The 68,923-nt window shown below is 36.1% G+C and overlaps 8 protein-coding genes across 11 annotated transcripts; 3 read left to right on the top strand and 5 right to left on the bottom strand.

Annotated features, from left to right (window-relative positions):
• Nucleotides 1-4,404: 4,404 nt before the first annotated feature.
• On the bottom strand, nucleotides 4,405-9,049 carry LOC117617909 (probable methyltransferase PMT13). Its single transcript, XM_034347526.1, has 7 exons — nucleotides 7,959-9,049; nucleotides 6,923-7,126; nucleotides 6,636-6,846; nucleotides 6,282-6,543; nucleotides 5,664-6,038; nucleotides 5,085-5,180; nucleotides 4,405-4,891 (listed from the first exon to the last, which is right to left on the bottom strand). Exons 1-7 carry the CDS (start codon nucleotides 8,385-8,387, stop codon nucleotides 4,669-4,671), a joined length of 1,800 nt encoding a protein of 599 aa, XP_034203417.1. The 5' UTR covers nucleotides 8,388-9,049; the 3' UTR covers nucleotides 4,405-4,668.
• Nucleotides 9,050-9,728: 679 nt separating this feature from the next.
• On the bottom strand, nucleotides 9,729-13,768 carry LOC117617907 (COP9 signalosome complex subunit 1). The gene is made up of 6 exons (XM_034347525.1): nucleotides 13,204-13,768; nucleotides 11,908-12,228; nucleotides 11,312-11,428; nucleotides 11,123-11,208; nucleotides 10,397-10,631; nucleotides 9,729-10,152 (listed from the first exon to the last, which is right to left on the bottom strand). The coding sequence occupies exons 1-6, from the start codon at nucleotides 13,603-13,605 to the stop codon at nucleotides 9,976-9,978; spliced, it is 1,338 nt and encodes a 445-aa protein (XP_034203416.1). The 5' UTR covers nucleotides 13,606-13,768; the 3' UTR covers nucleotides 9,729-9,975.
• A 6,384-nt stretch (nucleotides 13,769-20,152) lies between these two features.
• Nucleotides 20,153-25,038, top strand: LOC117617906 (plant UBX domain-containing protein 9). Of its 2 annotated transcripts, XM_034347524.1 has the most exons (12): nucleotides 20,153-20,450; nucleotides 21,328-21,389; nucleotides 21,518-21,983; nucleotides 22,066-22,152; nucleotides 22,252-22,320; nucleotides 22,707-22,829; nucleotides 22,920-23,105; nucleotides 23,181-23,300; nucleotides 24,022-24,165; nucleotides 24,244-24,300; nucleotides 24,448-24,573; nucleotides 24,662-25,038. In XM_034347524.1, exons 1-11 carry the CDS (start codon nucleotides 20,367-20,369, stop codon nucleotides 24,553-24,555), a joined length of 1,506 nt encoding a protein of 501 aa, XP_034203415.1. In that variant the 5' UTR covers nucleotides 20,153-20,366; the 3' UTR covers nucleotides 24,556-24,573; nucleotides 24,662-25,038. The 2 variants fall into 2 exon arrangements, with proteins under 2 accessions (XP_034203415.1, XP_034203414.1); XM_034347523.1 differs by having other exon boundaries at nucleotides 20,157-20,450; nucleotides 24,448-25,038.
• Nucleotides 25,039-25,131: 93 nt separating this feature from the next.
• Nucleotides 25,132-29,805, bottom strand: LOC117617905 (probable methyltransferase PMT15). The gene is made up of 6 exons (XM_034347522.1): nucleotides 28,995-29,805; nucleotides 27,122-27,332; nucleotides 26,737-27,034; nucleotides 25,959-26,351; nucleotides 25,704-25,781; nucleotides 25,132-25,557 (listed from the first exon to the last, which is right to left on the bottom strand). The coding sequence occupies exons 1-6, from the start codon at nucleotides 29,661-29,663 to the stop codon at nucleotides 25,308-25,310; spliced, it is 1,899 nt and encodes a 632-aa protein (XP_034203413.1). The 5' UTR covers nucleotides 29,664-29,805; the 3' UTR covers nucleotides 25,132-25,307.
• Nucleotides 29,806-44,013: 14,208 nt separating this feature from the next.
• Nucleotides 44,014-46,087, top strand: LOC117617876 (F-box protein PP2-A13-like). Its single transcript, XM_034347479.1, has 3 exons — nucleotides 44,014-44,990; nucleotides 45,104-45,222; nucleotides 45,423-46,087. The coding sequence occupies exons 1-3, from the start codon at nucleotides 44,676-44,678 to the stop codon at nucleotides 45,832-45,834; spliced, it is 846 nt and encodes a 281-aa protein (XP_034203370.1). The 5' UTR covers nucleotides 44,014-44,675; the 3' UTR covers nucleotides 45,835-46,087.
• A 2,298-nt stretch (nucleotides 46,088-48,385) lies between these two features.
• Nucleotides 48,386-53,115, top strand: LOC117619227 (F-box protein At4g00755). Of its 2 annotated transcripts, none has more exons than XM_034349131.1 (6): nucleotides 48,386-48,518; nucleotides 49,097-49,270; nucleotides 49,749-50,162; nucleotides 50,292-50,455; nucleotides 50,901-51,019; nucleotides 52,546-53,115. In XM_034349131.1, the coding sequence occupies exons 2-6, from the start codon at nucleotides 49,144-49,146 to the stop codon at nucleotides 52,856-52,858; spliced, it is 1,137 nt and encodes a 378-aa protein (XP_034205022.1). In that variant the 5' UTR covers nucleotides 48,386-48,518; nucleotides 49,097-49,143; the 3' UTR covers nucleotides 52,859-53,115. The 2 variants fall into 2 exon arrangements, with proteins under 2 accessions (XP_034205022.1, XP_034205021.1); XM_034349130.1 differs by having other exon boundaries at nucleotides 48,414-48,539.
• Nucleotides 53,116-53,647: 532 nt separating this feature from the next.
• LOC117619467 (peroxisomal membrane protein 11D) lies at nucleotides 53,648-56,788 on the bottom strand. 2 transcript variants are annotated; one of them, XM_034349431.1, is made up of 8 exons: nucleotides 56,488-56,788; nucleotides 55,179-55,384; nucleotides 54,858-54,932; nucleotides 54,690-54,764; nucleotides 54,509-54,589; nucleotides 54,333-54,407; nucleotides 54,053-54,226; nucleotides 53,648-53,902 (listed from the first exon to the last, which is right to left on the bottom strand). In XM_034349431.1, the coding sequence occupies exons 2-8, from the start codon at nucleotides 55,368-55,370 to the stop codon at nucleotides 53,867-53,869; spliced, it is 708 nt and encodes a 235-aa protein (XP_034205322.1). In that variant the 5' UTR covers nucleotides 55,371-55,384; nucleotides 56,488-56,788; the 3' UTR covers nucleotides 53,648-53,866. The 2 variants fall into 2 exon arrangements, with proteins under 2 accessions (XP_034205322.1, XP_034205321.1); XM_034349430.1 differs by having other exon boundaries at nucleotides 53,673-53,902; nucleotides 56,611-56,788.
• A 4,459-nt stretch (nucleotides 56,789-61,247) lies between these two features.
• On the bottom strand, nucleotides 61,248-64,389 carry LOC117617186 (receptor-like protein EIX2). The gene is made up of 2 exons (XM_034346467.1): nucleotides 63,058-64,389; nucleotides 61,248-62,988 (listed from the first exon to the last, which is right to left on the bottom strand). The coding sequence occupies exons 1-2, from the start codon at nucleotides 64,148-64,150 to the stop codon at nucleotides 61,358-61,360; spliced, it is 2,724 nt and encodes a 907-aa protein (XP_034202358.1). The 5' UTR covers nucleotides 64,151-64,389; the 3' UTR covers nucleotides 61,248-61,357.
• Nucleotides 64,390-68,923: the final 4,534 nt, after the last annotated feature.

Below are 68,923 nucleotides of genomic sequence, written 5' to 3'. Positions count from 1 at the left end.
AAATACAATTGTCGGGTAATGAGTAATGAATGAAGGAAAATCTTTTCGAATGTTTTATTGGGTGAAAATTAATAACTGAATAAGGAAATCCAATTAACAAACTCTTTTGATTCATTTTTTTCTTAAATGTTTCGACTAGAGTACTTACTCAGATGAAGAGCTTTTTCGGGTTTCGGCTAGGGCACTATGTGGTACTTAAATGTTTTATGCATTCATGTGGGTGAATCCAAACACGACATGATTATAAAACAGTGGGATTATGATTAACTAGCTCTACATGAAGCTAACCAGATGTTAAATCATTGGCAAAGAAATAACACGAACCGCCGCCCTTGTTAGCCATGGCAAATCATAGCTAACCATGGTGGTAGGTCTTAATTTTGCTTAATAATGTAAAGAATTTCTGATTAACATTAATCTCAAGGTTTAAAGTAAGTTTCCATTTCCTCAGTCTTTTTGTTTTTTTGTTTTTTCCTTGTCTTAAGTTTCTTCGTGTAGAGAGTTACTATCGTTATTCTTTATCTCTTTCTCCCTTCAAATGCCAGTTCCACTTTCTTTTGGAGGGCAAATAAAATTCTAGTTGTCTTCTCTGTGCGTCTCTTTCTCCTTAAATACTTTTCTTTATGGGGTTTGGTCACCTTATAATTACACTAATATTTCTCAATCACAGTCGTTGTTATATTTTGAAGCCCTCATTCCTCACAAACCATTTTTACAAATAAACCCATTTACCTCCACAATCCACAAACAACTACTAGTCAAGAAAGAAGAATATCCCACAAGCACCATTTCAAGGATGCAGTTGTGAACCATTTTTTTCTCCAACTGAAACTTCAATGTCTGAAACATTAATTCATTGACTTGTTCCTCACTTGCCATAATAATTATTTGACAAACAAACTTGGGGTCTCCACCTATTTGTTGCACCTTGCATGTGATGATTTTTTATTTTTATTTTTGCATGGTTTTTGTAGAAAAATATATAATCACAATACCCTTTTAACCCCTCTCTCTATTTCATATCTTACTCATTTTCACAATAAAAACAAATAAAATTTGACTAATTCATTCACAACGAATTTGACCAATTCATTCACAACGAATTTGACCAAGACTTGATTTGTGGGTAGCAAAGGAGACACATGATGTCTAAAAAGACTTGGTCTAAGAGGTTTCATTTATGGGTCTTGTGGAGATCTCCCAGCTATAACTAATTACATTGAACTCCATTGGTATTTTTGGATGTTGCCCTACAACATATAGTTGGTTTCTTTGATTATGCTGAGATTGTGCCCATCTCCTTAGATCATGCTTGGTCTTTCTAGATTCTGATTGTTTGATGTTCGCTTTCTTTTTCCTGCATTTATGAATACAATTATCGTCTCTCTCAAAAGCACAAGCGAGGTATATGATATTTGCCTTTTTTCTTTTATTTTCACCCCAAGACTTTAATAACAACAGAAAAAAAAAGAAAAAAAAAAAGGATGAGTTTGATTGTAAATGAATATCATCTGTTGTGAGTAAAAGAATTGTGTTAGCCATTAATAATATTGTTTATGTGATGTATTATACGGTTGAATTACTATTTGATATTTAAGCCTCATAATTGATGCGAGTTTAAATATATGCTTCAAACCTTTTGGAGATTAATGACCAACAATTCTTAAACACACCCAAAAATAAAAAAACAAAAAAAAAACACAGAGAGAGAGAGAGAAAGAAGAAAAAATAAAAAGTTATTTCACCTCCCATGCCGTGTCCATGAATTGCTCAAAAGTTCTTCACATTTCAACTGTATATATTTGGGAGTTAGATAATCACATCCGTTAAAATAAAACTCCTATTTATTTAATTGCCATAATTGATAAAAGAAAATAAAAAGTAGGTGTATGACACATCACTTTCTTTATGAAAAAAATGAGCAAAAAGGTTTGAACAAATGTTGCCAACCAAACATCCTCATGATATATTTTCCCAAGTAGTTTTTGAGAAACAATTATAAAAGGTATTTTACAGACAGAAAAAATGAAAAGAAAACCTTTCTGTGATTTTTTGAGGTTGTTTGATTGCAGGAAAATATGTGGCAGAAGTAATGGACACGCAGTTAACTATTTATTGGTTGGTTTTCAATGATCTTCTTGTTTGAAAACCAAGAGAGATGAATGAGGGTCCTTTTTTGAGGATGCTCTCAAATGGTCTTTGTTGCTTAATAGATATAACAAAAAAATGAGTAGATTTACAGCTCAACGGTTGAAAATTATTCACTCTATAATGTTGACATGTACTGTATCTATGCAGTACAATTTTGAATCTCAATTATAGGCCTGTTGAACCCTGGTTGAAAAATCACATTCATGTTGAGCCATGTTGCTCTCATCTATATACTTGTCATGGATTTAGCTCTGTGTAAAAAGGCATGCACAGCACATGCAATGTTTTGCTGACAGACAAAACTTATATATGCACAGCCCATATACACACACACATACATATGTATATATGTATATGCCCAATCCAGGATCAATCATTTCACTTTTCTTTCTAAATTCCCTTTCAGCAATCCAAAAGTGCACGCATTTCATCTTCTGACTTGTTTGGATCAATTAATAATGGATGTTGAACTTGAGACGCCTTCTTAATCATGCATCACTTACTTTGACTGAGCGCTTGCTTGTTATAAAAATTAGCGCAATCTGTCAACTTCTGGTAAGTAATGTGGTCTCTTCTCCTTTGCAGCATGTAATCTCATTGTGAATTGTGATACAACTTTGACCTTCCTTAATTCTTCAAGGTGTGAAAGGAAAGCAACAAGGATGGGATAATAGAGTAGCAAAAACTAGGTTTACAGAAAGTCAATAATAGTATTTGACTGTATATTTGATGCTGCCAACTACGCTACAGACAAGCAACCCTTTACAAATTTCATGTACCCTTTGATCATTTTTCTTGGTTCCCTCTCCTCATATGAACACAAGGCAAAGCATAACTCTGACTTTGTTGTTCAGCCTCCCAGCCAGTTAACAGTAGTCAGACCATAATAGACTGTTAATTGTGATGTCCACATGATCATTTTTACAGTACTTTAAGTGTTTAATTTTTGTTTCCTTCTGAAAATTGAAAGGGCTATATGTGTATGTGAAAGTGGTGAAAATCTATGAGAAAACTCATATAAATGCTATCAAAACGGTAATAATTTTTTTTTTTTTCCTGAAAACATTAATAAAATTTATTGTTGATCCATTCTAATTGCAAATCATTGTCTTCACATGTCATAGTTATTAAATAAGAGAAATGTTACGATCAATAGTCTATGCGAGAGTAGATGATTTCTGATTGTAAATGCATGTGAGTTTCATATTAGTAGTTAGAAATCAATCATGTATACACATACGACTAAACTAGAGCGTCTAGAAGTGTTTTGCGGTACCACTTTGAAATAAAATAAACCAATTCATTGATTTTATTTTGACCCCAAATTATTCCTCATTGTAACAAAAAATAACTGCTTCCTCTCCTACTTATTCCTCAAGCATTCATTTTATGCACTTCCTTTCACACCTGGCCTTGAAAAAAACCCAATTGGAGCAGTTCAAGTACTGATTGGGTGAGAGTTCGAAGATGAATTTTCTTAGTTTTGAAGCATCACCACCTTCTTAATTATCAAAAGTCTTTTCTGCAATTTATTGGTTTTGATGGGGTCCATCAGTGGGGGAAGATGCCCCCAAAGTAAAAGCAGAAATAAAATCCTGGGTGTTGTCAGTTGTAGCTATCATCTGAAGGAAACAGCCCAACTCTGAGCTTGCGTTCTGCATTTACTTTGCATCTATCTAATCTACTACCGCCTATCTAATCTATCTGGGCCTCCTACTCTTTCTTTTCTCTCTCTTTCTCACCATTCAATGAAAGGACCCAATGGGAATGGAATGAATACTTAGACGCCGGTTGGGAGTTTGGCACCAACTCATCTACTTGCATAGTTACTCTCCCACATGTCAAGGAAAAATGAATTTCCTTTGTTTGGATGGCAAGAAAAGTCATAAGAAAAAGGAAAGGAAAGTTTTTTATTTACCATTTTTTACCCTTTAGCTCATTTCAAGAAAATATCTTACTGATTGTATCCATTATATTTATCAACACTCAAATTCTTCTCATACCCTCTGAGAATCTTAAAAATCTTAATTCTGCACTCTCACAGAAAAATCCTTCAGTTTGCTCACAAGGGTTATAATTCCCGACATACCCTTCGGTATAAAACAATCAGTAGAATGTGATGACATCTTGACTTTGGGAGCAATTGTCATTTTCATTAGCACACTGTGTGAACAGGGCATGAACACTGAATCTATCAAACGATCTGCCACCATTTTCTCCCCTTAAAACAACAATGTTTTGAGGACAAATGCAATAATGCAAAGCATCATCAAATTGATGGGCAATAAATAATATCAAATTACATTATCCTTGGAAACTTAACATATGATTGCCACCTCCTTTTTTTTTGGTTCCTTTCTTCTGTTTTTTCTTCTTTTTTGGGTGTAATCTAACAAAAAAGCTGCATGTCTTCCCATCTTTCAAGCCCTCCCTATTCTAACCCTATTATCTCCTTACATAATAGGGAGTGGTGGATAAGAAAGAAACTACATCCATGCATGGAGATGAACCTTCACATCAGTTGGATGCTGAAGGCAAAGTCCAAAACGTTTTCGTTGCAACAAGAATTTTCTCTCTCCCGTGTGACTCTGGTTCTTTCTCATGTATGCTAGCAGTCCACCTTACGGCATGGGCTATGCGAGCTACTTTTTCTATTACTTCAGGGGAGTCTCTAACCAGAACTGTTCCTTCAGGACGCAACATTCGATCCATCTCCACCATCAAATCCACAAGGTTACAGCTGCAGAAAAATCAAGAAACGTGAGCATAGGTTGTTTAAGAACAATCATGCCCTTCATCAAGTATCTTGCCAAATATATGAAAATGTCACTTTAGGATTACACTGAAACATGTGCAACGGTTTAATACTGCTGTAAGAATGTAGGAATCGGTTGATTCAAGAAACAGAATAGGAACTAGAACTGTAGAAGTACCTGTTCTTGGTGGAACCTGGATGCTTTATGAGGGATTCAATTCCAGTTACATGGATGAAGTCATAAGAACGAGGGTACGTTGAGAAAGGCTCACACCTGAGACCATCAAGAAAAAATATTAGCTCATCAGTAGAAGTTCCATAATACTATCACAATTCCAGAGCACTGCATAACATGATCAGGTTCACTGGTTTCTAAAACGTAACCCAATTGAAAAATAATAATATTAGAAAGATTTGCGGATATAGTACTAAAGCAGGCGTAAGAGCACGATAGCGTAAAAAGTGCACTCTTCGCAGCAGCTTGAACTATAAACCTTTTTATTGTGCCATCAACTGGTTCCCAATGGTTACTGGGAGCAATGTTACTTAAGTGCGTGGCATTAAAATATACACAATGGGACCTGAAAGATGCATACTCCCACCCGAGAATTCAACACCACATTTAATCCTTGATTGACACAGCATATTTCAGAAGATAAAAATGTGACTTGACTTGGACTGGGAACAAAGCTTAGGTTGGCTCCATCAAAGGACTTATGTGTGGAACACATTGGAGGAAAAATAATACAACACTCACCAGTCATGGTATACTCCAATAAGACCTCTGTCAAAGATTACGGAAAGAGTTGAGGGCTTGCGGGCAGGAACAACATTCATCACCCACACAGCGTCAGATTTTAGTGCAGCTGCAAAACCTCCAAAAAATGCATTCATGTCCATGACATTGCGTACAGCTGGAGTTCCAAGCTTCAGGTTTAGGGAGTTCTTATAGTAAGCAACTCTTCTCGCCCAACGTCGCGTGTCAGCCTCAAACACATCGATGCCATTTCTCATGAGTGTGGCCCTTGCAGGAGCTTTTGTCAGCCTCTCTGGCCACTTTGAAATCATCCCAACAGCATATTCTCCCTTGACAGAAGATGTCCTACTCATACATTTCTTTAAATTGTAATACCTGCATAACAATTGAGTTTATTGGTACCAATTCCATAAATTCTTTGAATATGACCTTTGATAATAAAATTTTGTGTCCAACATGCTGCAATGGTTAGACGGCAAGAGTTTGTACTTTAATTTTTTCCGGACTAATAAAAGGACATAGCTATGGAAAACAATCACTTCATACCAATATAAAGGTTCCATTTGGGGGAAGGGGAAGAAAAACTAAGAAACTAAGAATGGATTCTGAGGCGGTTACCATGCATCACTTGGGTCATCTGATTCATCACACAATTCAAGGCCAAATTCATTTTGGTTTGGAAGGCATGAATCTCCAGCAGGCTTTTTCCAGACAGCTGTGTTTCCATCCACAGCAATCAGCTCATAACACAATGCTCTTGCAACACCCTGGAGATCCGCCCATTCCTTGTCTTGATTAGTCCACTGCACAGGAGGACCGGAGATTACTAGGTATCCTCCTGGGCGAAGTAAACGATCCACTTCAAGGAAATATGTGGCATCTGCACAATTCCAGATTCCTTTATGATAAGAGCAAGTAGCAGGGGTAGAAAAACTGTAACAACATGCGAGGTTACAGGTGACAAGAACTCACTATAGGCAGTAAAAGGGATCAAACATCGAGAGCAGTGCACCAAATCAAATGAGAAAGCAGGAAATGGAAGCCTGCGTGTGCCAAGCATGGCAACAAATGCTGGAATTCCTCTTTCCAATGCAAATTGTATCTGTGACTTGTGGGAATCTCTTGGAGCAAATGACATCGCCAAAATGTCTTTGGACAGAAGATACCCCCCAAAACTGGCAACCTGTATAGCATCAAAAATTTGTGAAATTCGAAAAGAAAACTAGTACGGTCTCAAGAAAAAGGAACATTGCTCTTACCCCACAACCCATATCAAGAGCAGTTCGCAGGACGCCATCACTGATAGGGATGTACTGTCCAAGTTTTTCAATATATTGTATAGCTCCATCTGGAAACATGGTGCCACCACCAGGGAAAATGAAGTGTGGGCCTTCCAGTTTCATCCACCCCTGATGACCTTTCCTGTCTGCGATTTTGTTGTGTGGCATGTTGCTGTGCCATATCTATACACAGATTACAGTACTTTAAGACACGTTAAAAATGAACCATGGGGTGGTGCTTTATGACTTTGATATAGAACATCAAATGAAACTCATTCTATCTCTGATTACAAAATGCTGGGCAAATATTCCAAAACAAGAAGAGGACTAGAAAGACAATCAAATTTTGAGCCATCAGTAATTATAAAAGAAAAGGCCCCTAATAAGCAGTCTAGATTTCACTTATTTAGTTAGCTGTTTACAGTTATTTCTGGCCCATCAAATCCTATACGGATCTTAAATTCAAAATTCAAGAACATAAAACCAAAAATGAGTAACACAAGGCTGTCAAAGGTTCTTGAGCAGCTGTGGTAGCCAGGGAGAGAATGAAGAGTGTGCTAGCAGGAGAAAAGTACAGCACTAACATTTATCAACAAGCTACTACAATCTCTTTTTCTTTTTGGCCTGAACAAGTAGCTAAAAGTAGCATGTCGAGATTTGTATATTTCTAATACATTACAAAGTTCCTTAACTACAATGCACAGATCCTCCTATTCAATAATTCTATTTGTACTACACAACTTTATATTTTGAGGCTTGCATTCTTGTTCCCAGTATAACAGTCGTGCATAGAAAAATTTAACAAACAAGCTCGATTGCAAACATCAAAAGCTTAAACTTGCTATACCACCAACACCATTAATCTCGGATAAACCACCTCTCATTCATAGATCCTCAAACATTCACCAAAAAGCTCAGTCATAAAAGAGCCTCAAATGCTAATTCAAAGACAAAATATGCAATTAACCCAAAAAAGCAAAATGAAGAATTGAAATGAACCCAAAACCACACACACCTTGTGCAAGCTGTCGGGCCACTGAACCGGAATCTTGTAGCCATTGGGAGGTGGGATCAAGCAGAGAGGGGTCTCCTCAGGCAGAGGGCAATGCCTCTCTCTGTAAAAGTTCATCTCTCGACTTAATTGGCTGTTGCGCCTGGGGTCCTCGCACGGCATGTGGTCGACCGCATCGACCGGGCATGCCTCAATGGGCTGCTGGTGCTGCCCGAGCTCCACCAACGCCACTAAACGGTGTCGTTGCCTCGGATCGGCATTGGTCGATAAGAGAAGAGCCTGGCGACCCGAGGCAGCGAGCGAGTCACCCAAGGGAGTGAAGACTAGGAGGAAGAAGACAATCACTATGCCGAAGAAGGCCGCTGAGACAAGGTCCAAGAGGCGCCATTGCCTCGGGCTCCGCTTCGATGCGGGCAGGTTCAGGTGACCCATTTGGGCTCGGATCAAGTGGGAGTCGGATCCGATCAAATCGGCATTCGGGTCGGGAGAAATGGATGGACTTGGCTTCTGGGTTTTGAAAAAGACGGGATTTTGAGTTGTTTTGGGCAGAGATTAGATTGGTGGGCTGTTAGGGTTTACGTGTTTGGAGGTGTGTGTGTGTGTGAGAGAGAGAGAGAGAGAGAGAGAGAGAGAGAGCGGTGGAGGAGTGTGGGACTGTAGACGATGAAGATTGAGTCTAGAGAGCTCTTCTTCTCTGTTGCTTACTGGTGGCTCTCCATTTTAATTTAATTTTTTAAACCAATAAATCTAGTAATACTAATATATTATAGAGATGAGAAATTATTCCTTTCTTTGATAGATTTCCTTTCTCTTTTTTTTATTGTTGAATAAAAATGGGGGGGCTACAATTACAGATGTGGTGAGGAAAATTTGGGTGAAATCTATTTGGGTTGAAGCCTTGAAAGCCTTGAACTTGAACTTGAAGTAAGTACAGCATGTGATGGACAGCTGTGAGGAAGGTGATGGGCAAATTTCAGGAGGTCACAAAAATTATAATATCCAGGAGTTGTCTGCTTCCCGATATTGAATAGAAAAGTTTTTGAGAGTAATTATTAAAACTGTATATATAATTTGAGGGGAACAAGATGGGAATTAAAATTTTCAGGCCAAAAAAGAAAAGAAAAGGATGGGTATTAATTTCAGCCAACATGTGCTTTTTTAATAACAAGTATAGACTAGCAAGTCAAGCAGCAGGTCAGCCTAAGTTGAACTTTGTAATCCTTAATCTCTTTCACAAGAAGAAAATAATTTATTATTAATGGCATCCAGGACAGGGTTTTTATTTTTGTGCTTACAATTATGAGGTGATGTTGATCAATAATCTGTAGTAATTAGTAATTAAAATTTAGATTATATTCTAATCACTAAATGATGTAAAAATAAATAAGATAAATAAGATATTGATGTTCTTTATATTCCAAAAAAACAAAATTGGAAGTGTAGTAAAAAAATGCGTAGGGGGTTATTTTCCCATGTAAAAAAGACACTAACTTTGAAAATGTTAGGGAGATCTCCATTCAGGACCTGCCTAACATTTTCTTTCAAACGTTTTCAAAATGTTAGACAAATTGTTACGGCCAACCTCCCCACAACGTCAAACTTGGGCAAACTTTTGATTGTTGAAATTTGAGATTCAGACACTTGAAGACGCATCTCAATTTCGATTTTGATTTTTTATTTGAGTATTTGACTTTGGCATTTGACATGGCCATTCAGAGGGATCATATGTATTAAACAACCAAATGGAGAGAAGAAACCCAGAAACTGAAGAAATAGCAGCAAGCAAAGGATGCGAGAATATAATCTGAATAAATGATGCAACTGAATCAAGATGAAAACTAAAAATCTGTGAATATACAAGACAGCAACCATCTAACATTGGTAATTGTCGCATAAATTTGCATCCTGGTCTTCTAGATTTGTCAAATCCTCCGCCGTGCTAGTTGACCAAGCAGATGAATGTAAAAAATAAAAGAGCACAAGCAAACCCTGGCCAGACTAACACTGTCTAAAAATAAATTCAGGGTTTCCTTGATCCCTTAAGATTGTATTCGTGCTTGATAAGATTCACCCTAAGCAGCATTGACTTAACATCCCGATCAAACTCATCGCCCGTCTGAAGCACCCGTTGGAAAGTTGCATTCCTTTGATCCGCATGTCGTGCATATAGAATTTTGTTGTGTGAGTCAATTCGAGCCTGCAGTGGCATCATGAGTTAGGTCATTAAAGAACAAAAATGTACACATGCAAAACAACTGAATCTGAAGTTTCACATCATCCACCCACCCCAAACCCTACCACAAAAACTGATTCAGCATTGGGATTCAAGAACAGAATATGTAGGTAAACCAATATATAGCATATATGGGGTCCATTCAACAAATGACCGTGGAGTGAGTTATCTAGTCCAATACAAAAGCAGATGGCATTGCAAAGCCCACCTGAACTTGGTTGTCAGTGATTAAAGCTTCAAGTTCTTTCTCTAGCCCTGAAACATCAGTTTTGAAAGCACTGGCCATCATGTGTAAATCTACAGACACAAAGGGGTGCGTATACTGGATGAGAGCCTTGTGGCGGATTTGACCATAGAGTGTCTCGAGGTGGTCATGCAAATGGATGTCAAGCAACAGATTTGCTTTGAGATTCCCAAGGTAATCCAGACACGAAGCATAATGGCTACAACAGAAAAGAAAACACATGTTACTGAAACCGGAATATCTGAACATAAATCAGACAACAGCCCATCACCACTGTCAATTGATTAAAACAATTGCACAAGCATGCCAACTAATCCTTCAATTTATCATACTCAATCCCAATAACGAATTGAAAAATGTTAACTCATTGGAAATGAGTTAACAAGGTCTAATATCATTTCAACTTAATACATATAAAGCTGAAATTCCCTTGTACTTTCTTTCATTACCTACAGGATGCATTATGTCAAGAATAAGCAAGGTCTAATGTAACTTGATAATAATGTCTGAAAAGAAAAACTCGTGTTAAGATCCTTGCATAATTGAGACCCATAAATTTTCACACTATTTCTTAGTAGGACTTGACACTTTTCTACCATATGGCATTGTCCACATTGCAGCAACATTGCCAATATTGACACATAGATACAGCAATTAGACAACTAAAAAGATTACATCACAATAGATTACCTTGAGTAGAAGTCATTGATAAGCTCCCTTACTTCAGGTACTAACTCTAAAAAATTCCGGAAGTTCAGGTTGTCTATAACTTTGTTCTGTCAAATAAAATCGCTTACTGAGAAAGAGTACTCTACTTCTAAACAAGAAATCATTAAAAAACAAAGGAAAAGATAGTCCAAGGAAAGAAAGAATATATGCCTTCAGTTCCATTCGGTCAAAACTTGCAAGTGCACAAAGCCCACCATATGTTGCAACATCTTGAGGTGCAATCACTTCATTGTAGTGGTTTCCCAATTCATGCCCGGTTTCCAAGAACTGTAATTTCACAGTGAATAAGATAGATTAAAACCATAGAAGTCTTACAAGAACAATAGATAATGGAACTGATCTTACTAAATAATGGGCCACAAGGGCAAAATTTAGGGAACCAGAACCATCTTAAAACTTAGATACCACGTAACACTAAATCAGCTATAATTAATTCCCAACTGGTTCTTTTGATTTTGAAGGCATAAATTTAATATCTGAAAATCTCCAAAAATTCTGCCCAACAAGAGCAGAGAGATTACAACTGAAAATAAGACAACAAAATCAGCTAATCACTAAACGTTTGTAAAGGCTTTAAAAATGTAAATAATATCACCATACCAAGCACAATATGACTAACCAATAGAAAAAAGCAGATATCATAAACTCACAACTTCTTATCTTAAAGCACAAAGATACAAGTATTCATATGTATCTAAAAAAACGACTATAAGATTAAATGAAACAATAATATACTTCAAACAAACCTTACGAGCAGCAAGCTTGTATTTTTTAGCTTCCAAGTGAGCCAATCCAGCAGCACAACGAAGTTTTGCAACAGTAACTGGGTCAAGGGCTTCTGGTGATTGTTCTGCTTTGCTAACATAGCTAGAGACATGAGCAAATTGACTCATCTCAATGCTGACCAGAATTGAACTCATGCACATATGAACAATATGCTTTGCTGTAGTGCAATAATCACGAGTACGAACATAATTTTTAAAGGCATCCCCAAGTTGACCATGAGCATAATAAAAATCTCCAAAATCGTTGTAACCCATTCTTATGCTTTCTTTGATAAGATTTGTCTGCACAAAAGCATTCAAAGACAGAATGAGAGATCAAAGAGACAATGGGAACCAAAGAGGCTTCAATCACAGAAATTGCACTTATTCCATGATTTAGGAACAAACCAGCAACAAAAACACACATAACAACCCCTCAGACAGAAAGCTCCCAAGTGCATTCTCCCGCAATTAAAAATATAAAATAAGCATCGAGACTCTACAATCCAGCAGAACAGCTTGATGTTGCATATTAGAAGTCATTAAATCCTGATAAAATTTATCCAAAAAAAGAAGTTCTAACAGGATCATCAGATGGGAAACATACAACAAATAAACCTAACTGAGTCTGCAACACTGCATGCCTTAAAACAAGGATAATGTTGCATTTGAAAACCTCCATTTTGGGCCTGAAGCTGATTATTAGCTGACAGCTTGACTCGGTTGACAAGACCAGTGGTCCATTTCAATTTAACAAACATCAAAACTCCATATCTATGATCCATATCCTCGCACAAAACTTTAGGTTCACAGTCTCCTTTACTAAATACCCACACATTTTCAGTTATAACATCTTCCCGCTATTCCACCAAAACAACTGCAATCAAGCTAACCTCGAGCAGTGAACAAGTTGTTTGTTTAGTACCCAACATTGCCTAAGAGACAAACCAATGACTCTCCCGTATCCTGATTAGAACAGCTCATCTACAACCATATTCCTAGACATAACCTAAACCGAAAACAAAATATTATGGCAAGACGAAGAAAACACAAAGGCATTGCCATTAACTCCTTTCATATTGACCTCTTTCCTACACACAGGAGAATTATAATATACAATAACAGGTAAACAATTAAACAATAACTTTTAATAAATCCAACAAAACCCAAATACACAGTGTAGAACCACCCATAGGCAACCTATACACTATTTAATCATAAAAACCCTAGACATTCCAGAGATAACCACAAAGAAAACAGAGTCACAGAACCGCATACCCTATAAGCATTGAGCTCGTTCTCGAGCTTCTCCTTCTTCTGGTCGGCCCTCCTATCCACCATCTCACACCAAGCCAAGTCCATCGCATAGTCGGGTCCCAATCTCCCACCGATCATCTGCACGACGTCTCTGAACAACTGGGTGTTTTCTCCCTTCTTGATTTCGTCGTAGGCCATGCGCAGAGCCTCCAACTCCATGGCCTGGTTGCTCTTGCTCTTGTTGGCGATGAAAATCAGCCGCATGATCTTCGTGCGGCCGCTGTAGAGGCTAGCGTAGGCCTCGACGTCGAGTTGCTCACTGCTGATGATTGGTCTGCTGCGCTTCTCGTCGTCACCGCCAACGCCGTTGGCGTAGATCTCGTCGTCAATCATTGGGCCTGAGGTCTCGTCGTCGCCTTCCATTTTGGGAAAGTGTGAAGCCCTAGAGCAGAAGTCTGGGAGATTTTAGGTTTTAGGGTATTGCTGTGGACCTTCTTCAGGTGGTGCTAAACTGCTTCTTTTCTTCTCTCTCGCTCTCTCTCTCTCTCTCTCTCACTCTCACTAGGCGCAGCGAGGGAGGGAGATGGGTTCTTGGGCGAACAGAACGACGCCGTGTAACGACAGACTATCTGACTATCATTTATTTTTTTATATTTTTATATTTTTATATTTTTTATAGGCTTTAGATCCTGGACTCTCGGATTTGGGCAAATTATTATGGGCTTTAAGCCTTTCGAAGCTCAGTTTGAAGTGAAAAAATGGAAAACCCTTATATGCAAAGAAAATTTTAGATGCACCCTAAAATCTAATCAATACACCCATCAATTTTACTTTTATGGTTTAGGACTGAAAAATTAAATTCAAAATCAAAATAAATTAACCATCCTAGTGTATGTTTTACTACTAATTATGAGAAATAGAAAATAAAAAAATTGTGATTTTGGTGAATAAAAATAATTGTGTTGGTGGATTCACCCAATAAAATTTTAAATTGAAACTAACTTGAAACTATTCTAAAGTTCCTATAAATTTTGAAACTTGAAACCATTTCAATTAAAATTCTTATTCTTATTTTCTTGTCAAACAAATTCTACATAATTCGCACGTGACTCTTTTAAAAGATATTTCGGCGTTCAAAATAGAAAACCTCATTTCAAAAATCAACTTAAGATAAGCTAAGCCCATTGAACTAAAAAAATTTCACGGTGAAAGTGGCCTATCTTGCAGCACTAGACCATGTTAAGAAGACCGTAGAAGAGGGCCCATAAAACACATCCTACCCATATAAACGACCATATTATTATTATTTTTTAATATTTTACTCGTAACAATTTCATTAATAAATAAGTAATATAAGAGCCTGCTTGGGAGTTCTTCTGAAACAGTTAAAAGCGCTTTCTGACAACCAAAAGCACTATTGACAGTGTTTGGCATAAAAGTTTAAACGCAGTTTTGGGTCATAGAAATGCTTTCTGGAGAAGTACATGTCATGTGCTTATTCAAAAAGCACTCCCAAGTGCTTTTCCAATAAGCACTTCGATTTCTTATGAAAATTTCAACATCCTTATAATAAAAACGCTTTTGGTATAACCTGCTTATAAGTAGAAGTGATTCCTAAAGAAACAGTCTCAAACGAGCCCTAAGAAAATAGCTTCACAAGAGGTTCTCGCAAACAATAAAAAAATACAAAAATAAACACAACTATTGCAAGACAATGAGTAAAAATAATTTTACATCTTTAAGACCCACTTCACCAAGAACTTAAAGACATAAGAATATCCATAACACCACTATATCCAGTTCTGCAAGAAAATCATATCAAATATGAGAACTCTCTACCTATTTAGGAGTTGGGGATAGGAAGCACCTACAAGTGGAAAAACAAATCCCGCTTAACTTCCACCTGGACAGATGGTCACAACTTCTCCCACACACCTCTAAAACCAAAGCACCAATCAAAATAGATCCACAAAATCAACAACTCCACCCCTCAACATGGAGATCTGATGAAAACCCACCTCATCAACCCCAAAATTGCAAGGACAACACAGTACATGCTAAAAAAAAATAGGTGAACAACTAGGGGAGACAAACCTTGCAGTACACAAGGGAGACAAAAGCCTAGCACAAAATTGGCTAGGAAAACAGAGAGCTTTCATTGAGGGATCCCTAATTTGAGAGACACCCTTGTAGGGCCCACTCTCCATTGTATTTTACTAATCCAAACCTTCTATGTTTTAGATAATCATCTCTACAAAAAATTACTTGAATCCGATATCGTTTGACCCCTCAATTGTGTTATTGAAATTTTAGTACTTTCTTGAAGCACCATATTCATTGATTTTGTATGATACAATTGGATGTCGAAACGGTTTCCGATTTGTCTAATTTTTTGCAAGAATGATTTATGAATATATACCTAAAAAATAGATGGTTTGGATTCTTGGAAAAAAATTCGTTGAGTACTTTAAGGGGTGTCTCTCAATATAAAATTATTTGAGGGATCCCTCAATAGAAGGGGACTGTATATATTTCGGGCCCCCATCTCAAGCCATTACTAGATTTAAAGAATTTTCTTTATAATGCTTTTTTAGCTTGATATCTCGATTTAAAAAAAAATTATATTGCATACTTAATTAAGTTAATTGAAAATATGCTCTCCTCCTCGTATTCAAGTTCAAAATCACAAAAAAGTATGTAGCTAATGATTTGCACTCATATTCATTGAATAAATAAAATAGGATAGTGATTTTTTCACTCTATTTTTGTCCACTTACACTCAATGGCGGATCCAAGATTCAAGAGTCATAGGGTCACAATGTAAAAGTATAGAAAGTTTTTTCGTCTAAACTGTTGAGGCATTTTTTAAAGACAAATGAGTCATTTCCTATCCAATTATTCAATAAAAATGTATAAATAATAATAATAAATAAATAAGGAAAAAAATAGACGCACACACTAATACTCTACCATCAACCCCAACCTACCCTAGAAACCTTGTCTAATACTCAGAAGAAGAAGGGTTTTTGAAAATCTCAAGTGCAACAATGTCTATTTCAATATCTCTCACACACATCTTATAAACACTTTTTTTTAAAAGAAATTTTTTTTGAAGAACCCCATTATAGATAAATTCATCACTAAAATTATAAGTTTTGGTAACATTCACTGTAAGAACCCAAAATAAAATATCAAAAAGAAAGAAAATATCTTTTAGCGAAATGACCAAATTGACCTCGCATTATTTAATGGGGGAAAATTTGACTTTTTAATCGGGAAAGAGTTTGGGAATTTCACCTATGCCATTGCGTAGAGCGCGGCGAACGGAGTTCGTAGACACGGAGTAGACCCGAATCGGAGCCGTAACGAAGAAGTTATGGTCTAAAAATCGCGAGGGGCAAAATGGTAATTTGGTCAAAAAGTCAGATTTTTATAGCTCTCTCTCTCCTCTCCCCCGTCAGCCTTTCTCTCTCATCCCGTTTTGGCTGGGCAGCGACCTCTCGCCCTTCAAACCGTTCCCCCGGCCACTACACTTGGGGCCGATCTCCGGGACCGGTCCCAAATGAACCACGACACGACGGCGAACAACCCCCGACCCAGCGCCGCCGCTGCCGTGGCCGGAGTCGGCCGGAAATAGCCATGGAAGCCGACGGTTCGTCCGAATGCAACTCGAACTTCCAGTTCAGATTTCTCCTCCGTTTCTCCACCAAATCGATCGAGTAAGGTATGTTTCTCAGCTATTTTTCGTGCTCTAGCTGATGGGTATATGGGCTTTGATCGATTTTAGCGTTAAGGGGTTCGATTTACGACTTGAAGTTTGGCCGAAACTTCGGCCGCTCGAAACTACCATTTCCGGTCACTTTTTGGGGGTGGTCCAAGAACAAAAGTGACTCCAAATGGGGTGTTTTACCTAGAATAGGAGTTTGGAGTCTTGGTTCCGAAATTTTTCGGCCACCCGGTATCGCTTTGGACACCCAAAGCTGCCCGCGCGTGCTGGGGCGCATGGGCGAGGGTACTGATATAATTCTGTGCAGATTTGTGACCCTCGTGTCGTCACGAGCGTGTGGGATTTCGCGGATCTCGATTCGGAGTCCGTTTGAGCCCCGAACGGATTTTCCATATCGCGCGATCCGTGAGTACTGTGTCGTTAAATAGTCGGATCGAGCTGAATTTTGGATATGTCGGTCTACGTGATTTCAGGATCACGTAGGATTCGACGGATTTCGAATCGGAGTCCCGGATACTCCGAAATCGCGAACCCTGGGGCTAGGGTTTGAGTTTTAAGTGATAACGCGATTTTGGCCAATCCGACCGTCCGATTCGGACCAAATTCGCAGAACATGGTTCCCGTTGTGTGAGAAACCTTCAGGGAAATCCAGATTGGCCATCGGAGATTGTGGACCCAACGGGTCCCGGGTCGGCCGATCTGACAGTTATCGCTTAGCTGAGTATCGGACCTCCCAAAACTGGTCCAACTGTCCGAAAAGGCTAATGTGGGCATAGGAGTATTTTTGTAAATTGAAAAGCACGTATTTCTAGGAGCCGGGGGCAGGGTGTTTAGTTGAAATTCGTTTTATTTCAGCAGTTTATTAATTTAATCTTTCGGGATAATCAGGCACCAGGAGCCCGACAGGATTTTAAAAGGAGACCTCTGAGGGATCGAAGTAGCTCGGACCATCTGTGAGTGGACCTTCTTTCATAAATCAGATTTCATAAATGAATTGATGTGCTTTTATATGAATTGATGTGCTTTTATATAAAATAGATTTTATAAATGATTTTATCTACATGAGTTTTATAAATGAGTTTATTTGAGTAAGTTTCTTCATTCAGTCTTTGAGTAAGTTTTAATAAGATTTTGAATATGAGCAGTACAGTAATAATGCTATAAGTCGGTGCTGCTTATTTACCAGTTACAGAAACAGAGTTTGAGTTTTGAATCAGTTAAGACCGCAGCACGACTTGAGTTTTACAGTTATTATTCAGATATTTCTTTTTAAAAGGACATTATTTTAAAACCACCTCGTACCCGTTTTTCTTTATGGTGATTACCCAGAGTCGGACCGATGTCTACGGACATCCAGTCTGATTATAGTTCAGTCAGTGCACTTGACTTGCCTCACGAGTTTCGGGGACGCTCGGACCGTGAGTGCCAGGATTTGCGGCTCGGCAGACTTGGTGTCCCGAGACCTGCCAGGATTGCGGACTTTATGTCCCCGAGACCTGCCAGGATTGCGGATCAGGCTGACTACGGTCCCCTGCATCCTGCCAGAGCGACTCGAGTTGAATTGGTGTCATCGAGGAATCTGCCGGCGGGACAGGCTGATCATAGTCCCCTGATTTCGCCAGTTTGCGGCTCGGGTAAGTCTGTGTGACGCCCGAGACCTGCCAGGGAATTGACGGAAATGACAGGGGTACATACTGGTGGTATTTTCAAAGGATTCTGAGTTTCTTTATTAAATGTTGATTTTCAGCTATTATAAATCAGTTTTTCTGATTTTTCGGACATAGATCCCTTTATATTTATTCAGTTATGAAAGGTCTGAGTACAGAGTTTTTATACGCGTTTGATTTCAGTACTTTTATGAAAGCTTTGAATTCAGTGGTTTTTGTATGAAACTTTCGAGCTTGAATATGACTGATATAGAATGCCTTGAATTGACTATACGTGATGTAGAAAGCCATAGAGGTACGCGGGATCCACCACCGGGCCAGTCATAGCTTCCGCACCACCAAGTAAGGTAGCGATGTAGAAAATCCTTTAAACCCTGAGAACTTGAGAATATGCTCTGATATCCTGTTGAACATAAGAAACTGGAGTTGTGACCTGTTTGCTGGCGTAGTCTGGTTGTTGGTAGGATTTTGAAATTGTTTGACAGGTGGAAGACTTTGGGTATGATCAAATTACAGGGGAGACTCTGCCGAATTTTCGGCAGAAGTCGGAAGAGAATTTAATTAAAGAAAGGGTAAAAAGGTCATTTGTGTCCGACATTCACCAGGTGTCGGACACACACAGGAGTCGGCTCGGTTTTCAAAGCGAAAATTGGGTCGGGTCCTGTCATTCACTGTCTCGGTCATGTTCAATTTTTCAGATTTTCGCTTTCAGCATATATATATTTTTTGGGGACTTCAATGGAATTCGAGGCAAATAAACATATAAATAATAAAACCCAACAACAAAAACAAATTTTTTTTTTTTGAGGTCCTTTCCTATTTAAAGGGGCGATATCATATTAAATTCACATACACAACACGGATGCTAGGACTCGAACCCAAGACCTTGCTTGAGGGAGTAAATACTCCAAACCACTACACTAATGGGTCATAACAAATACATAATTTAAACCAAATGAAAGAGAGCATATCTTCTTGTTTGTCCTACCCTGCGTCAACCACATTTCATTTTCAAGTGAAGCAGAACTTCGTTTTGATGCCAAGTTATTAAAAAAAATTGAAACTGCCTGGACCAAAATAACGCCGTTTTGATCAAACAATTTAAAATATACATATATATCCACTGTGCACAGGCTTTGCTATGGCCTTTCGTCAAGCACCTTGCGTGCATTTTGGGGTCGTTGTACTTCTTTTCATGAGGTCTGCTCAGATCTCTACAGGCTATCCACAACCATAATTCCAACCATTTTATAGGAACGTTCGATTCTTTTTGTTCCTTAATGCGTATGTCTTTACTTATATTTCCTTTATAAATTTTTTTTTTTTATAACTATAATATATAATGAAGTGTAAGTGAATAATAAAGGAGTGAGAATATATAATTTTCAACAAAAAGACTGTAATTAAACAAAATTAAAGTGAGAAAATCAGCTCGATTAACTTTTAATAACTCTTATACAAAATGTCCTATATTTTTCTTTGCTTTGGGTCGGAACATATACAAACGGTCTCAGAAAAGCATAAGAATTCAACATCAAGCGACTCTGGTCTCAATAATTTCGGCGCACGCTACGTGATGAGGCAATCATTGCAATTGCTTTAGACACGTGTCCTGTGGAGAAAAAAAGGCGCGCAAAAGCCGTTGCTGTGTTCCCTTTGCTTCTCGTTCTGCCTCGCCCCCTCCTCACTCTTCACTAATCTTTTTCACCCACTCAAGACAATAGCATTGGATTCCGCACCGCAACTCTCTCTCTCTCTTTCTGCAATTTTTCGCTGAAAGCAAAACGGCAATGGCGAGCCCCACGCAGGACATGATCGACACGTACATGAGCATCACCGGCGCCTCTCACTCACTCACGCTGCGAAAGCTTGAGGTTCGATTCTCTCTCTCTCGCTCTTAATTTCTTAAAATTTTCAGTAATTAAGCATATATTCCCGCCGTGTTTCGTTCTCTGAATCTTTGTAGATTATCGTTATTATCTTGTAGTTTTATTTTTCTCAAAATGAGCTAAACGGTGTCGCTGTGCTGCCTAGGGTTTCCTATTCATTTTCTTATGGCAGGATTGTGCAATTTCATGAGTTCTTGGTAAAATGTAGCTAATCATGCTTCAGTTCTACGCAAAATTGAGGGTGATATGCTTAAAGAAGATCATTAGTAATTTTCTGAAAAGAAAGAATATCAACTTTTCTTTTCTTTCATGTAGAAGTTATACATTTATTTACGGATAAGATTCAGTTGTTGTTTGTGCAAATTTATAGGCCTAATGGAATGTAATTTCCTCATTTTGTTTTTTAAGTAGCTTGAATGGGAATGTAGAAGTATTACAAAGAGTAAAGACTCTGTGGATAGGTCTTAACTGAATTGGCTCTGCCATTGCAGCATTTGATGAGCTCGAGTGCGCTAAGATTTTGTATTATTATTGTATTATCACGTGAAAATCCATTCATCGACACTATATATAGGTGGCATATCTTGATATTTATCATTCACACAGTACCATGGGCCTTGTACGCCATTGGTATCATTAAGGCTTACCATGCGTCCTTGGTTGGTTGTGAGCTTGGGAGCCGAGCCTCTAACGAGTTGATCAGGATTTCTCGAATGATAATTATCTACAGTCACCATACTATCCTGTTGAAAACTGAATTTTAAATGTTTTGCATCGTGTAGGTGAGTTGTATTTTCTCTCTGTGTCGTTCTGTCTTGGCTATCTTTTCTGAGTTGTCTGGTATGTCTTGGCTGATAAACAGGAATATGGAGGCAATCTCAATGAAGCCGTGAATGCACATTTTAGTGGTGGAGATAGAGACTTGTATCGCATCTTGACTTCATCTCACTCATTATCTTCTTGCTCACATTAGCAGTAAATTTACTTAACATTCCATTCTAGTGTCTCATCTCTCTTTGACGCTTGTTTTACTTTTGGTCTTTCTGGTTCAGTACAAATCCGGGGTCTGCTGCTACCCCACAATACAATTTCACTCATATGAGGGGTCAGAATCAAGTTGCACCTCATGCTGTCCCCCCATACAATTTCCCTCATATGAGTTCGCAGAATCAAGTTGCACCACAAGAAGTTATACCACTTCTCTCTGCTGCTAGGAGTTTCAGGCCATCATTACTATTTGATCCTAGTTACAGTAGGGATCTCTTTAACCGGATCGGTTCTGCATTTACTGGTCGTGCACCAGTAAGTTCACATCCAGGAGTTGTGGGGGGGTTTCCTGTAGATTTAAACAGAGGGAATGATTATCCTCATCTCTCAGGACAGAGGCCTACCATTCAGGACATGACAGGAAATCCACATGGCAATGATGTGGAGGAAGAAATGATTCGAGCTGCTATTGAGGCTTCAAAACGAGAGGCTGAAGTGGCTTATCTGAATACGCAAACCAGGGCTCTCAATGTGTGCTACTGCTAATTTAACTGTTTTGACCAATATCTTGTGGTTCCTGAAGTTATGACTCTTGTGAGATTTTTCCATGCAGGTTTCTCCTGTTAATGGACTTCCAGGAAATCAAACTCACCAAGATGATGATGATGATTTTGATCGTGCACTTTCATTGTCCCTCAAGGTTCCTAGCCTTGAATTACTTTTTCCTTTTTGTTGGCAGTTGGGGGGTGCTTCCTTATCTTTGAGGTTCTTGATTTATTTTAAAATGAATTGAGTTCAGACAGCAGAACAAGAGAAAGCGATACGTGAGGAGAAAAGGAAAGACAGGAATCCCGAACTGGCATGGAAGGTATGACTTCTATTCATGGTATAGTTAGTTAGTTACATGTGCATGAGTGTCTGCATGAACTGACAAAATTTACAGTGAAGAATAAAAAGAGAGTTTTAATAAGAACTGTATAGGAATTCCCGATGAAACAATTTCTCTACAGGTTGTGGGAACAGAAACTGTTGGCTTTATGCTGCACATGTAAGGAACAAATGTTCTCTATCTATTGGCTGAAATCGTTCCAGATAATTTTTAGGCCTTTTTTGATTGAGCAGGCCAGACAGAAGTTCTGATTACTATAAATACAAAGTCAAAACTGAGAAATTAGACAATTAAAAATCTCATTATCTTTCCACTGAAAAGGAAAAGATTTTGTTTGTTCTAAAAACTATCTTTCTAAATTATAGCGAGGAAGGTCATTGCACCAAAATGGAGCTGAATTTGTAGAACAGAAACAAGTGAGTCAAGAGTTGAAACGTGATGCTGGTAAAAATCTTCAGCTGGGTAGCCTGGACGTTCATTGTGAAGAGGTATCAACTTCTTCTTTTAAAAATTTTAATTTAGCCCATTAAAAGAAAATTGACTGCTATATTAATCAAATTGTGCACATATCCTCGTAGTTAGGCAGCATTTCTTCCAAAGAGCTCGATGAAGCAATAATGCTTGAGACTGCACTTTTTGGCAAATCTTCACATGCAACTAATTTGCCAAGTCGTCCAAATATAAATTTGGGTCCTAATATGCAGCCTGTACATGGCCCCTCATCATCTGCTCCAACAACAAGACAATTGCTAAGACAACAACAGGTTTTAACATCCTGCTCCCAATCACTATCGTGAGAGTGTTGTCCAGCACTTGATTACTAGAAATATTACTTGCAGGATGATGAGTATCTTGCATCCATCTTGGCTGATAAAGAAAAGGAAATGCATGGTGTCAATGATCCTGGAACTTGTCACTTAAAGGGAGTCAAATCTGACGACAAAAAGATCAATACATTGGTAAGTGTATCTAGTAGGTTTTTTTGAATTCTTTTTATCCTATTGTTTTCTTAGTAATAATCCATTTACAATTGATTTTCAATTCACCTTCCCGCATATTACTTGAAATTGTGACGTTTTCCTCAAATTTGATGCATTGACAGTGATACAAGGAAAGTCTTAATTATCTAAATTATTCTTGATCTTGTACATGGTTGAACAAGTTATTGGGTTTAACTTTATAAAAGTGATAAAAGATAATCATGTTTTTTTCAGTGCCTAAGCTCCATGTAGTCAGTACTTATGGTGGAATCCTTGCTAAGTGGAACCAGCGATTTCGAATAAGCCAAATGTATTATAAAAGACCTCAGGCCATTTGGACTTCGCCATAGAGTACCTTACTGCATATGATAACTCAAAGTTATAGTGCTGTCTGTATCTACAAAGCTGTAACTTTTCGTGCATAGGCTTTGATTACCTTGAGTACTTGTATTCCTTTGTTTAACCAAGCAGTGCATCTGTAGTGGGGGTTTGCATGGCTACTGGAATATATCTGTTAATGTGCGAAGGAATAGAATTAGAGTCCAATAACTTCCATGACTGGTTTGACATCCTCAATTTACACAGCATGCCCCTTTCCCTTGGTTGTTTGGTTTATGGTGGAATGAATCACCTTGTCTATATTTCAATGGCTAGTTGTTTTAAATCTTTTCCCTTCAATATACTGTCTCACTGATGACAGGAAGGTGAGCGCATGCTAGCTGCAAAAAGTGCTTCACTTCCTTGCGAACCAGCATCAGATGATGAGAATGCTGTGACTCTTCTGGTTAAGGTGCCAAATGGCAGCCGCCTTAGCCGCCGCTTTCACAAATTTAACAAGCTTCAGGTAAAATTTCAAAATGTTACAGAAATTTAATAGCATTTCCCTTTGTCCCAACTGACCAAACTTTTTGTTCCTTTTAAGATTCTTTTTGACTTCATAGATGTTGGTGGAGTCGTGAAGCCTGGAACATACAGAGTGGTAATTACTCTTCTCTGTACTTTTTATTTCCTATTTTTCTTTTTTATTAAAAAAAAAAACTTTGAGAAGATTGCAGTCGGTAGTACTACTCTGGGAACGAGATAGTTTTTGTATGTCCTGATTATGTTGCTTGATTTCTTTGAACAGGTGAGGTCATATCCTCGGCGTGCGTTTACTCTTGATGACAGCTTATTAACATTGAGCGAAGTTGGACTGACGAATAAACAAGAAGCCTTGTTTCTGGAATTGATTTAGATTATAGAGCTCTTCCTTGTAAGTTTCGTGTCTGATCATACAACTGCACACAAGATGAAAAGGTTGATAGTGCAAGTCTAGTCTACAGTTGATTCTTTTTTGCTAGGGAACTCAGGTACATGACCTGGGCGTGGAACTTAGCTCTCATGCCTTTGGAAGGTAGTGGATGGTTAGATCTGGCTGATCCTAACGTTGCTGGAAACCAATTCTCATGGGAGGTTAAAATTTCAAAATCCCTGCTGTATGATGACAAACCTCGCAAACTAAACGAAACTAACATGTTTTCATCTGGATAGCTTCCCTTTGTATGTACTCTAAGTTCTGCTTTTTGCACGTCTTACAGGATTAAACTCGCATAAAACGAGTTATACAACCTGTTCTATTAAAGTCAAGTAGATGAGCATTGTTCATCTTGTGGTGTGTTTTGCTGGTGGACTTCGTTTCTGGTACATGAATGGGAACATGTTTTGTGGCATTTGACTTTGGGAGCTGTCTCTTCTCTTTTGTTATAGTTTCCTTTGGCTCTTTGGCTACATTTTTCTTTTTTAATGCAATGTCAATAGATCAAGCATGTTCTTGGTTGTAAAATATTGCATTAAAATTTCTTTTTCATTGTTGTGTAGCATTCAATCAAGTGTCACACCGCAATTCACGGGTGCTAGCCAAAACAAACAAAAAAATCATTTTCATTATCAAATTATCGACATAAAAATTGAACAATTTGAATCAAGAAAGAAGAGAAGCCCCTACGTCTATGAATCTGTTTGGCTTTCTCCTTGATCTTGGCTAGGAGCTGGTGCTGTCCAATACTGCTTGGCCGCCAATAATATTTTTTCTCTCTGTCTGGGGCCATTTTCATGGTCAACGATTCTGGCATCATATTGCATTGCATCCATGATGCTCTTGACTTTTACCAACACATCCACGTCATCCCGGAAAATTATACTACCTTCTGGCCTTAAAATCCTATCCATTTCTAAAAGAATATCTTCCAGTTCACATCTGCAACACAAATAAATTATGCGCAAGTTAGTACATTATGTCCCGTCATTATAATAATTTGAGAATGCTATTATCAGTCGTGTGTTGAGGGCCATTTGTGGGGCTCAGAGTCAATGTTCAAGATTGTAAGGCTGATGAATAGTCACCTGTCCTTGTAGAGACTAAAAACTGAATCAGAGTGGATGAAGTCATAGGTTCTTGGGTAAGTAGACATGGCCTCACACCTGCCAGGAAACAAGTCATTAACAACACTAACAGAGTAACTAATATAAAGAAACGCTATTTCATATCGTATAAGCTGCTTCCACTTCAATTAGTTATGTGGTTTACTATCTGATTTGTAAACATGGTACAAATAGTTTTATTGTTATGGTATTTTAGGCAGGCATAAAAAAGCATACCAATTCTGATAAGTTCCAATCAATCCTCGTTCGTAAATGACTCCAAGGGTGTTAACCTCAGCCTCAACAGGGACAATGTTCATAACCCACACAGGGTCCTGAACTAGGGCAGCTGCAAAGCCTCCCAAGTAAGCGTTCATGTCGAGTAAATTCCGATACCTCCCGGGCTCTGCCAACTGATAATCCAAGGTCTTGTAGTATGCCACTCTTTTCTTCCACAGCTCTGTATTGTCTCTGAACATCTCAGCTGTAATTCCTGTCACACTCCCACTACTGATTCTTGGAGGGACTGAAGTTAGCCTCTCTGGCCATTTTGCCAATTCCCCTCCTGCAATTTCTTTAATGTTGTTCACTCCAGGCAGTGGGGTCAAACAATCCTCCATTGTAGTATACCTAACCCAAAAAAAACAACAGTGTTGAGTAAAACTTAAATAATAAATAAAATAAAAGCTCATTTGAGGCCAATAAAGTCGCTCTTTCCTTTTTTTCAGAACTGTTTCTTCATTCTTGGCAGCTAAACAAACATTGAGTAAAGAACAAAAAAAATAAGGGTATGGGCAGTATGGAAGGTTGGACTTGGACAGTTTAACTAACACCTTGCGTGATTGTCAAAAGAACTTCATGTACAGAATTTCATTTCCTATCTATTTAGAGATCCCACAAAGGTAAAACAAAATTCCTCAAAAACCCAGAAAAGAAAAATTGAAATTCAGAAACTTGAGACTTGTTTAAGAAAACGAAAAGAAAGTAACGTGTTAATATTAGAAAAGCACATTACCATGCTTTGTCTGGATCTTGAGCTTGGCAGAAGGATGGTTTCTTGAAGACCTTTCTATTGACCTTACAATGAACATGGTTGGTGGGTTTTTGCCAAACTGCAAGATCATCCTTCTGCTTCAATTTCTTCCAGCACAAGCTTTTTGCTACATTCTCAATCATAGTCTGTTCAGCTTTAAGGTCCTCAGCTGTTCTATCCCAGCCTTTCCAGTGCTTCTCCCAATTAATTGGTGGTCCAGACAGAATCCAGTATCCACCGGGACGCAGAACTCGATCAACTTCGATTAAGTAAAGCCCATCTGCATAATAAAAACCCCAAATTTTAAACAAGAACTTGAGGAGCAGAGATGATGTGATTATAAATGGCAGTGTCATAGTGGTTTTACCATATTGGCCCCAGGGAATGAGGCAACGAGAGCAATGAGCCATGTCAAAAGCTCTTGAGGGGTAAGGGAGTCTCTGGGAAGCAAGAATGCCAATCAATGCAGGAACTCCTCTCTCAAGAGCAAATTGAACTTGTCCTTCATGGGTGTCTCTTGGTGCAAATGACATTGGTAGGATGTCCCTGGACAAAAGGTAAGCCCCCCAACTTGCAACCTGAGTCAAAATATTAAAAACAATTGTCACCTTACTAAAATTACACATAAAACACATCAAATGTTAACATTGGTGCCATGAGAGTTTGAACCTAAGACCACTAGTTTTCAAGTCAATACCCTTTTGCACTGGGCTAGATTCGGTTGGCCAAATATTTTTGTTCTTTAAATAATTCTCATTACAGTTTCATTAAATAAAAGTTATTGACAAATTTCTTTTTTGAACAATGAGAACAAAGCAATATGAGTAAATTTGAAGATGCTATAATTGATGAAGGTTGCAAGTAACTAACATATTCTTTAACATTAGTTTAAAATAATTAAAGCGCATTAACTACTAACACTATAAAGAAAAAGAAGTACATTGCAAGAATTGCTTTCTCCCTTCTGCCAACGCTAATTAATAATAATATAAATGTCTTCTTCATCGATTTCTTTTATGGACCACTTTACTTCAATGCCAAGACTACACATAATATAAGGTTGTAGGGTTTGTAGCCAACCAGTAATTCAGTGTCCATTACAAGTTACAACCCCATAATAAATAAATAAAACTATTTTGAGGTGATTTTCATTGTCTAATTCCCACTAGAAAATTGTATCAGAAATGTAGATCCTGAAACAAATTATTTAAAAATTGAATTAAAATTGGAAACCTGAATAAGACCTACCTACTATATGAGAAATTATTATATGTTCCGGAGCCCGACTGATATATAAAAACTAAATTTAATTAAGACAAGCCGGAGTACATGGTTTTCAAAAACCATTTCCTGTTTCATTGTTAATTCCCAATATAATGTGGAATCTCACCATCATACCAACCCTGATTTTTTGTCTTGCAAATCTTCTATATCATATTATGCCAAAGAGGAAACATATTTAAAAATTCTCTTAATTTCTACATATTGCCTTTCTGGGTCCACCAAGAGAGAGCCATATATGCATCTATTAAGACAATGAAAAAAACAATTGTTAAAATGGTCATTTAAAAAAAAAAATTATAAGGTGAGTCTTGAGCTTTCTGCTCATATGTGGATCACAAAGGGAAGTTTCCTTGTGTTACTTTCTTTGGCAAATTGGTACTTCCTTGAATTACTCAAATTGTTATTTATATGCATGTCAAAACAAAAGGAAACAAATAAAAATAAAATCCAATCAGACCCGATCACCCTTTTCAAGCTTTACTTTCCCATTACTCAAACTTTAAAAAAAGAAAGTAAAAAACAAAGAACCGATTGAGAAATAAAATTCTCCCATTGGGTGTTAACAGACATGTAAATGATAATGTTTTCTTATCAGACAATCAAAATATCGGTTACGCATTCAGACAATAATTTGTCTTATGAATATGCCAAATTTTCTTTATAACACGTAACAGAAAAAAGTTCATGTCATAAATTTTCGATTTATAACATCTCAGACTGTCTGACAAGAACAAACAAACGCCTTGACAAATAACGAATGATGCATATATACACACACATAAGCATGCACATACATATTGATGCCCATACAGACCCAAAACATAACATCAACAATAACAAATTGAACATGGCAGCCACAATCGAACCACCAATCACCAAACTTAGAACAACAAATCACAGTTCATTTCTCTTTTTTTTAAATTATAAAGAAAATAAAGAAAAGACCGTTTACTTACCCCACAACCGGTATCAATGGCGGTCCGTACAGACCCATCTCTGAGATTGATCAATTTCCCGATTTCATCAATATACGCATCCGCACCACGAGGAAACATGGTCCCGCCACCAGGGAATCTAAACCGGTCCCCTTCGTAATGAACCCAATTCTGCTTCTTCTTCTCCACGGTCAACTCCTTGTGCGGCACATTCGCGTACCAAACAGAGTCTCTGCTCTCCGGCCACCGAAACGGCACCGTATACCCGTGGGGCGCCGGAATCCGGCACTTGAGAAGCTCCTCCTTCTCCGGGCAATGCCTCTCCCTGTAAACCAACCTCTCCCTGTCGAATTTCAGCGATCTCGTGACGTCCTGGCACGGCGTGTACTCGCTGAGCTTTGCGTCGCAGGGGGGCAGGTGTGCCACACGCGCCGCCGCCGGAGGTAGGGGGAGGTCCTCGGCGCGGTGGTGGGCCTCGAAGTCGAGGTGGATTGTTGTGTTCCTGGGGATTGGGGGACAGGAGGAGTCGGAGGTGGATATGGAGGCGGTGATGGCGGTGGTGCCGGTGGAGTGCTGCCAAATTCCGACGAGGTAGCAGAGCGTGCAGAGGACGGCAACTAACGTCATGTAGTACAGGTTGGCTCTCTTGGGTTTCAGTGAAAAGTGCTGAAGTGGACTTGGCGAAGCCATTGTTTTAGTGAGAGAGAGAGAGAGAGAGAGAAGGTTTTGTTTATATATAGGAGAGGGGGGGAGACGAGAGAGTTCGATGAAAAATGAGGTCTTCAAGGTAGATACTATAATTTTTTTAGGGGGATTTTACTTCTTTTGGCTTTTGGGGGGAAATAAGAGGAAAGAATTTCCACACTGTCAGAAACAAAAATAATATACACCTCATTACACGTAAGTTTTAATCGAATTGCGTAAATACGCAATACGAGAAGAGCCTCTGTTTGAATTGAAGAACAGATTTGGCTCTTGCACACGAGATTGTCTGGATTTATTGAATGCGTGTATTAAGAGAGAAAGTGCCTAGTGTGTAGTTGTATGGGAGTGTAATTACGTCTGCATCTTTTACACCCATTTGTTTTGGAAATTTATTATTTACCATATTGGGATTATTTACTGTAATTTCTTTTTCTTATTTTCCTCAATAAATATTAAGGTTTTGTGATTCTCAAGATCATTAAATCCCTTGGAAGTAATCAATTCCTTTGACTATGGTAATTAAGAGTGAAACTACACAAATCACGTATTAACTTCAAGAAGTTTTATTTTTATTTTGTGTAAAATTGTTTAATTAAATTTCTTATATTTTAATAAGAGTAATACTAGAAACACTAATTTATTATATAAAGTTTTAGATACTAATTGATACGATGAATTTTATTTATTCAAAATAAATAAGAAATTATCAAGTAATTTATTTTTAGAAAAGTCAGTGTCTATACATAGTTAAAAATAAGACCGAAGAGTCAGTGTCTATACAAGAAGTGATATGACACACAACAGTCAACTTGGATCTTTTTTTTTTCTTGAACTTCTATCCGCAGAGAAACAAAACAAGCAAAATGTGTAAATTTGTCCTTATAAGTCATTTCACAAATGGGCAAATTTGTCTTTAAAAGTTTAAAGATAAAGTGACTGGGAAAATAGGACAGGTGGGTAGAAATAGCAACACTCCTCTAGAATTATTGTTTCAACAAACATGTACCTTCATGGATGACAAACTCATTTGTGTATTTGCTTAATTAATAAGCATTTAATTTATTGTTGCATTTTATTCCTTGTGATATGAAACATCTTAATGTACTCTAAAATTTTCAATCTCGAATGAAGTAAAAAGAAAAATATATATGACCAATTAGTTTTTAGTTTAGTGGTACAACGCTTCTTTTCTCGGTACTTTTTTCAATGTTAAAAGAGATCTCAAGTTAGAAATTTCATTGACCAATTCGTTTTTAAGTACATGTATAATGAGTAAGTGGAACGATAGTGATTGTGAATATTATTGTCATCACAAAAACCGTTTCTAATACTGTACAAAAACAATACAATACAATCCAATGGACTTAAGTGTATCTCTCATTGATAATGCTAAATAATAGCAATAAACTTTTGGAATATATTAGTTTACTAGTTGATTAGGCAACACACAATCAATCGATCATTTTAGACATTGAAATGACATCTTTGTTCACAACCCCTTTAAGAACAAACAAAAAAAAGGTGATTATCTCTTAAGCAAATTACAAAGAAGTTGAATGTTTGCTTGCGTAGAAAGTTTTAGAGGATGTTGTTGATCGTGTTGTGTTTGGTTGATAATGGCATTTGCCACTCTCAACGCGCGTGACCAAGGACAGGCCCCTCAGAATTTGGAGGTTCTTATAATCTCATCTCATTGGGTGCTTGCACGAACCAACAAGCAATCCAAAAGGGACTTCTGCAAAAAGTCATAAAAAAGTGCTTCTGATTCCTTCTTCTGACATACAAAATTACAAACGAACAAAAGCTCCTAACAGAAGAACTTTTCCTGTATGCAATAATATTTTAACAGCAACGATGGGAATATTTGAATAAAGGCCAAGAATATTGCGTTTCTTGTGCACTGGTGAAATCAATGGGACCAATAATATTGAGTTTGAGAACAACAATTTTTAAATTTTTTTTTTTTTTTTAATGTACTGCAGCAAGGATTTATAATCACTGGCTAATTCAGAATTTTTTTTTCCTATATATATTAAGTCCACACCGTTGAATTACAAATTGCTTTCTTGCCTGGCCTTTGGTGCATTTCAAGAAACACTTGCTCTCTCCTCCCCAAAACTTAGTTGTTTAGCCTTCCACCTTAGATTAGTTTTGGGGCAAAAATAAATATAGAGTCAACTTGTTGAGTGTGGGGCAGTAACCCCTTCTAGCGCCTTAATAGATATATATCCTTGTAGCTCAAATAGCTAATAATGTTATTACTACATATAAGATTTTGTATTCGATCAGTAATCATATGTTAATTGAGAAGTAGAATGCTAAACTTAATATCATCAAAATTAGTTTCGAGGTTTAAAAATATATTTAGTTTTTATAGCTCCCTATAATAAACCAATTATTGATTTAGTTATATTTTTCTTTTCAAGAATTTGAAGGAATCTCAAGTTTGAAATTGTTGTTGTCATTCCCCTTTCATACGCAGCATGGGTTTCACGATTCGCAAGTACGATGGATGGGTAAACTGATAGTGCCAAGCAATGAGTGGACGATTTAGTCCCCCACCAGTCTTTGTAACCACTCACTTCCTTTAATTTCATTGGATGCTAAACTGCTGTATTTTCTGGTATACCTTCTAACTTCTCTAACCCTCGGCATCTTTGAAAATGCCAGGACACCCTTCTAGGGCTTACTTGTGTTCATAGATTTTATATAACACAATTGGATGTCGAAACGGTTTTCGATTTTTTTAATTTTTGCAAAGATGATCTATGAATGTAGACTTAAAAAATAGATAATTTAGACGTTGAAAAAAAAAAATTATAATGAACCTTAAAAAGTGTCCCTTAAATAAAATTATTCGAATAACCCCTCAATAAAAAGGACTATTATATATATTAACAACCTTATCCAGCCATATATGCATCCTGGGTTTTGGATTTTGCAATTCTTTGGCCTCATCCTAGTCACATCTTCCACTTCATTGGCCCATATATAATTTCTTCAAATTTTGGACAAACCAACATAATTTTATAAATAAAAAAACTTGACTGAAAAGCATAAATTCTGCTTAATTTAAGCTGGAAACTATCAGTGCTTTTTTATTGCTCAAGGGGTTGAAATTTCTTGATTCAATTGGTATTTGGAGTGGTCTGAAATTTGTAGAGTTGCATGGTAGCAGGTTAGGTAATTAGATTGCACAAAATCTCAAAAGAGTAGTTACAACTTACTAAATATTGGTGAAATTTGACTTTGAACCTGAGTGTTTTAAAAATGCATCTCTCTCACCCAATTATGACTTTCTCATACATCCCCATGTGCCACACCACTGCCCGTACAATTTTACATAATATAGATGCATTCACCAAGTTTCCGTCTTCACACTATGAAACCTTGCTTACCAAAATTAGAGACTTCCTTGCCAATTGGCATTGTTAGGAATAAAAAAATACGTAGAAGTTGAAAGGTAACTGGCATTCCTCATAAACTAATACAGGTAGAGACTTTCTTGCCAATTGGCATAGCTCTCAAATTCGAGATGATGGAGAATATTTGTCGCCAGCAAAAGCAAAATTGGATTTTTTTTTTCTTTAAAAATAATGTAATTTTGTCAACGCTCAATCATGTGCGTATGAGTATAAAATTACGTGCATATAGCCACAACTAAGGGAGGGAAGATTGGAAAGCATAAGCAAGGAAACTTCAATTAAAATATGTTTGATAAGTAAAGAATTAAGATGTTGTTTTCTCCGTTCTGCAACCTAGTTTGATGATTGAAATTATACATTATAAAATGACAAAAAGAATAAATAAGTTTATAGCAAAGGAAAGGTAATTAGCATTCCCTATAAACTAATACGATTGTACCGGTGCTCATTACTTACCAGGTAAGCTTTGATCCATTGTCCCTATTATTTGATAGTGGAGCTATATCTGGGGAGAAACATGTACATGTCCCAGTCTCATGAATTGTAATGGTATTTTTAATATATAGTCACAGTAATCAAATGTTCATGTACCAGCTGTATATATAGTTTCTTTCTGGCATAAATAATCATACGATTAGCGGCAGGAGAAGCAGCATCTAGGGGAGGGTTTTAGGCTAGCTTGGGGTAATTAATCTTATGTTTACAGTGATCTACTTACTTTTTAAATTATTAGTTTATTAATCCATGATTAAGACTGCAACCCTTCGACAACTTTCTAGCTTCCATTTTAGATGCAATTTCTGCTTAGGTGTACCACCAGCATCATTATATTATATCAAAACAGCTAGCCAGAAGAGTTCATAGTAAACTATATTTAGAAAACTGCTAAGTAAAATCACTCGTACACGCGTGAATGATTCTGTCGATATATTGTAAGTCCCAAATTAAGAAGCAGAAGAAATATATCGATCACTCTCAACATTTTAAAAACATGGAGACAGATAGGAACTGATAAACCCCATATTCGTTGGCAAAAACTCAGAGAGCTATCTTAGACTGTACAGTCATTTTCATTGATGTATCTTTTATTTTCCACATACCACCTAACCTACTCTATCTATAACATAGATTTATTTTTGGGCTATAGACCATAGTCTATTTCTATTCTAGTAGCATCGCCCATTTTAAGGTCCCATTTAGGTTGAGATTGGGCCCTGGACTTACCAACCTCTGAACTTCCTAATGTGGGCACTGGCAATTATCATGTGCTAATCTATAAATTTCTGGAATTTAACTTCTTCTTTTTTTCGGACAATGGCACAAGAGAACAACAGGATCTGGTAGAGTGAAAAAGGGTTTGTAGTCTCATGTTCGAATCCCATAGTACTTTAGTAGTGTTTGTACCCCTTCTCTCTTATAGTTTAAACTAACGATTGTGCAATAGCAAGATTAGTAAGATCAAAATATTATTGAAGTAGTATTCTCAATCCCAAATCTTCGTGGGATTTCTGTTTATATGCATTTTTTGGCCATTAGCCTACCCAATATTGTCTTAAACCCAAGCCACCAACACTTTGGAAAGTAGCACAAGCTAGAAAGTCTCATAGAGGATCAGTTCGTATAACAACACACTTAAAAGGGTGGGTGCCTATATATGTTTTTTCATGGCAATATTAGTGGATTTGCATGTTCAATGTTTTCGAACTCTTATGACAAAAAAAATATATATATATTTTTTCGAACTTTTTCTGTACAAGTCTCAGCCATCCCATCGATGGTGAGTTGGATTTCATGGTAACCGCCATGGCAGCAGGTGACCCACTCCTAATGGAGCTGGTTACCAAATTTCCCTTTTAAGTAAATAACAGTTGGAAATTCCATTTCAACTAATATACAGCTTGCGGGCCATGTGACTGCATGCTTGAAAATGAAAATACAACTTTCATTTGCCCGTTGCAATAATTCTATAGTTAGGGTAGGCATTTAGATAAGGTTCTATTTTTTAGTTGTTGGAACAAATTGATTAGTTTGATTCAACGATTAAGAGATTAGAACCATAAAATGACTCATGCCTGTTGTTGCTGTGTTGCACTACATTAGCATATTGAAAGGCAGGCAAGTCCATGTCCCAATCCAAATTCAAATGGGCCAATGAATTCCTAACGTTGATAAATATACCATACAATTTTGACAAAAAAAGAAGGAAAAAAAAAAATCATGCCTTACAATTCTCATGCCAAGTAAAGTAAGCTCCTCGTAAGTAAGAAATTCTTTGTGCACGGAAGTTCATGTTTTGTTAAATGACACATTTTGTATCTGTAACATGTCGGTACATTTTGTTATGGACATGTTATTAACAATGATATTGCCTTTAATTTAGAAAGAATGTTTTTATCCATTAAAGAGCTACATCATAAATGGTTAACTTCGTGTGAGTAAATAACTTAACATTGTGTGCATACACATACTACAATAGGTGGCCATAGACAGGAGTGAGTAAATAACTCTTATAATTTTGGGACTTCAAAATAAGAGCATCTTCAGTGGAGGTTGTATAATGAGGTGTATGTTAAATATACATCATTTGTGATCTGAATCACATGCAATGAGGAGGTGTAATTTAAATGATTGTATATTTGCATCACAATCGTAAGATGGAAATTTAGATGCACATGTACATCCTTTTTTACATCACTTACAGGTAGGGCCTACATAAGAAAAAGTGACAAAAGGTGGACAAAAGTAGAGGTGTCAAACGGGATGGGTCGGCCTAACACGGCATGAGCCCAGCCCGTTTAAATGAAGCACGGCACGGCACGAGCATGAACATTAATGGGCCGTGCTCGGCATGACATGAAAACTTAGGCCAGGCCGGGATCAAAAAATGAGGTCCAATGGACCGGGCCGGCCCATAACTCGAGCCCGCTTCAAGCACGGCCCAAACTCAAGCCCGCTTCAAGCATGATCCACTTAACTTTTTTTTTCTTTCTCAAAAGTCAAAATGCAATAATTTGACATCTAATGTCATTGTTTATATGGTTTTTTTTTTAATTTTATTTTAAATAATCATAAACATATATTTGATGTCTTTCATTTTAAGGAAATTACTTGGGTCCTTAATTAATTAAACATATCAACTACAAATTAATGAAACAACATTGGACTTGATATCTAATCAGTATATATGACATATATACTTCTCTTATAATCAGAACAAGACATTTCTTCACATATAAAATAATAAGTTGTTTAAAGATGAAAAGTTGAAGTGGACTTTGTGGAGTTGGACACTTTTTGCCCTCCGCCCTTTCATATTGGTTGGATGTTTGTTGATTAATGTTTTCAAATAGTTCATCATTTCCTACCTCTAATTATATTTTTAATGTTTATAATTTAAATTATCTAGTGAAAAAAAAATCAAGTGAAAAAAATTCAAATTAAATGGGTTGGTTCTTGGGCCCGAGTATGGCACGAGCATGAGCACGGGCATGGCAAGAGCCCGGCCCAGCACGTTTCAATGTAGATATGGGCTTTGGACCAGGCGGGGATCAATGATTTTACTAAATGGGCCGGCACGGCAAGGCCCGATAAATTAATGGGACGGGCTGGTCCGACACGAAAATGTTAAAAACACGAGTTTAAATGGGACGGGCCAGCTCAGCACGCCCCGTTTGACACCTTTAGACAAAAGTGAGTAAAATCAATCATATATCTTTTGATTTACATCTTTCCCATTGGAGCAAAAACTATATTTACAACATCCGGAGGTGTAAAAGGAATATAAAAGTGACTTTAACCCCCGAAAATACACATCCCCCTCAAAAAAAACTATGGATGCTCTAAGAGCATCACCAAGAGGGTGTAAAAGAGGATGTAAAGCTCTTTTGCATCTTGTGTTGTCGGAATTAGCTGCAATGAAGGGATGTAAAAGTAGAACATCACCGCCAAATGTTAAAAAACTGCTACATTTACATCCATTTTTACATCTTTTATGTAGGGCCCATTGGTGCGAAAGGAGGAAAGAGGATTATTTAGCATGAGTTGAGAGGCGGCAAACCGTTTACATGTAAGCAGCACTCTTAAATAGGGGTCATCATTTGGCCCACGGGCCCGTGGGCCAATGGGGACCCGCCCAACCCATCTAAAAAAGCCCTGCCCGGCTTGATAGTTAGTGGGCTAGGCTTGGGCTTAGATGTCTAAAGCCCAGCCAGGCCCATAAGCCCAACCCGTTTAATTGATTAAAACACTAAGGCATATTGGGGTTCCCCTTTTAACATAAACATGCAACTCTTATTAATTTGATCAACAAAATATTTTCCATTGTAGTTTTTCAAAATAATTAAAGCTTTTTTTGGTAAAGAAAAATATTTTAAAAAATTAATTACTATTTATTAAGTAATATAATTTGTGAAGTTAATTAAAATATTTAATACTAATTATTCACTCAAGAAATAATAATTAGAATATAATATATATCTATATATATAAAGCAAAAGACAGATAATGATGAAACATTCAAAATACCAGAAAATATCATTGGTTAATGCAAACATTAAGAATTAAACTTATTAATTAAATGAGGATAATATGGTAAATTCACACTTTAAAAAAATAAAAAAATAATAATGGATCCTATTTTTATGGAACACTTTTTAATTCTAAAAACAAAATTAAATTTTTTTAAAAAAATGCCTCTCGCAAGCGCGGAAGCGCTTGTAGAGAGGCTAGTATATATAAAGCAAAATGCAGAGAATGGTGAAACATTCAAAATATCATAAAATACCCTTGCTTGATGCAAATATTAAGAATTCAAATTATTAATTAAGTGAGGACAATATGGTAAATTCATACTTTTTCGTATTTAAAAAAATTACAATTAAAAGAAAAATCAGATAATGGATCCTATTTTTATGGAACACAATTACCCATTATCTTTTTCTTTCTTTTTTAAATTCTAAAATAAATTTAAATTTTTTTTTGAAAAAGCCTCTCGCAGGTGCGAAAGCGCGTGCGGAGAGGCTAGAAACTAATGAAAGTAATTAAATAAGACTAAGATATGATTTAATTAATAAAAAGAAAGTTTTTTTATTTTAAAAAAAAGCCTATTGGCATAAAGATACTATTTATATTTATTTTTAAAAGAAAGCTCTTCCGATAAAATTTATTCGGGAAATGTCTAATCTGGCAAATATAAATTCATATTTTTATTGTTGGTTCAATGCAGAAAATATCTTTAAAGCATAGAATATTTCAAATGTATAGCCGCACTACAAATAGAATATTTCAGTAGTATAGCCGTGCGGCTATACGCTCTAAATAGATTTTTTTCAGCAGTTTGTACTTTGTAAGTAGAATTTTACAACAGTATAGCCGTGCGGCGATCCTGTGTAAATTGCATATTTAAAAAGTAGAGCCGGGTGGCTATACTCTATAAATATCATAATATGGTTTTCTCTTTTTTAAGGACTTTAATTAGTAGTTATGTTTTAATTATTATTTACCTAGAGAATAATTAGTATGTAAATTAATTTTTTAAATAAAAATAAATTAATTACTATTATAATTTGTGAAGTTAATTAAAATATTAAGTACTAATTATTCACTAAGAAAACAATAATTAAAATATAATAACTAATGAAAGTAACTAAATAAGGCTAAGACATGATTTAATTTATAAAAAGAAAGTTTAAAAAAAAAAAAAAATTCTATTGGCATAAGGATACTAAGTTTATATTTATTTTTAAAAGAAACCTCTTCCGATGACATTTCTTCAAGAGAGTTCTAATCCGGCAAATATAAATTCATATTTTTATTGTTGGTTCAATGTGGAAAATATCTTTAAAGCTTAGAATATTTCAAAGGTATAGCCGCGCGGCTATACTCCGTAAATAGAATGTTTTAAACGTATAGCCGTGGGGCTATACCCTACAATTAGAATATTTTAATAGTACAGCCGATCGGCTATATCCCATAAAGAGAATGTTTTAGAAGTATAGCTACAAATAGAATATTTCAATAGTACAGATGCGCGGCTGTACTCTGTAAGCAGAATTTTACGAAAGTATGGCCGCTCGGCTATACCCTATAAATTGCATATTTCAGATGTATAGCCGGGCGGCTATTCCCTATAAATATCATAATGTAGTTTTCTCTTTCTTTTTTTTTTTTAATATTTAAATTACTTAAATTAGTAGTTATTATTTACCTAGAGAATAGTAATTAAAATGTAACAACTAATTAAAGTAATTAAAAAAGAGAAATCGTGATTATACTATTTAAAATATAACCGCTCGATTATACTTTTAAAATATTCTATTTATAGACTACATCATAAGTGGTTAACTTGTTATGTATACACAGACTACAGTAGGTGGCCATAGACACGAGTGAGTAAATAAATCTTATAATTTTGGGACTTCGACACAAGTGTCCAAAGAAATTAGGTGGCCATAGACGCAATACAATTGTACATTGAGATTAGAATGAGGGGTTATTATGAAGGGTTATAATAAGAGGGTCTTCATTGTAATCCCTCAACATAACTCCTCATTATAGAAGCTTCCCACAATCGTATAGAGAGGGACAAAAAGGCCGTATGACTCTTATGGGCTCAAAATAGCAACAATCCCATATTATTTAGAGAGCTGAACTGAAAAAATAGACCTTGGGAGAGAGATGCAGCTTGAAGGCTTGCTCAAGGACCGATCCACCCAGGTTTGCTTTGGTCTTGGGCCTCTCATATCACATAAGCAAATGCCCGTAATTTATTTGAACAAAAATTCTATGTGTATGGAGTAAGATATAACTTAGTTAGTTGAACTTTTACACCTCCACTTACGTGGGTAGAGACTAGCAATCCTTAGACACCTACAAACCCCCTCCCCTAATCGCTTGTGTTAAAAAACATAAAAAAATTTCTTTGTGGAGAATGTATGTTCTTTACATTTACTATATAAAAAAAAACTGTATCAATAATATATAGTACATTTTATTGGTGACAATGATTACATCGATGACATATTGAATAAATAATCTCTGTTATAACTTGATTCTTCTATTAAATGTATCGAAATATACATAAAATGACTTGTAGTGATGAAAAATGATCCCATCATCACCCTATGCCCCCTTGGTTGCACACGCAAGCTTCAATTAATCCCATCACCCTTGGCCCCAAACACTATCCTGAAATGGGTTTAAATGACCTTGGACCCAAACACTACCATAATTAGGGTGCTCCACATTTGGAAGCCAACTTGTTCCTCCTAAGTTAACCTAACCCTGGTCTTGATTTGTGATCATCAGTTCCCCCACCACCTTTTGGTTTTTCTTTTTCAGTTCTCTTGTGGGGTTCGTCGGTGTTTGGTGTTCCCTTGTATTTTATGGCCAAATTGACAAAACGCAAAAAGATACAATGGTTCACCAACAAAATCATATTTTCATGCCTAACATGTACCTCCTGCAATTATATATGGGTCACATCCTTCTAGCTGTAACCCAAAGTTGTACCTTTCGATCGAATAATATCTCCAATACAGTACTCCTTGGTTATGAAGCGCAAAGAAAATGAGCGGCCTAAATTCATCAACCCCACACATAGTTATGCATTCAAGTTTCATTTTTAATCAACATAGACTCGTTTAGCGGATTAGATTATACAATTGAATATTCACAATTACAGTCAGATATTTAGTAGCTTAAAATGAGTTATGTCTAATCACAATCATAATCATACATGAATTTATATTGCTTTGCCAGTGTTTTATCATCCGCGGGACTGAAATATTACCTAACAAACACACACAATCTTCATTTTGACTACTCCGACAGAGGGAGCCAATGTTAATGGATAAGATCTTCTTCTTCTTCTTCTCTCTCTCCCCTGTTGCGTGCATGATAATCAGTGCCACCTGATCCACAAGGTTTTGCTGACTCAGCTCCACATATTTATCCTATATAATATATATTTGAAAATAATATTTTATATATATATATATATATATATATATATCAGTGTTAGCATCGGTCAATGAAAGCTATCATTATCTTGGACCCAAGATGACGATATTTACTTGTACATGTACTCTACGCCATGCAGAAGAATCAACCTGGCATTTCTTTTGCTTTATTTAAAGAAACCTTTTAGTGTTGTTTTTTATTTGTTTCATCTAACAAAAGTAGTGGTCCAGAGAACAATTTTTTCTTGGGAAGTTAATTGGATCAAAGAAAAACTCTCACATGCAAAATAGTTGCCACATGTGTTCATGTCTAAAAGTTGGGATTTAAGTTAGTGCTGTAGCATTAAAATGACACGATTAATTAGTGAGTTCATCTTTTTCAACAAGCATGGTCGGCGTTAGTTTTTATTTTATTTTATTTATTTATAGATGGATAATTACGGGTTAGATTTAGTGGGAATATTTGTAGGACTTATATTCTTCAACACGCCTTCTTATGTAAGGCAACTATATAGTTGGCCACACGTGGAGCCAAGATCACATAAGAGTCACGAATGTTTATTTGCTCAACCGTATGCCTTCTAGTGTCTTGGACTTCCGTACTACAATCCAAGTGCTTGCTCAACACGGACCCCTACCCTCTGTCTAGATGCTCAGACCACGAGTATTTGGCTGAGTGGCGTACATCTGCAAAAAAATCAGTGAAGTAAACTTGACCCTTGTGTGCTTCGCTATGTTTTTATGGGATATGTCACTCATCAAAAAATTTATAGATGCTATCATCCTCCTTCCTGACGCACGTATGTGACTATGGATGTCACCTTTTTGGAGCTTCAAAATGTTTAATAGCAAATCATGATTATCTCATGTAACATATTTGAATTAACAAATTGAATGCTTCAAAATTTCAAAACCTACCAAAATAATAGAAAACACTTCTAATTCAAATCCGCACAACTGGAGAATGACAACATCCAGTTCATCATAGCCTGACCACATTTTATGCTGGCAAGAGTTGTCAAAAGTTCCATATTGATAATGCCAACAATTGTTCCTTCACTTGGCATTAAAATAAAAATTAAAGAAATAAAAAGAAATAAGAGAAACATGTGAATGGATAATTCAGACAACTCACAGGCACATAGCTTGGCTTACACCTGTCACTTCATATGTTTAAAAAGGGTTAATGACCTAAATGGTCCCCCAACTATTGCTCCATTATCATTTTGGTCAACAAACTAAAATTTTCAATTCAAACGTCCTTAAACTTTTTTATTTTGTATCAAGATGGTCCATCCGTCAAAGTCTGTGTATTATTCTGTGAAATAGAGGTACAAAACCGTATTTTTAGGTGAGTATCCTCCTCTAAAAGGATTATTGATTCCAATGGTCCCCCAACTATTGCTCTAGTATTATTTTAGTCCACCAACTAAAATTTTCATTTGAACCGAACTTCAACTCTTTTTTTTAAAAAAAAAAAATTTTATATCAAGGAAACTATTATAAAACTTAGAAAATTTTAAAAAATTGAATCTTACTAGCCACATGGCTTTTGTTTTTTTGTTTTTTTTTTGGTGAGACTGACCTAACAATTAATAATAAAAAATTCTCTATTGTTTAAATTAATTAAAATCTCTCTCTCTCTCACACACACACACACTACACACACACATATATATAAAATAACAAATTTTTTAAAAGAGCAAACAATAATTAAAAATTAAAGGAAACTATTATAGGAACTTGTACCTAATTTTAAAATTGAAAAAATTGAATCTCACCACCAACATGGCTTTTTTTTTTTTTTTTTTTATGACATGGACTTAAAAAGTAATATTTTTTTCTCTATTGTTTAAATTAATTAAAAATTTTAAAATAAGATAAATACAAAAACAAATAACAATAAAATTGACGTACTTTGATGGTAGGACCATCTTGATACCAAAAAAAAAAAAAAAAAAAGGGGGAAGGACGGTTCAAATGAAATTTTTAGTTAGTGAACCAAAATGATATTGGAGCAATAGTTGAGGGATCATTTTAGTCTTACCCTTCGATAGAGCTTCTCAAAAAGTCGCATATACCCTTCAAAACTCAGTCACGTGACTATCGTGTGATCAGAAGTAACGGAATCTGTCACGGATGGACCATCTTGGTACAAAATAAAAAGTTTAAAGACGTTTGAATTGAAAATTTTAGTTTATGGACCAAAATGATAATGGAGCAATAGTTAAGAGACCATTTAGGTCATTAACCCGTTTAAGAAATTACAAAGGCGGCAGATTAGGTTAAGGCCATGGCACTTTTCATTTGTTTGAAGTGCATTAATACAAACCACTTGAGATTATATAATGATTTGATCATGACATGCATTAGGAAATGAACAAGAGATAATAAGATAAAATGTGAGTGCTACTTGTCACCAAGAAGGTGAAAAATATTGAAAGTGGAGAGACTAGTGGACACAACACAAGTTGATTTCACATAAGTTAAAATCATAATTTAAGAATTAATGCGAGATCGTTAACTATGTAAATTTTTTATGAGTTTCACTTTCGTCCATATATTTTTAATTGCATTGAATTTGATCTTTATGGTTTGCGAACTCTCAAATTTGGTCAATTACATCGAATTTTATGAACTTGTCAAATTTATTCAAGAGAGTGATATTCAAGTTTCTTATTACAGTCTGAATTTCTTAAAAACAGTTTAATTAAATGTTAATGTGCAATTTAAATAGTAAAAAAGATAGATAATTGCATGATTAGACAAAAAGGAGCATTATCTAATTCATTGTTATCCATAACATCTTTAACAAATCTTCTGAATCATTGAGACAAAAAAAAAAAACCTTCATTAACAAACATCCCACAAAAAACGTGGGAGAAAGAAGAAAAATCCTCCAAAAATCAAGAAGAAAAAAGAGGAAAAGCAATCCAAGAATGCAAGTGGGCGGTTCTTAATCAAACTAAATTCCACCACGCGCCGACGACAGCGTGGCATAAAACATCCAACACCAAATTGACCGCGGTAAACTCCGAAAACAGAGCGCGCGTACGAGGTTTCACTGTTTTAAGAAGGCTGCTTTGCTTCTTCGTCGACCTCAGAAATCCAAATCAGAATCCCGAGAAATTCGTCTCCGGGAGAACCAAAAAAAAAAGAAAAAAAAGAAGAAGAAGAAATTGGACCTTACGTTTCAGTCCAATCCCTGATCTTTGATCCTCAAGATACAGATTTTTCAGGGGGCGTTTCTATTTATGTCTCCCTCTAAAAACGCCCACGAAATATTTGAGCTTTCAAAGATTCAGCTTATTTTCTTTCTTTTTTCCTTCTGGGATTTTAGCTTAGATTAGGATTAGATTGCAGAGTTTTACAATTTCAGATTTTAGTTTCTGGGTTTCGAAAAGCCCATGTATTTGAATCTGAATTCAGGGGTGGAGTCTGTTTGCTTCACATTTCTCTCTCTAAATCTCTCCCAAAAGATTTACAAATTCAGGTTCAAACTCAAGGATTAGACCAAAAACAGCTTCTGGGTTTTGTTTCTTTTGGTATATATAGTCTAATTTCGGATTCGGGTTCTGGGATTTCGGTTTCGTTTCGGGTGGGGTTTGGTGGGGATGGGTGCTAATTTATCGGGTAGACTTTCGGATAAGGAGGGTTTGGTGCAGCCAAGGCTTGGGGATTTACCAGAGAGCTGTGTGGCAATGGTTTTGATGAACATGGACCCTCCTGAGATCTGCAAATTGGCCCGGTTGAACCGGGCTTTTCGCGGTGCTTCATCGGCTGATTTCATCTGGGAATCGAAGTTGCCACCGAATTATCGGTTTATTGTAGACAGGGTGTTTGATGAAACTACTAAGTTGAACATTTCAGGGAAGAGGGATATCTATGCCAGGCTTTGCAGGTCTAAGTCCTTTGATGGTGGCACAAAGGTGACTCTCTTAGTCTACACTGCTTTTGTTTTTCCTCTCTCTCTAGGAAGGTTCATTTTGCATTTAAGTAAATTTAGTTTATTTAATTTGGGTGCTTTTCTTGTTTTGTGAAGGAAATTTGGCTAGATAAAAACAAGGGTGGTATCTGTTTGTCGATTTCTTCGAAGGCGTTATCGATTACAGGGATAGATGATAGGAGGTATTGGAATTTCATAGCAATTGATGAATCTAGGTGAGTATTTAAAGTACTTTTGTTAGAAATTTGATGAGCCAGGAACCAGCCCGAGCTTCAATTGTCACCTTTGCCCGATATTTGCAAAGCTATGTACCTTATTGATTTGTAATCTTTCTATAATGATCATATTTCTTGTGCCATAAAATCTGAATGACAGAAGAACCTTCTCTGTTGTGTTTTCTTTTCCATTTGTGTAGATTCCAGATAGTCGCCTATCTCCAACAAACCTGGTGGTTTGAAGTCAGTGGAGAGTTTGAGTTTCAATTTCCATTAGGTAGATACAGCCTGTTCTTTAGGCTCCACCTTGGCAGATCCTCGAAGAGATTGGGTCGCAGAGTATGCAATTCTGAGCATGTTCATGGCTGGAACAAAAAACCAGTGAGGTTCGAGCTATCAACTTCTAATGGTCACCGTGCTGTATCCCAATGTTACTTGGATAATCCTGGAAACTGGGTCGATTACCATGTGGGAGATTTTGTTGTTGACAATCCTCATGCTTTGATCAAGATCAAATATTCGATGACCCAGATCGATTGCACTCACACCAAAGGCGGTGTTTGCGTAGACTCTGTGTTAATATACCCTAGTGGTGTGGCAAAAGAGCCTTAGCTTGTTTTTGTAGGCAGGTAGAGCTGCAAATTACTAGTTATAGGAAGTGTGCGGCCCCTTGGATGTGCGGCAGCTCTAAGAAAGAAAAGATTTAAATTAGTGGTTGTGTTTAGGGGCATCTGGTGTCTTTTAGAAGTCAAATGTGTATATGTAATCTTCTATTTGAAGTGTTGGTTTGCAAAGAATGCTTTATGTATTGTGAGTTGTGATCACTAGTAATCGATGAATTTCATTCCACAAAGAGCTTCCTTCTTGTTTCTTGTTCCCTTCTCATCTAGTTTGGTTTTCTTTAACACAATCCGTCAAGAGACTGAATGAGAAGCCCTTTGACTGGTTTGGGCGCTGAGGGAATGGAAGCGATGGGATCTTCTTTTGCCTACAACAGAAGAACTGAATTGTGCATGCATGATGCATCTGGGAAATTGACTAGCAGATTGTCCATTACTTTCATTACTTTGTTTGTCCGTTATTTTTGCTTCTCTATTTTGTTTCTAGGTAGAGCCATTGGCTACTAAATTGGCAGGTTATTGCAGAGGTAACAGCTAAAGGGTTTTTGGCTTGAAAGATGAGGAAACAGAAAGCAGGACAAGGCTTTAGCTAAGAGTGATGCAGACAATAAATCATCTATGGAAATGTTATAACAAAAATCTTAAAGCTCTGAGAATTTGAGGTTGTGCACAACGAATTTTGTGTTCTTTTACTTTGTTAATTATGTTCATTAAGCTTTTGCAATTGCCTCATTCAAGCAACTAGGCTTATTGTTATGCAAAGCAAAAACAACTACATTCTTGGTACTGGATTATGTAATGCCAAATTAAACCTATTTTGCACTGCAATATTAACCAAAGCGAAGGAGATTGTCGACCCACTCATTTTGCAATGCAAAATTATGCTTTGCCAGTTTGGTGGCTTCCTACCATTTCTGAGTTTTTCAATTTGAGTTTGAGCTTTTGACTTTGCTTTCACAAAAATAACCCACTAATTCATCCCTACTTTTGTTGGACCTTGAATGGGCATTTGAGGGCATGCCATCTCATTAACCCCAAAGGTTAACTAACTGCGCTTCACCTTTACACATCACGAAAAGAAGGTGGCAATTTTATAGCATATGAGTTTAGAGGTGAAAAGGGTTTATAGCTCAAGTGGTTAAGAACATTTAACTCTATACTCAATATTTTAGGCTTGATTCCCCCCGCCCCCACCAATATCAATTGTAGGAAAAAAAATAATATATGGAGGTTGATCTAGCCTCTAGCAAGAGTTGGTATTACATTTAATTACTAACTAGAAGGATCATGCAGCATTCACATTGTATAATAGGCATCTTGAGAAATGTCTTAGTCAAATTTAACATCAAATGCCACAAAAGTTTTATAGTTAATCATATTATAATGCCACTCAATTAATGCTCTTTATTTTTTACTAACATAAGACTTTAGTCATTTTATAAATTTGTAAAGTGATAACCAAAAGGACCATAGGAATATGTAAGATTTCACGAAAGTAATTTTTGAGAGTTGAAAACTATACATGACAAGTGATATTTAAGATGTGTTCGTTGAGTATGAAAAAAACTCATTATTTTATTTTTAGAACTTTTCTTATTGAGAGGGTCGATACCATATTAAACTCACATATGATTTTTATTTATTGAAAAAGACGATATTATACTAAACTCACACACGTTATACTAATACTATAACTTAAACCAACAACCTTTTCTGAAAAAGCATTTGCTTCAACCACTATTTAACTAATGTCTATATGATAAAAAGTTGAAAACTATACAATATTATGAATATACCATGTGAGTGGACCTTCACGCACCAAGCAATCGTGTCCAGAGAACAAACAATTATATTCGTTTTCATAAAACAGAATCCACTGTAGAATCAGTGAAACTTGTTTTCTCAAATGCATTTTGAATAAATAAGCAATGCTTGGGGTTAAAGGTGTCCCTTTAGATGGAGCAAAACCAAAGTAATGTTGTAGGGTCTACCACATATCAAATTATAAAAGTAATACAAGATAAAAATTATAATTTGCAGAAGTAAGTTAGACGAATTGATGGAGGTAATGAGCTCCCCTTTTACACTGAAGTTTAAATCCATTTTTATATAAATTAGATTAGTTTAGAGTATATTAATTAAAGTATCTAATTTCTCAAGATCACCAAGGGCATACACAAGCTTATGAAAAATTTACATGATTAGTCACCTCACATTCTTATTATTTTATAACATCTTAGAAGTGTGCGGTTATTTTTTTTTTTTCCCACTTTGGCAAAAAAAAATTTTCTGTTACCAATACTGTTAATGAACTCGTTAACTTCTTAGGTGGCAAGAGCACATCTCATTTTCTCTACCACTCACTCCAAGACATCAAAGAAATAACAAAAAATTATTATATTTTAAAATAATTTATACCATAAAATAACACAAAAAATAGAAACTACCCTTTTGAGAACTCGCTGCTAAACATTTTTTTTTACGGCGAATGAATTTAGACAAAACAAAAATAAAATTACAAAACGATTTAATTGGGTAATTATATCTCTGCTGTGCTTATCACTAACATCTCTCGCCTTTCTCTCTCGCCTTTCTCTCTCTCTCTCTCTCTCTCTCTCCAATCTTTTCCTTTTAGGGTTTGAGCATTTCAGAGACACTTTTGCTCGTGAACAAAAGGTAAAAATTCGATGCTTTCTTGTAAGTTCTCTACTTGTTCTCTTGTATTTTCTTTTGAATAAAGATTTGTTCCAATGTCTCTTTTTTCCACTGACGGTTCGCTTCAATTTCCTCGATTTGCTGCATTTTTGTTTACATTCATATAAGTTTACAGTTTTGAATTTTTATTTTATGATTTAATATTTTCTAAACCATAGATAATGTGAAAAACTTGTGGTTTTCCCTATACCCACCAATATCGTTATCATCGCCGTCGTCTTCGACACAAAAGTACTGTACTTGATGTCATGCATGACAGGAATGTGATCAATTTGATTGTTTTTGGAGTGGGTATTTCTTTGTTTTTCTTAATTGTGCTTGTGAGGAATTCGGATGCTTTTAGCTCTTATAATTTTGGCTTTTACAGTGTTGTTATGATGGGGTTCAGTGGTTTTGGGAGGAATTGTAATTCGTGTCAAGTTTGACAGCACTATACATGGAGGGAATTTGCATTGCGTATAATATTTTTTAAATACTTATTTTTGTCTCCAATTTTCATTTTAAACTGTATTGAGGGGTCTCTTACAATGTGAAATCAGGCTTTGAGGCTCGACGAGGCACCCGAGTTTTGTTGAAGTCTCTTGACATGGGTCTCTGTATGGATTTCTTGAACTGGCTTGAACCTGACATGTCAATACAAGTCCTAACTTGCTTGGACGATCCAACTGATCTTGTTCGCATTAGTTCTGTTTCCCGATCTTGGCGTCATTTTGGTGAGCTGAAGCAGTTTGACATATTTTAGTTCAATTGCTTTCTTAAGTTTCCTTAGGTGTAACTCCACTTTTGATTGTGTCTGATATACACAATGCATGTTGCTCAATACTTAAATCAATGTAGGAAAGATAGAATGTTTTATGTTTTTTGAAAAATAAGTGGTAAAATTTTAGTTGTTTGTAGGTGGTAAGTAGTATGTGCTGTCTCTGCTCTCCCTTGAATATTCTATTACTGGCTTGATTCTCCAATTTATATCTTTTCTTCTGGTTGTCTTTGTGATTGCATCCATTTCTTAGTTTGCGGATTTCTGAAGAGATGATAATTAAGGTTCACTCCTGTTTTGGGTTGATATTTTGAATGATGGAAACCCATGTTGGTTTTTTTATTATTTTATAGAAAATTTATATCCCTTTAGTCCAAAGACATCTTGTCTTACCAAACTAGACTGAAGAGTTTGGAACTTTTAATGTTTTGCAGTGATAGAAAATGGTCTTTGTAAGAAGCTGTGCTTGAGATTGTTCCCTCAGTTATCCAGAGTTGCTCAAGTGATTGAAATCAACAACCCTGACACAAAAGCAGAAGTTGGATCTAGCAATTCAAAGGAATTGGAAACCTTGGAAAGGGAGCATAGGGTCTATGCATTTTTAGCTTGTGGTTTTACATCTTTCAATGTTGGGGATTCCATTAAGAGGGCATTAAGCGCGTCCAGCACTGACAATTTTCCAGAAGAAAGCATTCGCAATACTCTAGAACCAAGAGATGTGGTGGGACGGAGAGCTTCGTACTGGTCGAGTAAAGGTCAAAGTGACCCTGCAGTGCCTGAGGTGCTGATATACAAGCTGGTGTCTGATTTTGTTGTAATTAATGAAATCAACATACAGCCTTTCAAAGGCAAGTGTTTGAATTTCCGAAATTATGGACATTTCCAATTTGTTTTCACATTCTAAACTTACCTTTGACTCCTCTCTTTCTCTCTCTCTCTCTCTCTCTCTCTCAATCTCTCTTTCTTCCTGTTAACAGCTTATTTCCAGCTCGGTGAACCCATATATTCAGCCAAGGCTGTGCGTTTCCGATTTGGGCATGCCAAGTCCCCCATGGATGTAGAGAGTGATCCAATGGGTGAATCATTTCCTGACGAGAAGTTTATATGGACCTACACTTCACAAGTGTTCCCAATGACTCAGGTGTGTACTACCTGTTCTATAACTCTCCCCCGCCTTTCTGCATTTGTATCTTATTTGTTGTGAAATGGTTCCGTTAATACATAATATCCTTTTTGGACAAAGCAACCTCCTGTTTCCATTGAGAAGGAATCTTCAAATATGATAAAATGGGTGAAATGCACACTAGACAAGTTTTCAGATTATGGATCTTGTAGACGTTCATTACAGTTTTGAAACCGGAAACCTTGGGTTTGCAGTTTTAGATTTTGATACGTGTTTGACGCAGCCCTGGAATGTTAGGATCACAAGTTTATGATTTACTATAGACTCAATTTACCCTTTTTTACATCGATTTTAAATCTTCCATCCCTTGACAAATTTATTTAGCATTTTTTTGAATGTTAAAGCACCTTTCTGATCTTCCAATTAACTTACATTACCTAACCAATGACTTCCTTACAAACAGGAAAATATCTTGCAGACATTCAAGCTTCCAGAACCAGTTCTTTGCATAGGTGGATTTTTGCAGATTGAGCTTCTAGGTAGAGTTCAGAGACAAGAAATGGATGGCTTGTTTTATATATGGTTAGTTCCACTCTTTTTTTCTTTTTGGTGAAGCCACGTACTCATTTTTCTTGAGTGCAATTATAATTCTTAAAATTCTCATCCCACCTCCTTTTGAGAATTTTTTAAATATAATTTTATTCCTTGCTGAAGTTAGTTGAAAGGACAAACTTTAAAAAAAAAAAACTGAGCACAATAATTCTAAAATTATACAATTATTTTAATTACAATATTATGCTGGTGGGTATCACCCCAGCTGGGGTTATACGATTCACACCTGGCAATATGAGTGAGTGGGTTAAGTAGTAAGGTTTTTTTAGCAACTGGTAGCCTGGCTCTTTTTATATGGTTGGTTTAATACTTCTTTTACATGACGATCAGGAGACATGTTGACCCCCTTCCGGTATTGATTCTCATGATATTATATTTGATTGTGGTAGAACAATGTTATTACATACAAGGGGTGATGTGGTTCCAACCGATATAAAAAGGGTATGGTTCGCATTTAGGAATATTGTGGAAGTACTGGTGAGTTGGTTGAGTAATATGTTTTAACAGAATGACAACTCGTGCTCATAATCTTTTTCTGAAAAAAGAAAAAAAAAAACTCGTGCTCATAAAAAAGAAGAAAATATTGCAGGACGGGAACAGTGGACTGTTGGGTGATAATAGCTCCACTCTTCTTCTTTACTCATTTCAATACTTAGTCTTTAAAGATTATTATGGCTGACACCTTAAGCCCTCAAAATTAATTCTCATGATTCATTGTGTATGTGTGTTATATGAAGAAACATGTTTTCTTTATTTATGAATTTCTCCTAATATATTCCGTTGGTCTGTGTATCTTCTCTTTGGCGTTTAAGAAATAGAAGTGTACTATGTCTGCCTGTTATCATGTTATGGTCTTTGATATTTCTGTTAATAAGAGAGAAAAGTCATACCAGCTGACAGTATCATAAGATATAGGCTCGAACAACCGTCTTTCTTATGTTCCTGTATGTTGATGTAATGAAAATGGACAAACATTCCATAATGCAAAGGAAAAGAAAAGGGCATCTTTTAGGTTCTAGGTTCTAGAGCAGGTAAATGTTTTTGCTGACACATGGGTTTCTGGATGGAAACATGACAATGTAATAGATGAGCAGACATAAATATTACACCCCATGAGGAGTGCAGAGTATTGCTCAATGGAATAGATGAGCAGGAAGTGTCAGTTTTGCATTTTAACTAGTGATTCAATAACCCACTTTACTACTTGGTTGTTTCCTGCCATTTGATGCCCCTCACATGGGGAAATTTTGCTACTTTGTTCCTTCACATGTCTGGATTATAGAGGTCTCGTGATGGTGGAAAAAACCTCTTTTTCTCATCTGAATGTAGCTCAACTGTTTATGAGAATGATGGGACACTGGGTAGCTAAACTGAATTTCAGTTGTGTTTGTTTCTTAAAATTGCAATTTTTTTGTTATGACCAGTGTTGCAGGTATGTGGCAATGTATTTTTTGCATGTTTTCTAATTTTGTGTTCATTGTCTTTTCATGCTACAGCGTGTCTCATGTTCAAGCTAAGGGGAAGTCGTTATCACCCGCATTTGGTGTTGAAATTCATGAACCATCTGGGCAGTTTGTGTTGAAGAACAACATTCAAGCCAAGGGCAACATCCAACCGAGCTTACCTGAGAATGACTCCGATGTAAACGCGGATTTGGACTTGGAGAGGGATATAAGAGACATGCTGCCATTTGTAAATATGTTGCAAGGAAATGTAGTGGATTTTGATGAATTTGAATGGAATGACGCGGAAGAGGGAATGGATGAAGAGTTCGTGGAAGAGGGAATGGATGAAGAGTTCGTGGTTTAACTGTATGTATGTATCAAGTTGCGGTAATTTTATTATGTATCAAGTTATGGTATTTTTCTTTTTCTGTTTTAAACCTCGGCTCCTATCCTCCCGCATTGAATTGGACATCTGGGGCCTAGTTTTTTGAGTGCTATATAGCCACTCAAAGTGAGAGTGATAATGTGATGGCGTCGCAAACTGTTATTGTAGCGTTTTCTTTAACGTGCTGAAAAACATTAATCCTATGCAATACAAAGTAATTATTAGTTCCTGTTGTCGTATGGTATGGCTATGGGGTGTGAATATTTAAGATCTGTTTCATGGCGTTTTCCTTTTCTGTTGTATTGTTAATTAAAAATAAATAAAGGAGATAGCGGTGGAGAAACAGACAGAATTAGGATTTAAGTCATTTGAACTTGGTGAATCTGAATCTGAACTATTTATCATGTTGATGGTGATAGTTTCCCAAAATTTCGCAAATTTACACGTTAAACAAATTCAGAAACAAGGAAATGATGAGCACACAAGTTTCTCTCTTGCATTCAGAAACAAGGAAATGATGAGCACACAAGTTTCTCTCTTGCATTCAGAAACAGGGTAAAATTAGCTTCAATTTCGAAATCAATCACTGTCAAAATATTTTGGCTTACTAATTTTACTTTTACCGTGGCTTGTAATATTAATTTTGATTTACCGTCTTAGAGATCTTTAGAGGACCCTCCTTGTAATTTTAGTTTTCGTATTCAAAAGATCAAAAAAGGGTCGGCATAGAATTCACGTCTGCATACAAAGCCTCCCAGACATTCAATATACAGTTGTCAAATGATCATTTTGCTATCCATGGGAAAGAGAGCATCATCATATATTATTTCTATTGAACCGGAAATTATAGTGAATAAAAAGGTCAAATTTTGAGTTCACCCTCCTAGTTTGCAAATTGCTCAAACGTGACTAACAAAGATTCATATTGCAATTCTAAACAATTATTAAAAGGAGACTGAAGCACATTGAGGAAACAGACTTCGTTCTTTAGGCTGTCTTGGACTTCGCTGGAGCTGGAAGCAACTGCATCACACAGACAAATGTAGACTATCAGTTTAAACAATCTGAAACCGTAAGAAGACTGAGGCCAATCATAGATTGTCAGAAAGGTGGAATCAGATTTGTTAAGCATTCACAAAGACAGACACTAATAGAATTCGGTAGCATAAAAACCTGATAACAGGATATCAGAGAGGTAGTAAATCCCAAGGCTCCAGTGACACGAGGGGTAATTTTCTTAGGTGCCAACTGAAGCAACCCAGCTGCTACCACTGTATCCATGGCTGCTTTAACCAGGGCTAGTGACCTCTCATTTGATTTTTTGAGTTTAGCATGGTATTGTTCGTTCTGCAGTCAGAAAAACCACATGAAAAATGTTAAAAGAATACAGTAATCTACACCAACACAATTATTTTAAGGTCAATGCATTGTACAAGGTGACGGGTCAACATACTTGATACTTATCACTATTCTTCAGATCCTTCTCCAATTTTTTAAGTTGTCCAGAAAGCCTTCCTATCTCCCCAATCTGATTTAGGAACCAAGAGGAACACATTGTTCATGCCATGCACATCTCAAAACAACAGTACTTGCTAGTAAATGAGAGGCACAAGTTGGGAAGCAACAAACCTCAACCAAAGTAGTGCAAACTGAGGAACCCATCCAACAGAAAAGAGAGATCCGGCCAATTAGATCAGCACGCTCTTTGTTCTATTAAAAAAATACATTAGTTTCTAAGCATTTATTCCAATAAGTGTCACAGAACCCAATAAAGAACAACTGAACTGGAAAAGTATGCGATAATACATACCTTATAGATACCTGTTCTACCAAGCCAGACAATTTGATCAAGAAATAGAAAAGTTGACAGCAATGCGTTCTTGGACTGTAAAGCATCAGATTAAATGTCATCAATAAGACAAAGCAGAAGAATCTATATTTTAGAATAAGAAGACAAAGAATTAGATTATTATAATACCTTTCCGAGCAGAACAAGCGGGAGAGGAGTTCCTGGAGGAGTTGGACTAATAAGACCATGCAGATCGTTGACAAACTGAAACCAAGCGGACAATTCATAAAATGCGCAAGAATATAAAGGCTTGAAAATCAAGATCAGTGTCATATTTCGTTTGTCCATTTGCTTCCTTTTAGTAAGTGCAAACGCTTCAAGGAGACCATTTGGTAAGCACTATCCTTCTTCCCTCAAGTTCTTCCACAAGAAATTTTTTAAAGGACCACAATAGTCGTAAAGCATGTTTTTACCACATATTCTACATAATTATATCACACAGATCCTAACCTTGAAAAGTCGAAAAACTTTTCGGGCCAAACTAGTTGATTTGTCAACATTTTGGGCTGTTCCAGGTTCTCCATTACTCAAGAATTTTGAGCCATATTGTATTGCCCTGCAAATCTTGTCCCTGGCCTCAGCCTTGTTCAGATACAGAACTGCAAGAGCAAGTTCTGCTCTAGTTGCATCCAGTGTACTCATCTCTTATCCCTGACCTAATGAAGCAAGCATAAGTAACTTATAAGTTTGGGAAGCAACAGATAGCATGAAAATAAACACAGGTAAATGATATATAAGAACCTGTAAATATGAACAAAAGAACTTTCCAGAAATATAGCATAAAGTCATCAGTCAAGAAACAACCAACTATTGATTCTTGGTGATGATATATTAACCAAGTAAGAAACCAACTATTGGTTGATATACTTATATTTCAACTTGTATTAACCCTGAATCTCATCTGGTCAATATATCTCTACGAAAGGAAGTCTTCATCCACACCATCTCAAAAATTTAAGGGCAAAAACTTTCACTGTGTTTGCACAAACTTTTCAATTCACATCTAACAACTGTAGTTTTGTATTGTCCAACTTTGTTAATCACAAAGAAGCAAATGATATCCATTATAAAGAAAGCAAAAAAATGATATTAATCATATACAAATTACAGTACTTAGCTTTTCTGCTTGGCAATCTGAAATTAGAAGTTTATCTTTTGCAATCTAGTCTACCCTTTATGAATATGCAATATTGGGCAAAACCCTTTCTGATGAACTCCACACACACACACACACACACACACACACACACACAAAATTTTCAATTTGCATCTGACTACTGTAACTTTCTATGGTCAAATCCGTATCATCTTAAGAAGCAAACAATTTACATGCAAAGGCAAGTGAAACACCACATTAATCATATACAACATTTAGCTGTTTTGCTTGGCAATCTGAAATTAGTGGTTGTATATTCTGCAATCTACAAAGCATGAACATACGTACGGTCCACACCAACTTAAGCTGAACTCCAGCTCCAACACATATACACAGAATTTCAACAATTAGTCAACTATATCAACAATCATGTCATCACTTTCCGAGAAACTAAACAAAGACCAGATAAACTCATGAGTAATCAATATCATCATCAAATGAAACAAGATGACCCAAAACAAGAAATACCAAATAACCCAAATCAAAATTTGACCAAACAAATCAAGAAACAAAACCCAGCAGCCAATTCCTCAAAATCAGAAAGAACATAACAAAAAAGAAGAAGAAAGCTTTAAGCTTGAGATTAGATCAAAGTCTGTGTACCTAAACGTATGTTCTTTCTGGTTCCTAAACTACAGGACAACAATCAACGGTATAGAATTTGTGATATCCCATCTATAAATCCAGAGAGAGAGAGAGAGAGAGAGAGAGAGAGAGAGAGAGTACCGAAGAGTGTGCCAAGGAACTAGCCTCGAAAACAGCAAAAACTGAAAGGGGTGGCTTTGGTCTGGTTCTTCAGAGCGTCAGCTCCGTCAGTTCGTTTTCTTCTCTTTGATAGGCTCTGATAATGGCTTGTTTGGTCCTCTCTTTTCCCATACAAACAAACAAAACCCCAAAAAAAAAAAAATTGTTCATTCATATAACCAAAAGACGCAACGAGAGCTGATTCACTTACCTTCAGGGACACATGTCATGATACAATGCTCCATCCTCTTTTTTATTTTTTGTACTTTTTTTTTTTGGCATACATATCTTGTAATATTTTTAGTATCTCCTTCCATCACAAGATTTTCTGTTTCTGGTCAAACATGATTTTTCGTCAATTCTTTCTTTTATTTATATACTTCGTAAAATATACCGTTCAAATTAGTATATTATGTTATATGGTGAGTCTCAACGTTCAACAATATTATCCAAAAAATAAAAAAATCTCAAATCTCAAACTTCAATATCTCATGTTCATTGATAAGAAAGAAAATTAAAGGTTGGTTCAGATTTGTTGGTTTTGTGATAAAACTAAAGTCTTAGGAGAACTGGCACTGTCTAGTTCGAGGACTTGCATGCTTACAGTTATTATTATTTTTTTAAATGAACTTATTAGGTACTTATAAGATTGAAGCTTGCATTTCTTTTTCTTTATCATCATTGGATTGTAGGGACTTTTTTCTTCCGACAGCTATAAATGGACTGGGCTGCCATAAGGAGCGAACTGAAGAAATCGTCCTATGTACTTGAGTTCAGAAATCAAGCCCCAAAAATGCTTCGAAAGGACAGAGAAGCCTTAGAAAATACCTTTGTTACCTTCACCAATGAAAATAACAACAGCTTACATATAAATTTTCTAGGTTGGCATGAGAAGCTTGTGGCATGAGAGCAAAATTGTCATGAGTTTAGCACTGAACAGAAAACTAAGTGTTCTTGGGGAGAAAAAGGGTATTAAGGTAGGGGATGAAGAGTTTACAGAGAGGTTGGCTGAGAATAAGGAAAAAGAGAGGAATGAGTGGCTTGAGTATTATTTCCGACAACTTGGCAGTAACTCTGTCAAATGCTAGAGCAGCCTGCCAGAAGGGGGAAAAATGGGGAAGAGGATGAACAGAGCACGAGTTTGCTGGGTGTTGCAGGTGAGAGAGGAAGCTTGCTATCTAAAAATGTGGGTTATCTTTGGTTGGGTAGAAGAGGCCCCTTTTATAGCCGTTGGAAGCCATCTTTTTCTAAGAAACCCTAATGGTTTCTATCTAATTTGGCCAAGCGTTTTCCTTCCTTTCTCCTCCCCTTCTTTGACTTATCTTATTCTAGCAAAATCTTCTCTGTCCAATCTTACAAAATCAGGGATTTTTGGGAGCTCAATTCTCTTTCCCACAGCTGCCTTTATTTCCAGTAATCTCTTTCTTTTATTTCCTTCCTTCTTCCATGGCCAGGTCTGATGAGGGAAAGAGAATGGGTATGCATGTTGGTTCAAAAGGCGATTCCTCTCCCAGCAGGCTGCGCGCCAATATCCTTTGGTACCTTAGGTGTCTTTTGCTTGAAACTTGCTTATTTCCCATGTGCTGGAACCTCCCAGCAGCTTTGTATAATGAACCTTCAGACTTCCCCTTCGTGGCTTTTGTTTTTCCAGCCAAGTGCTGGGGCTTTTATAGCTCATTATGGTAACTGTATGGGCAAATGTGATTCATTAAGTAAGTGGGCTTTCTTTATCAAACGTTTGAGCTTTTTGGTTGAGTCAATAGGCTATTTTGGTTGGGCTATTTTTGTTTGGAGTGATGAACTATTCTTTTCTCTCTTGTGGTCACCCACATGTTTGGGCCTATGAAATGGGCTTGAGTCCCGAGGCTCCATTTCTCGGCCCATCAATGGGCCTCATGACAATTTATTACCATCCATACCACAACCCACTCAAGCAAGCCCCAGGTATTTGAGTGGCTTGAGGCCCACTTAAGCGTGATTGGGTGTGGAATAATAATTCCTTGCCTGGCGTGGCGTGGCGTGTCGCTTGGCGTGCTTCAATTTTATCGTCTTTGAAGAGGGATATAGTGCTTAAGCATGGGCTTATATTTTATAATATTATCTCAGTTCTTGGCATGACAAATTATTTATTTAGCATGGCATGTGGACTATGGCTTGTATATGACGAGCCTTCGTGTACTCCGATATGTGACTTTTCTTAATGTAGTATTATATTGGGCCGGAAATTTATTTGGGCCTAACCATTGACTTTTTTGGGCCTCAACACGGATATATAAAGAAAAATAGTTTGTTGTTTTTGAAGAATTACATGGCTGCAAATGATTAAGGTAGACTATGTATTTACTTGTGTTATTCAAGACATCTAAATCAATCTAAATATTTGAGTTGAGTGCAAAGAATCCCTCTATCCAACATTTATATTAGATAAATTCATTGGATGATCTCAAAGTACCGGTGTGCTATCAATTCAAAAATTATTATATATATATATAGTCCATTTCTATTAAGGGATTCCTCAAATAAAAACACCGTTTAGGGTCTCCTACAAATTTTCAAATATCCTAACAATCTTTAAAAAAAAAATATACATTCATAAATCATCCTTGCAAAAAATTAGACAACTCGAAAACCATTTCGACATCCAATTTTGTTCTACAAAATCAATGAACACGATACTTCAAGAAAGTACTAAAATTCAATAATTCAATTGAGTGATCAGATGATATCGGATTCAAGTGATTTTTTGTAGAGATAATCTTTGAATAAATATCTACAAATAGACGGTATGGATTAGTGAAATACAATAGGGAGTGGACCCTACAAAGATATCCCTCAACTAAAGCTCAAATATATATCCATCGCCAACCCAAAAAAAAAAAAAAAAAAAAAAAGGAAAACAAAAAAAGAAGAAGAAAATGAATAAGATAAGGGTGCATCTTTTGAAGGATTAAAGTGAAGGCAGAGATCTCCTTGCATCCAGTTTATATGTCATTGGTACTTGATGACCTTTAAATTTATATTGGTTGAAGACTTTGATAATAGTTAAATTAGTTTTTGAAATATTTTTTAGTTTATAATTTTTGTAATTATAAGTTTGTCATTTATTTGTTATAAATCCATATTCAAGAAGAGAAAAAAAAAGAAAAAGATTTAATGTTTAAAATAATTATTTTATACTTTAGAAATATCCGTTATGGATTGCACCAAACATAGGATAGTGCTAAATAGCACTATTTTACCCCTACTCCCCCTTAATTTAACACTCCACTAAACATAGGACATGCTAAATCCAAATCAATCCAATTCAAGCCGATCTTTAAATTTAGCATATTCTATTCAATTTAATCATGCGTGCCAAATTCAAGAACCGGCATGAATTGAACTAAATATACTAAATTCAAGTAGCAAAGTTCGCTTCTTGTTGTTGGAGTTTGAGGTGTGTGTTTAGGGTGCATTCTAAAGTGAACAACATATTATTTTATTAAAATAAATAATAAAAATAATAAGTTCCTTATAATAATAATATTAAAAAATTTGAAGAATATATTGAAGTATAAATGCAAGAGGCTAATAAGCAACAATGTATTTATCTCAGAATCTGGCTCACGAATTATGCGTGACAGCTAACAAAGCATCGAGTACATGCCTTTTTATTTGGTTTGAATGTCTAGATTTGAATTTAAGCTCCCAACTCCAAATCCATTTGTTTGGGTTTGTATTAACAGCCCAGATTTGAATTTGGGTCAAAACACCAGAGCCCAAATTTAAGGACAGGCCCACCGTCAAATCAATGAGATTGATACTGGATCATGGCACGTGCAAGGAAGGATGAAAAGAATGTAAGAAATTTAATTGTATGTAAAAGGAAGGATGAAAGGAATGTGAATAATCCCAAACTTTCATAGGTTAAAATGTCGTTAGCCCTTGAATATAATTACTCGTATGATGAATTTTATTTTAATTTTTTAAAAATAAATGAGAGGATAATACTAATAACTTATTATTACTAGTCTCTTGGCACACACGTGAGCGTGTGCCAATTGGCTTTATTAGTATTATTTTTTTTATTTTAGAATTAAAAAAATGGATCGTTGTGTTCCATAAAAATATGACCCATTATCTTATTTAATTTAAAAAATTTTAATATAAAAAAGTGTAAATTATCATATTATCCTCATTTAACTAAGAATTTCAGTTATATAAATCCAACATAAATATAAATAACTTATTGTAAACTCTTTGAAGAAATTCAACTTGTCTATTTTGACAAAAAAACAAAGAAAATAAAAAAGAAGTTGAACTTATCTTTTTTTCCCCCTACTTTATTGTACCGCATGAAATATGTGATGAGATTTGAGTTTGAACCAAAAAAATCCATCATATGTGCGGACTGAGAATATGTGGATTTTATTATTAATTGTTGGCATGCATTTCTCATGCTCTTCGGCTATAAAAATCCATTTCCAGCTACTACAATACAACTACCATTACAAAGCCATTTCACTGAAGCAAAGACATGTCTCCGAAGATGTTGGATAAAAAGATCAAGTGCAGAAAAAAAAAGGAAAAAAAAAAGAAAAAAAGAAAAAAAAAGGGTTAGTTTGCATGAATATAACAAATTAGACAAACCAAATAATCATGCAAGCATGTTGATTAAGTCAATAAAGTAATTGACGCTTCAACAAAGCTATCCTCAAAAAAAGCCAATCATTTAAACCATTCAAGAACTTCAAGTATGCGTATCTCCATGAGTCGACCTTGAAAATATCATGGTGCTGCAAACTCCCCAAAATCCAACAGCAAATCCAATCCCCATAGTAATGTAGAATCCCAGTGTTATTAGCTCATCCTTGTCCTCTTGGTCGATGAAGTTAGTTTGCCCACTTGGACCTCTTTCATCTTCATCAACACACATCTTTTTAAGTGGAGGCCCACAAAGTTGAGGATTCCCAGCATAAACAGAGGGATCAAAGGCTTGGAGCTGAGTCCCAATTGGAATTTTGCCAGACAAGTTGTTATATGACAAGTCCAAGAAACTAAGACGATCTATCAGAGAAAGGCTTGTTGGAATTCTTCCATCTATATGGTTTCGTGACAAATCAAGAGAATCCAATGATTGCAAGTTTCCGATCTTTGGAGCTATTTGACCTGTTAATTGGTTTCTCGATAGATTTAAAGAAACCAACCCAACAAGATGAGTGATTTCACTTGGAATCTCCCCTGTTAATCTATTGCTTGACAAATCAATTCTCTTCACAAGCCCCAAAGTGTTTTTGTATGTCTGCATTCTTCCTTTCCATATGAATGTTGCATCATCCTCATATTGATACGTTGAATTTGAATTTCCGAAAGAATGTGTGATTTCCTGACCTGAATGTCCTATCTGAGCCAGAGTAGTCAGATTGTTGAGGCATTTGGGTATGCTTCTAGATATGTTGTTCATAGAGAAATCCAAAATTTGAATGTGTGTTAGATGGCATAATTGTGAGGGCAGGCTTCCATTCAAGTGATTAGAGGAAAGCATCAAGATAACCAAATTCTTTAAGCTAACCCCTAACCATTCAGGTATTGGTCCGGATAATTTATTATCCCCAACATCCACGACTTCTAACCTTGAGCAATTCGTCAACGACGAAGGCAATTGTCCAACAAATCTATTGCTTCTTAATTTGAGTGTTTCAATCCGAAATACAGAGCCTATTGTTGTAGGAATTTTCCCAGACAAAGCATTGTAACTCAAATCAAGCATGACTAGATTCTCCAAATGTGTCAAGCAATCTGGAACTTGTCCAGAAACATTGTTTCTTGAGAGGTCAAGAAAGCCTAAAGAAATAGCTGCACTTGAACACAAGAATGAAATTGACCCTGAAAGTTTATTATAAGAGAGATCTACATATGAGGCTGTTGATAGAACTAAAGGGATTGGACCTTCCAATTTGTTCGAACTCAGATCTAGTATAGGGAAATATGAAAATTCCACTATCAAATTTGCAAATGTACCTCTAATTTGGTTGCTTGAGAAATTCATAAATTCCACATTACGACATAAACTCCAAAACCAACTTGGAAGGATGTCGGAAATTCCAGCATCAGAAATATCAAGGTATGACAATTTTTTTTGAGTTTGAAGCCACTTTGGGAAATCTGGACCCATCTTGCAAGACCCCAAATTTATGAATTCCAATTGGAAAGGAGGAATCCAATCAGCATGGATGTCTAAAACTAGCAAGTTAGAAGATAAATCCAAATACTGTAATTTGGAGAGTTTTGAGAAATAAGTTTCTGAAATCTCTCCTTCCAAAGAATTCATGCTAAAATCAATAGTTTGGAGCTTAGACATTAGCCCTATACTTTCAGGTATCCCTCCGCTTAATTGATTGTAATGAAGATTCAAGAGTTCCAAAGATGAAAGGTTTGTAAGATTAGGTAATGACCCTGCAAGATCATTCTCAGAGAGATGCAACTCCTCCAATGAGTTTTGAGCACATGTAGAGAATAATATTTGAACAAACTTAGAAAGTTGTCCACTTAGATTATTGCTTGAGAGATCCAAATATTGCAAACTATATAACCTGGCAAAAGAATGCGGGTCCCCTCCTTCAAGTTGGTTAGAATAGAGATCAAGATGTGCTAGAGAGCTCATGTTTCCAAAAACATCAGGAATTGAACCCGCTAGTTGGTTAAAAGAGAGGTCAAGATGAACAAGGCTGGTATTATAGTTGGACAACCATAGAAATATTGAAGAAGTACTTAAATGGTTGAAAGAAAGCTCAACGCTAGCAAGAGATTTAGAAGAGTTTATGTAAGAAATAGTGGAAAGAATTGGAGAAGGAAGATCACATTCCTGTAGTGTCAAGTTTGTTAGTTCAGGAAGCTTATTAATGGCTTCCGGCCAATCGAAAACATTGCTGAGATTCGCGAAACTCAAGTCCAAATATCTTAATGACAAAAGAAGAGGAAGCCAGTTGAGATTTTCTACATTTGTAAAGCTATTACCGCTTAAGTCCAGATACACCAAGTTCGTAAGATTTCCGACCTGACTTGGAAACTTGCCTCCAAAATAAGTCCAAGACAGATCAAGGTATCTTAAATTGGTTAGAGAACCAATGAAATCTGGAAATTGACTCCCAGTGAAATTAATCTCATTGAGGTACAAATGTTGTAAATGCTGCAACTCAATCAGTTTAGGACTAATCATCTTACCTTGCAAACAATAATCTTCGCCGATAACTTCGTATGAAAGATTAAGTCCAATAACATGACCTGTTTGGTTGCTGCAATAGACTCCTATCCAACTGCAACAATCTTGTTTCTGGGCTTCGGAACTCCATGAAGAGAGGAGATTGTAATCATCCACCAGGCCATGCTTGAATGCAAGGAGTGCTTGCCTTTCCTTCTCTATGCACCTCCCTGTCACGTTAGTATCCCTCTGATTGTGGTCCACCTCCCCTCCTTGGGCATACTGTAGCAAAAGCAGCGCAAATGCAAGAAAGAGTTTCAAGTACCTTCCATGGCCCTGCATGTTAAAAGATTGAAAGGCAAGATCAACAAGATCCAATTGTTTAGGTTTTAATTATTGATATATGGTTGTCTCCGAGCTTGTATCACAATATATAGGGGAAAAAAGGAAAAGTCTTTACAAGCTTGAATAGTACGCAAATTTTGTTATATGCTGTTGATCCACAAAGGGATGCATAAAACTCCAAACGACATACAGACCTAGGGACATAATTATTGACTTAGACTTTTCTTTTTCCTTCTTCTTATTTGTTGGGTCTAAGCAGGAAGTTCATTGAGTTGGAGACTAATGAAGGGCCACATATTTATACAAGATAAACACGCAAAACAGGACCACATCCTGTTTGTGGAAATCTGCTTGTGGAAATTTGGTATTGGTTGGAAGAATGAATGCGTGTGTGTGGCTCCACATAAGACACTAACTTCACGCCAAAAATCATGACAAATTATTGTAGGTATTGAGTCGACTTAACTAGTCTTGAGATGGTTTCATACAAGTTTTTCTGCATCCTGTGGTGGTCCTGCCCACTCAACTCAACCGTAATTTGCCTCCCATGATCCCATCCAAGGCACAAGCTTCTTGCAATATTGACTTGACCTAACTTGAAACATACGGAAATATGTCTACCAACGCTCATATATGAAAGTATAAATCTTTCACAAATTATGTATAAATAGTTTGTGAGAATGAATTTATACAAAAACCATTATCAAACCACTTCACTTATTTAGTGGGGAAGGTTAATTTAATGGCAACATTTATAGCCTCTACCACTTTCTTTAAAAATCAACAATACAATTAATTATGGTTAATACCGTATTTGTGCAGTTTAGTTTTTGAACTGTTTACATAAGATTTGTACTTGACAAGAAATGAAGGAAAAGTGCCCCCTTAACTTTTGATATTTCTTAAACAAACTTTCCGCGATGACTTGATATTTCTTAACCAAACTTTACGCGGTGACTTATAATTTTCGTGGTTATGTTTCATAATTTTTTTTCCTTCGTACCCAATTTCTTAATAGTGTAAGTATTAGCTTGACCTTGAAAGCTTGGACTGTTTAATTCCACAAAAAGCACATCTTTGATAATTCAGATTTCTTTTAATGTGCCATGACATGTGCGTGCTTTGTCAAACTTTTACCAAAAACAGATTTTTCAAAAGTGAACGAGTGTGGGATATTGCAAAAAGATGATCCATAAAATTAAAATAGAGCCATATATTTATACAAGACAAATATTACATAAAAAAGACCACGAATTATTTGCCCCTACTAGAAATTAAAAGTTAGACACTAATTTCCATGATGCAATTAAGTGGGTGGGTATTTACTTGACTCAAGTAATTGAATAAATTTTGAAATGAGAAATGTTAGCAACCTTCTCTTTAACCTTCTCTTTTGGACATTCTCTCTTCTCCTCATGACAAGTGTCATTTTCCTTACACTTAAACAATGTCATTAATGCATCACATAAGTTAGTTTTTGTTTTCCAAGTTTATCCTTCTAAAATGTATTGACTTTTATATTTCCTTCAATTTATTCAAATTTTGTTACAACTTTTTTAGCACATTGTTAAAAATTAAATAAGAAAAAAACATAAGAAAAACTTCATATTTTAGAATATAAAAAAAATAAAATTTGTTACATGACATTGTTATCATCTTTATTTTGTTTTTAACAAAACACACATTCTTTTTAAAATTTTTTAAAAAAAAACTTCAGTTTTCATTTTCTTATTTAATTTTTTAACAAGGTGATAAGAAAGTTGTAAAAAAATTAGCTTGTTATTAAAATAAGTTAATACATTTAATAAGAGTAAACTTGGAAAACAAAAATTAGTCTGTGTGATGCATTAATGACATTGTTTTAAGTGTAAGGAAAGTGACACTTGTCATGAGAAGAAGAGAGAAGGTCCAAAGGAGAAGGTTAGAGAGAAGGTTGCTAGCACTCCCCTTTTGGAATTCTCGATTAGTTTGGATCACACTATATTGATTGACTTGATATATAGATGAACGCATGATGCATGCTGAAGAGTATCTAAATCAAATAATCACTTTTTTTTTCTTCTTAATTATTGGGTATGAATAGGAAGTTGATTGAGTTGGGGACTAATGGATGAGCTTAGTTAGGCTTTAGTTCGCACGTCTCTGTCTGATTATAATATATACATGGATATAAAAATATTTTATTACTTTGATAAGAAAATGTTTAAGATACTTATATAGTAAAGCATAAATCTTTCACCAATCACATATTAAAATTAAGATAAATTAATATTACATGTAGTGTTACGATTATTCTTAAAAATTTATCATATTATAATTTATAGTGATGATCACGAAATTCTTAAGTAGGAAGGAGTATATTTAGTGTTGAATTTGATCGTTAAAGTTTTGGAGCAAGGAAGTCAAAGTGTCCTTTATTTTTAATCCAAATTCACCTCTATTAGAGAGATGGTGTACAAGTTGATCAGTAAAGATGGTCTCCCTACCAATCAAGGCAAAACTACATGGATTATTTGTGACTTTTAGCCAACTATTTCTGAATAGGGATGGAATTAGATTCCCAATGGGGAATATGATCCCCCAATGTTTGTGTGGATGGATAATCCTTAACGGGGACTAGGCAGAGGATGAGGATGAGAAAGTTTTGCCTTTCAACTTGAGATGGGATTCTATCCTTTCAAATGCTTTTCCATTATCCTTATAACGTGTTTGAGATATTCACACAGACAAACAGGAAACCAAAATGGAGCCATATATTTATACAAGACCAAACAAGAAAAAGACTACGAATCATCTACCCCTGCTACAACTTAAGTTAGACACTAATTTCCACAATACAATTAAGTGGCTAGATATTGACTTTACTTAAGTGATTGAATAAATTTTGAAATTCTCAATTAGTTTAGATCACACTATATCGATATTTGATTGGCTTGATAGATAAAACAAGTGCTTTTCATATGTAAGTAAGCCCATAAATAGGGCTCTAAATATATTATAAAAAAACACCTACAATACTCAAATTTTAGGAGAAAACCCATTTCACTTATTTTAAAAAAAAAACAAAAAAAAACTAAGGAGGGACCAAATATACCATACAAGGCTTAAAAAACCTAAAAATTACAATACTCCTATCATAATTTTTTTTCTCCTAAAATTATACTGCAAGGATAATAATAGTATTTCACACGTCATTCGAAAAAAAAAAAATTAAATATATATAGTACAACTAATTTTTTTTCTTCAATTGATAGTTTTATTATAAATTTCTGGAAAAAAAAAGAAAAAAAAAAAAGAAGAAAAAGGTTCTGCATGCTGAAGAGCATACAAATCAGATAATCACTTTTTCTTTTTCTAATTTGTAGGGTCTGAATGGGAAGTTGATTGAGTTGAGGACGAATGGATGAGAAGACTCGTGGAAAATTTGTATTGGAAGAATGAATGTGTGACATGTGGATAAGGTTTTGTGTCATCCAGAATAAAGAAAAACAAACGAGAAAGTGATGCTCTTCATAATTGTGGCAACTTTGTATTGTTCGTGCTATTGGAGTTCGTGGGTATCCTGCTAAAACTCCCAGTAATGTTAAGGTGCTCAGGCATCCTCTAGTGGTTTCTTTGGATTAAAGTGAACATAGATGGTGCTTTTCCGAAATTGCATGCATAGGAGATAATTATAAAGAAATTATTGTTGAAAATGTTGCCAGACAATATATTTCAATCACTTCGATTTTCTTAAGAGCTACGGACTGCCTATATTTCAATCACTTCGATTTTTTTAAGTGCCGTATGCAGTCTTCTTGTAGATTGGTCAAAAGGAATAACTTGGTCATAGCAAGGGTTTAGGGTAGATATTGTTGTGTATACAATGACAATTAATTGAGGGTGGAAAATAATGTATATGCCAAAATATCATGTCTCCTTGATAAGCTGTGGACAGAAGGCGTAGGACTATTTTCTTGAGCGTGGACACTGGCCGCAGACCCATGAGTCTTTCTTGAGCGTGGACACTAGACCCATGAGTCTTTCATGTAATTCTTAAATTTTGAATTAAACGGACTCTAAATGTGTATGAAGCGTTTGCATTATCTTGTTAACTTATGAAATGATATATTAGAGACAAGAATTAACATAATTAACCAATGTTTCAGATTTCTAGTCTAGCAAGACTCAGGCAAATCCAATATATATTTCCTTTTTCTTTGTAGATACATATTATATTTTGTATTTTTCCGTCGGATATAATAGGGTTGAAAGAGACACATCATCATGCTTGATGTCTTATTGAATAGGGATATTAGTAACTCTATACAAATGTAGCTAAATGCGTCTCATTGATTTAATTTCACAGAATGAAGCAGGCTGTCCCTTGAAGTGGAAGGGCAATTGGCTTGTCTTGCAGCTAGCTCATTAAATCTCAAATCTGAAAGAATATAACTCAACAGAAAGCTACCTTCACTTGGCTTCAAGTACCATAAGAGAAAGAAGAATAGATGGAAGCTATAGAGTAGCCACCTAGATACAAACTAATAAAATTACACATCATTGACTTTATTTGCTTCCTTGTGGAAAAAAGATAAACTGCAGAAAACCCCCATGAACTATAACGCTTGTTGAAATGTCCACATTGAATTATTTTTTCAGCAAATTTAACCATCAGATTATTTTAAATGGTCAATTTAACTCATGTCGTTAGTTTCGATGTAGTTTCATTCAGATAATTGTGGCAACTTTGTATTGTTCGTGCTATTGGAGTTCGTGGGCATCCTGCTA

Source organism: Prunus dulcis, chromosome 2 (assembly GCF_902201215.1).
Source record: "Prunus dulcis chromosome 2, ALMONDv2, whole genome shotgun sequence".
In the NCBI taxonomy this organism is placed as follows: Eukaryota; Viridiplantae; Streptophyta; class Magnoliopsida; order Rosales; family Rosaceae; genus Prunus; species Prunus dulcis.
The sequence above is the reverse complement of the archived record's forward strand: the minus strand, read 5'-3'. Positions and strand labels throughout refer to the sequence as shown.

What these genes read in the sequence shown, in the direction of transcription:
- LOC117617909 (XM_034347526.1), bottom strand. Translation starts at nt 8,387, where the DNA reads ATGGGTCACCTGAACCTGCCCGCATCGAAGCGGAGCCCGAGGCAATGG. An exon ending in GATCCCTTTTACTGCCTATA is followed by an intron (nt 6,544 to 6,635) that starts GTGAGTTCTTGT and finishes GGAATTGTGCAG; the next exon opens with ATGCCACATATTTCCTTGAA. An exon ending in CCAGGTTCCACCAAGAACAG is followed by an intron (nt 4,892 to 5,084) that starts GTACTTCTACAG and finishes ATTTTTCTGCAG; the next exon opens with CTGTAACCTTGTGGATTTGA.
- LOC117617907 (XM_034347525.1), bottom strand. Translation starts at nt 13,605, where the DNA reads ATGGAAGGCGACGACGAGACCTCAGGCCCAATGATTGACGACGAGATC. An exon ending in ACGAGCTCAATGCTTATAGG is followed by an intron (nt 12,229 to 13,203) that starts GTATGCGGTTCT and finishes GCTTTTGTGCAG; the next exon opens with ACAAATCTTATCAAAGAAAG. An exon ending in TCACTGACAACCAAGTTCAG is followed by an intron (nt 10,153 to 10,396) that starts GTGGGCTTTGCA and finishes ATGCCACTGCAG; the next exon opens with GCTCGAATTGACTCACACAA.
- LOC117617906 (XM_034347524.1), top strand. Translation starts at nt 20,367, where the DNA reads ATGGCGAGCCCCACGCAGGACATGATCGACACGTACATGAGCATCACC. An exon ending in CACTTTCATTGTCCCTCAAG is followed by an intron (nt 22,153 to 22,251) that starts GTTCCTAGCCTT and finishes AATTGAGTTCAG; the next exon opens with ACAGCAGAACAAGAGAAAGC. An exon ending in AGCCTGGAACATACAGAGTG is followed by an intron (nt 24,301 to 24,447) that starts GTAATTACTCTT and finishes TTCTTTGAACAG; the next exon opens with GTGAGGTCATATCCTCGGCG.
- LOC117617905 (XM_034347522.1), bottom strand. Translation starts at nt 29,663, where the DNA reads ATGGCTTCGCCAAGTCCACTTCAGCACTTTTCACTGAAACCCAAGAGA. An exon ending in CAAGATCCAGACAAAGCATG is followed by an intron (nt 26,352 to 26,736) that starts GTAATGTGCTTT and finishes TTTTTGGGTTAG; the next exon opens with GTATACTACAATGGAGGATT. An exon ending in ATTGGAACTTATCAGAATTG is followed by an intron (nt 25,782 to 25,958) that starts GTATGCTTTTTT and finishes GTTTCCTGGCAG; the next exon opens with GTGTGAGGCCATGTCTACTT.
- LOC117617876 (XM_034347479.1), top strand. Translation starts at nt 44,676, where the DNA reads ATGGGTGCTAATTTATCGGGTAGACTTTCGGATAAGGAGGGTTTGGTG. An exon ending in CCTTTGATGGTGGCACAAAG is followed by an intron (nt 44,991 to 45,103) that starts GTGACTCTCTTA and finishes TGTTTTGTGAAG; the next exon opens with GAAATTTGGCTAGATAAAAA. An exon ending in ATAGCAATTGATGAATCTAG is followed by an intron (nt 45,223 to 45,422) that starts GTGAGTATTTAA and finishes CCATTTGTGTAG; the next exon opens with ATTCCAGATAGTCGCCTATC.
- LOC117619227 (XM_034349130.1), top strand. An exon ending in AAGTGTTCCCAATGACTCAG is followed by an intron (nt 50,456 to 50,900) that starts GTGTGTACTACC and finishes CCTTACAAACAG; the next exon opens with GAAAATATCTTGCAGACATT. An exon ending in GATGGCTTGTTTTATATATG is followed by an intron (nt 51,020 to 52,545) that starts GTTAGTTCCACT and finishes TTCATGCTACAG; the next exon opens with CGTGTCTCATGTTCAAGCTA.
- LOC117619467 (XM_034349431.1), bottom strand. Translation starts at nt 55,370, where the DNA reads ATGAGTACACTGGATGCAACTAGAGCAGAACTTGCTCTTGCAGTTCTG. An exon ending in AGAATAGTGATAAGTATCAA is followed by an intron (nt 54,227 to 54,332) that starts GTATGTTGACCC and finishes TTCTGACTGCAG; the next exon opens with AACGAACAATACCATGCTAA. An exon ending in CTCTGATATCCTGTTATCAG is followed by an intron (nt 53,903 to 54,052) that starts GTTTTTATGCTA and finishes TGTGTGATGCAG; the next exon opens with TTGCTTCCAGCTCCAGCGAA.
- LOC117617186 (XM_034346467.1), bottom strand. Translation starts at nt 64,150, where the DNA reads ATGCAGGGCCATGGAAGGTACTTGAAACTCTTTCTTGCATTTGCGCTG. An exon ending in GAATGATCTTGCAGGGTCAT is followed by an intron (nt 62,989 to 63,057) that starts TACCTAATCTTA and finishes TAAGCGGAGGGA; the next exon opens with TACCTGAAAGTATAGGGCTA.